This window comes from Panthera leo, chromosome A3 (genome assembly GCF_018350215.1).
Source record: "Panthera leo isolate Ple1 chromosome A3, P.leo_Ple1_pat1.1, whole genome shotgun sequence".
Lineage (NCBI taxonomy): Eukaryota > Metazoa > Chordata > Mammalia > Carnivora > Felidae > Panthera > Panthera leo.
The window spans coordinates 42,973,646-43,044,165 of record NC_056681.1 but is presented as its reverse complement, the minus strand read 5'-3'; the positions used below and the strand labels follow the sequence as shown (position 1 = coordinate 43,044,165).

The following is a 70,520-nucleotide window of genomic DNA, read 5'->3' as shown; positions in this document are numbered from 1 at the left end:
AGGTAACTTCTAGATAAGCATAGTGGGATTATAAAAGTTGTTTTGTTGCCAAATTAATTCAATAGTTCAGTATTTACTGGGCACACCCTCCCCACCGGACCTGTGAGCTAGACACGCCTGATTTATCATTCCTACAACAAACATTAGGGGGGCCTGCAGACAGAACAGCCCCAAATCCCAGCCTGTTTCGAGTTTACAGTCTAGAGGGAAAAGGTAGACCCCACAAAAGATAAATTAGTAAATAGCACGTATGGAGTCGGTGCTGAGTGCGTGGAGAAATCATCAGAGGAGGCGCAGGGAGAGAGCGAGGGGTGGAGGGTGCAGTTTAAATAGGGTGACCCTGGGGGGTCGGAGTGAGAAGAGGGAGTCTTGTCAGTTGGGACCCGGCAGCGTTACCAGGTGAGCACCGTGTACCTCAGCACATCCCGGGCCTCCCGTCACACTAGAGATAACTCCCAAATCCTTTTCTATGGCCTGTGTCGCTGAGGCGGTCTGATGCCCAGCTGCCCCTTGACCTCATGGCTCATAGCTCAGCTCCTGCCGCAGTAGAATGTGCTCTCCTCACACACCCCAAGCACACTCCTGTCTCAGGGCCTTTGCATGCCCTCAGATCACGCCATATCACTCCTCCACTTGATGCCTGTCTCTGCTCAGATGTCACACAATCAGTGAGGCCTTCTGGGTGGCTGGCCCCCAGTGAGCCCTGCCTCCCAGGGCCCACTGCCCTGTGCAGTCCCTTGCATGCACACACTGAGTATATGCTGGCCCTGTGACCCACTTGAACCAACAGAATGCCAGGAGTGAGGCTGTGCCAACTCTGGGCCTGAGCCATAAGATGGCCTGGCAGCTTCTCGTTTTGAATTTGGGGAGCCCTGGGCTGCCATGGAAGAAGTCTGGCCACTCTGCTGGAGAGGCCATGTGCAAGGGCCATCTGGACAGGCCACCTGGACAGGGAAAGGGACCACCTGTCCCGACATTCCAGCAGAGCCCAGCCTCCTTGCTGTCCCGGCCAAGACGCCAGACACATGAGTGAGGCGTCTTGGATATTTCTGCTCAGTGAGGCCTCAGCCGACTGCAGCCCCAGCGAAAACCTGTGGGGAACAGCAGAACCCCCCCAGCCGGGCCCAGTCAGTCCACAGAATCTCAGGAGATCATAAAATGATGGTTGTTAAAACAACAGTCATCTTGAGGTGCTTTGTCACGCAGCTGTAGATCCTGGGACACTCCCTGACCACTCAAGCTGTAGCACCCTTCTGTTTCCTCTCTTCTGCTTTTGCTCCACTGCATTTCAAGTTTCTGGACACTGATACATACATGAGTTTGTTTATCACCATCTCTCCCACCGGACTGTAATCTCCATAAGGTGGGGGAATCGTCTTTGTTCTGCTCACTGCTTCCTTCCCGGAGCTCAGGACAGTGCCCAGCTCGTAACAGGCACTCAAGTGTATGAGTAACTCTTGAATGAATGAATAACAATGAATGAACGTGTTGAATGGATATAATAAATAGCCACTCTTCTACGATCAAAATAGCCTTGGTTTCAGAAGGACCCTTTTCTTCTGAGAAGAAAACAGCCAATCCCCAGCTCATAAAGGCACACACTGTTCCATGCGGTACCTCCTGCCACTGACCTTGGGCCTGAGACCTACACGTCTTCTACATGGAATGCTGATTGGAAAAGTAAGCCGAACGTTTACACATAAACAGCAACTTTAAGCAGATCCAGTTCTGTGTTTGGGGAGCGCCCTGTGTCCCCGAAGAGGGGGCAGGAAGCAGTAGCTGACACTAAGCCAGGCTTAGGAAGGGGCAAAGAGCACCCGGGTGCCAGGAGGAAGAACGTAGGGCCCTGCCCCCGCTCCTCCTGATTCCCAGGGCCCACCTGCACCCCCTTCTCCGTGACAACTCCCCAGGAGTGCCTTCCAGGTGAAGGGGCAGATTTGTGTGGTCCCCATGGTCCGCACAGTTGCTATTTCGGTTCCCCCCTCTCTTCCACCGGCCTGACATTTTCCCAACTGATTCCAAGCCCAGTGCACCATTTTAGCTGACGTGGGTGAGCGTTTCGTGGGGACAGCAGATGGATGGGATGACAAATAGCAGGATGGTGGGGACAGCTGAGAAGTGCTTTTTCCTGTGCCAGAGCTGTTGGCTGTGCACGTGCTCCAACGTAGTCTAGACACTGCGGAAGCGGCAGCATGTGCTAAGGGACAGCGGGCAAGCTGGCTTCCATTTCTTTCTTTGCTGCTAAGCATCCTTAGCTACATCCAATCAACCAACTCACCAACTGTCCCAGAAGCAGACCCTGAGACAGTAGTTATTTGGCCCCAGGGAATGTGACAGGGTGGTGAGGAGGTGAGATAGGGGAGAGAAGAAAGGCAACAACGGGGTGTGTCAGTGAGCAAGTGACCTCGACAGGGCTGTCCCACCTGTGGTGTGAGGAGGCGGCACTGTTCATCCACCAACTCCTGTGTTTCTCCTGTTGGCTGAGAGTGGCTGCAGGGGACTTCCTCCATGGAACCTCAGCCTGCCCTGCCGCTGGACAGAACCTTCAGGCAGCTCTCAGCTTCCTAGGAGACATCTGGCTTAGTTCAGGCTGCTCTAACAACGCACCGTAGACTGGGTGGCTTATAAACTATGGAAATTCATTCCTCACAGTTCTGGGGGCTGGAAGTCCAAGATCAGTGTGCCGGCATGGCCAGGTTCTAGTGAACGCCCGAGTCCTGGTTGCGGACTGCCGTCGATCTCATATTCTCACATGGTGGGAAGACGGCAAGCTGGCTCTCTGGCTTCTTCCTAGAAGGGCACTAATAGTTCCACTCATAGGTCTCCACCCTCGTGACCTAATCACCTCCCGGAGACCCGGCCTCCAAATACCATCACATTGGGATTAAGGCTTCCACGTGTGAATTCGGAGTGACACAAACATTCAGTCCACTGCACCGTCATGTGGAACAGTTAAGTGCTGAGGGTGTATGGGTGGGGTGAGAGAGGGTTCGCTCCACCAACCAGCCCTGTCTGTCGTCTGCCCCAGTCGGGTGCTGTGCTAGCACTGGGGCAGAGGACTTTTTTAAGTTTTTATTTATTGATTTTGAGAGAGAGAGAGAGAGAGAGGGAATCCCAAGCAGGCTCTGCACTGTCTGCGCGGAGCCCGATGCGAGGCTGAAACTCACAAACCGTGTCATCATGACCTGAGCCCCGTAGTCAAGAGTTGGATGCTTAGCCAACTGAGCCACCCAGGCGTGGAGCAGAGGGCATATTAAACCAGATCCTTGCTCGTAGCCTAGTAGGGGAGATGGTTAGACAGTAGATGAGGTGAACAGGGGTGCAGAGGCCTGTGTCAAATGCCGCGAGACGCAGATCACCGCTGAGGGTACCGGGAACCTTTGCAGAGCAGGGAAGATGAGTGGGGGCTTGAGAGCAGATATGAATGCAGGGTTACATACGTGTAGAACTGCGCTCACATGGCGGCTGCCTTCTGTGAGGCTGGACACGTGGGATTCCTCACTAGCAAACTCTTCCCGGGCGTTCAGCACGGAAAGCTACACGGCGCAGAAGCAGGCGGAGACCTCTCAGTCCCACATGTTCAGTAACACCTGAGGTGCCAGGCTAGGAGGGAGAGCTGGCTGATGGCCCTGGTGACAAATCAGAGGGTCCTGGAGCTGGAAGGTGGTTGGAGAGGCCACTGGCCCTGTCTCCCCAACTCATGTCCTACAACTGGCTGGGATTTGAAGACCTCGTGGGAGGGGAGCGTGCCAACATCTTGTAAGCTGTCCCAGTGGCTAGTGAGCGACCTCTCCCTTCCTCTATGGCCCGCCTCTTTGTGCACTTCTTTATGCCTAGCCTCAGGGAATATTCTCATAATCTGCCCCATTTATATACTACTTTATAGACTGAGAAGCACTGTGATTTACAGGCCCTTGATTAGTTCTTACAGCAACTCAGTGAGGCAGGTATGATGATCCTAACTACGTTCTTCAGTTGAGGAACCCAGGGTCCCCCAAACGTCCCTTTTCTCTCCCTCCTCTTCCTACCCTTCAGAGGTCTCCTGGGCCTTCATGAGGGTGGGAAGCGATTCTCTCCTCCTGTCTCTGGTCTGGCCTCGTGTTTCCTAAATGACTTCAGACCGTTTCTGTACTGCACATTTTATGTGCTGCTGTGGAGAGAACACTGGTGAAAGTGTTAGCACGCGGTCAAAGTCTTCTATCCTGCTGGTTATATGGAGAAGAAAACGTCAGGTTTTCTTTGGCAACTTTTTCTTGAAGACCCTCTTCTAACAAAGAGGCCTCAGATCTGGCCTAAATAAGAACCTCAGTGATCCTCAAACATGGCCAAAATCCTGGCACAAGAGTGAAGTTTAGGAAATACTAGTCCCTAGTAGAGATTATTAAACTTGATCATTATCGTTATCATAATAAAACAGTTACTATTGAATATCTGTTATATGCCACAAACTTTACATTTGTTATTTTTAAAAATTATTTTTGAGACAGCGGGAGAGAGAGCAGTGTGTGTGCCCGTGTGGGTAAGTGGGGGAGGGGCAGAGACAGAGAATCCCAAGCAGGCTCCGCAGCAGAGCCAGAGGCAGGGCTGGATCTCACGACCATGAGATCATGACCTGAGCTGAAATCAAGTCAGACACTTAGCCCACCGAGCCACCCAGGCACCCCTACATTTGTTATTTCTAATCCTTATAAAAACTTTATGAAGTCGTTGCCTTGCCTATTTACAGATGAGAAAACCAAGGCCCAAAGACTTTGGGTAACTTGCCTGAGTCATACCATCAGCACGGTAGATTGTAAACATGCCCCCAGTTCTTCCCTTCCCTGGATCCACACCCCTTTGCAGTGTGACTTTTTGGCTTTTCTCGTCAAGAAGTGATGAGTGGAATTAACGGCCCCCCGCCTCCTGAGAACTGGGGCTTCAGTGAATGTGACCCAGACAGGCTTGAAAAGCACAGTGCACTGGGGCTTGTTCTTTTGCAGCTCCTGGGAACCCCTTCCAGCACTGCCTTCTGAGCGAGCCCAGGCTAGCCCACTGGAGGATGGGAGGTGCAGGGCCAGGCATCTCCGTGGCCCGGCTGATGTTGAGCTACCCTAGATCGACCTCAGCTCGGTCCCCAGACCAGAAGTGCCAAGCTTGTCCTCGGACTCAGGAGAAATAAGTTTGAAGCCACTAATTTTGGGGTGATTTGTAACAGCAAAGTGAGCTAATGATGCTGTCGGCAAGGGGAAGAGCTAGGATTTCACCTGGTTTGTTCTCTCTCTCGTCTTTCCCATTCTAGCAAATGACACCCACCTGCTCAAGCCCCGAACCCAGGAGCTACCCTTCATTTATACTTTGTCCTCACACTGCTCATCCAAATGGCCAGGCAAGGGTCCCAAAGTATATCTCGGATCTGGCTCTTGCCCGGCATTTCCTGCCACCTCTCTTGCCCAAGCCACCATCAGCTCTCTCTCATCCAGACCAGGGGATGGCTAACATTTTCTGTAAAAGCCCAGATAACAAATACCTCACACTTTGCAGGTCCTACAGCCTTTGTTGCAAATACTTAACTCTGCAGCCACAAACAATATAAAAACAAGTGGGTGTCGCTGTGTTCCAATAACACTTTATTTTTAGACAATGAATTTAGAATTTTTATAATTTTCTTGTGTCACTAGTCTGCTTGTGACTTTTTTCAAACATTTCAACAATTTTTTTTTTTTTTTTACATTTTATTTGTTTTTGAGAGAGACCGACCACAAGTGGAGGAGAGGCAGAGGGAGAGGGAGACACAGAATTCGAAGCAGGCTCCAGGCTCTGAGCTGTCAGGACAGAGCCCAATGGGGATCGAACTCAAAACCTGTGAGATCGTGACCCAAGCCGAAGTCAGACACTTAATTGACTGAGCCACCCAGACACCCGTCAAACATTTCAAATGTGAAAACAGTCCTCAGCTCACAGACTGTACAGAAACAGGCAGCAGGCCGGATTCGGTGTCTGCCTGATGCTGAGGCCCCTGCTTTCGACACCACAGCATCTTCTTTCTTGCAGAGTTGGGAAGACTTGAGGGAGGATTGGGTTTAGACCCGAACACTTAGAAAATTAAGATCTGGCTGAACAAAGGGAGGAAGGGAAGTTATTTGAGGCAAAGGCATTCGCAAAATAACAGCTTAGAAATGGGCGTGAGCCGGGAGCACCTGGGTGGCTCAGTTGGTTAAGTGTCCGACTTCGGCTCAGGTCATGATCTCGCCGTTTGTGAGTTTGAGCCCCACGTTGGACTCTGTGCTGACAGCTCAGAGCCTGGAGCCTGCTTCGGATTCTCTCTCTGCCCCGCCTCTGCTTGCACTCTCTTTCTGTCTCTCAAAAATGAACAAACATTAAAAAAAAAAAAATTTTTTTTTTAAGGAAATGGGCACGAGCCTGCTGCTAAGGGACAGTCTAGATCAGCCCGAGTGGCTGTTTCTAATCACAGCTGACCTATGCTGCTTGTTGAGACTTTTTCTTTTAATATCCCATTAATTTAGTAACAGTACTTGATTAAATGCCTGACTAAGGTTATATAACCTTTCAGTAACATTGCTTTATTTATACCTTTATCTTTCATGGAACATTTTTGTACAGATCTTTAAAAATTTACCTATGCTTTTGATGATTAACCACTAACATTGTCACACGCTCTTAAATCTTTGTACGCTATGATTTTAAAAGTCTTCACAGCAGACGGTCCAAGTGCCTGATTTGGAAGGGCGATAATTGGGACCCTGGTCAGCCCTCTGTGGTGGTTTGAGGGAAGGAGTCTGATGCAGGCGCTTACTTGACCACTTGCCCAGGGGGGAGGTTAGGATGGCTCAAGGAAAGCCTGCCCTGCTGGGAGCCACAGTCTCCGGCCAGTTTGTAAATAGCCTCGTTCCTAATTTATCTCACTCCTCTTTTCTGAGCCAGTGACCCAGATTCATTGGGCTGTGAGGCCGCGCGCACGGGGTTGCACAGACAGGTCTCCATGTTGCTGTGCCGGAGAAGATGAGGAGAAAAATCACGAGCTGCTTAAAAGCGGGGAAAGATAACGGAAGAACCCTCACACAGTTGACTCAATTCCAACTAGACCTGTGGTAGTGATGCAAATGCCTAAATTAACCCCAAGATACAGGTAGGTTCACCGGTATTTGGCTTGTGCCACATAACTGCAGTCTGCTTTTCCCACCACTAGATGGCAACCCCGCTTTAAAGCAAATTTTATTCAAACAATAACGCTGTTCAAAATAAAAAGTAACTATTCTCACCCCATCATGTTGGCACAAAAAAGTCCTAAAACTCTTGGGTTAGTGAATGTGTGGGACAGCAGGGAATTTCAGAAAGCACCGGAAGAGTGAGTTGATAGCACTATTTTGGAGGAATTTGGCGGTAATGTTCATGCTGTGTACATTATGTGACCCAGCCACGACACACGGAGATTTGATCATCTGATTATGACGATGATGGCTAACGTTTACTTTGTCCCCACTATGTGCCAGGCCCTGCCCTAAGTGCTTACCTCATTTGCTCCTTACAACTCTCCCGTCCCCGCGCACCCCCCACAACTTACCAAGGAGGAATCCAGGCACACAAAGGTCAAGCACCTTGATCGAGGTTACAGAGCTATTAAGTGGGAGAGCCCCAACCTTTGCCCTGCTTCCACTACACTGCACGTGCCTCGTGTGCACCCGGAAACACACACCACACACATATAGGAGGGAATCCACTGCAGCAGTGTTTGTTAGCCTAAACAGTGCGTTAAGAGACAATAAAGCACGAGGGAATGCTGCAGAGCCGTTAAAGCCATGCACTAGACCTAGAAGCGGTCAACCAGTACGCATCTCAAAATCAAATGCTGAGATAAAGTAAGCAAAAATCAAAACGAGGAAGCAAAACTGTATATTATTCATTGAGACCAACAAGGGGAGTAAAACTATAAAAGGACACACCGGAAAGGTATATACCAAATTTACGATGGTGTCTCAGGGGCAAGGTTAAATGGGATTTGGGGAACAAAAAGACAAGGGCTTTTAAATTCATCTGTAATGCTCTGTTATTTTCTTTCTCTCTAACCTACCTGTCTCGAGCAAAGAGGCAAAAGCTCAAAGCCTAGCCTGATCCAGAATATCATTTTTTATGATTGGATCTTTACAAATGCAATCCTCAAGCCTGATAACTGCTGTTGTCAGGCCACCACACAAACCTTTTCCTCCATCAGGGACATCTCCCCAGAGAGCTTTTCTCAAGCTCCCTTCTAGAGTAGAAATCACCTAAGAGGTCCGAAGGTGAGACTTCCAGCGGCAGCAGCATATGGTTTTTGCTTAAGGTGCAGGACTCGGAGGCTGGAAAGAGGGGAGGGAAGAGGGAGACAGGGAGAGTCAGTTCTAACTTGTACTTAGGGATTGATTTAAGACAGCGGTTCTCTTTAGGGCGCCAGCTCCAAACAACTTCTTTTATTTAAAAAAATTTTTTTTCTTTAAGTTTATTTTGAGAGTGTGTGTGCATGCAGGTGGGGGAGGGGCAGCGAGAGAGAGAGAGAGAGAGAAGAGAGAGAGAGAGAATGAATCCCAAGCAAGCTCCTTGCTATCAGCGCAAAGCCCCTCATGGGTTCCATCTCCCGAACCATGAGATCACCACCTGAGCCGAAACCAAGAGTCGGGCGCTCCACCAACTGAGCCACCCAGGTGCCCCTGAAATGTTTCTTTTAAAGTTCAAACTATTCCCTTGCTTCACTGTTTCTTGTGGGGGGTGGGGGGAGGGGGGCGGAGGGCAGGTTATAATCAAATGTTTAATTGCTCAGGTGGAAAGACACAGTGATTCCAACAAATTACCTCCCTCCAACTCCATTTAAAGCCAGTAGGCAAACTGGTTACCTAGAAACACAATGACTAACAACTAACCCTCTTCCTGTATTTACCAGAGTCAACACATATGAAACCACAGGTCATATGTTGACAAGTTTTCCTAGAACTATAATAGGTTTATAGAGGTTGATGCTCTCAGATTAAACAGGGATAATGGCTCCAAGCAAGAGGCCAGGTCTGGGGGTGGGGATGGGGAGGGCAGAAGGCATAATTTTAGAAAGATTTGAAAATTGGTTTTTAGTGCCAGCATGGACCTTTTGTCAGCAGCTGAGTGCACTAAGAATGTAAATTACGGAGGAGAAGGCTATGTGGGTAGCTTTGAACCTAATGGATTGTCTCAAAGCCAAAGACTGTAATACTGTGTCCTGTACTGTAAGGAAGCCTCCTCACAAAAGCAATTTATACCTCCTTTTAAAAATATTTTAAGCATCCTCAATCAGAGAATCCCTCATCACAAATCTTGTTTCATTTCACTGGAGTTAAATATGCCATATCACTTAGGGGAACAAGTGGTATCCACAGTTCAGTAACATACATAGTAATTTTTTTTTTTTTTAAGTTTATTTATTTTGAGAGAGAGAGAGAGCATGCGCGGGTAGTGGAGGGGCAGAGAGAGGGGGAGAGAATCCCAAGCAGGCTCCACTCTGTTAAGTGCGAAGCCTAACGCTGGACTCAAAGTCACAAACGGTGAGATCATGACCTGAGCCAAAATCAAGAGTTGGCTGTATAACCGACTGAGCCACCCAGGTGCCCCCATAGATGGTAATTCTTGAAAAATTATCTAGTTAAGAAACGCAGATTTGGCTTTCTCCTCCTATGTGTTAGTGGGGAAAACAACTTTTCATTGACATTTCCCTCTCAAGAGGACTGCGACTTCTTGAAGTAGTGACATCTGAGGAATATTAGGATTGTAGTGAGGAACTGGTGTGTCCCTGGTTTTTTCAGGGAAGCCTGCCCAGGGATCAACCCTCATTGTTCTCATAGAACCGTGTGCCTGGTCAGACTCTGAGTCTTTCATGGAACTCTTTGTGCCATTAGCTCGGGAGACTCTTGATGCAAAGTGACAGGTCCAAGGTGCATTTATAGTAACCCAAGAGAACTGTATTAAAATGAAGTCTTGCTGGGCCCTGGTCTCACAGGGTGGCAAAATCTGTTACAACTTTTAATTATCTCACTTGATTTTTCATTTTGGAAATGACAGGCTACATGAATATCTGCTGCTTGGAAAGAATGCAGAGGTGTATAGAGTCAGTGAAAGGTCTCCCTCAACCCTCCTCTCTCCTACCTGAACCTTACTTTCCTTGCCAGGTGACCATGGTGGACAGCACCTCCTTCTTGTGTGCACTTACAGAGAACACATACCAAAGCTACTGAGCCAGTAGCAAACATGTGAATTCTGGGTGCGCCTGGGTGACTCAGTCAGTTAAGCGTCCAACCCTTGACTTCGGCTCAGGTCATGATCTTGCAGTTTGTGAGTTCGGACCCTGGCTCTGCGCTGACAGTGCGGAGCCTGCTTGGGATTCCCTCTCTCCTCTTTCTACCCCTTTCGTGCTCTCTCAAAATAAATAATTAAACCTAAAAAAAAATTGTGATTTCTGAACTTCTAAAACCAAATCTAAACAATTTCCAGGTTTATGAAATTACTCTAGAAACACACAAATCTAAATAAAAAGAAACAGAAACAAAAGCTTCATTACTTTACTCACATCTTGTATTTTATTTCTTACAATTAACAGCTAAGAAAAAAGTGATTGTAGCACCCTATTATTTTAAGACCACAGCTGTCACTCAAATGCTAACCCATCCCATAAAACAGGGAACCTTCCCCCAAAGCTACACTGGCCATTTATTCAAGTTTCCTGATCCCAGTGACAACTAATAATTTTTATTACTTATCAAACACAGAAAAATTAGATTATTGTTCTCCCTAGCTGAAAAATCTCATAAATGATACTTTTTCTCTGTGCACATGGTTCACTGACTCAAACCAGGATAAAGCTACTAAAATATCTATAGTTACGCATCTCAGACTGGGGTCTGGATACCTGTGGGAGTTATTTAGTGTATGCTAGGGGGGACTGGCAATGATGCTCCATCTTCCCAGAGAGCAATGCTTATTTGAGGCTAAGGACTCACATATTTATTTTCCAAAAAAGTTAAAAGGAAGCTTTTTTCCCCCAAATGAAATATATAGAAAACTTCAGGGGCGCCTGGGTGGCTCAGTCAGTTGAGCGTCCGACTTTGGCTCAGAGCCTGGAACCTGCTTCAGATTCTGTGTTTCCCTCTCTCTGCCCCTTCCCTGCTCATGCTCTGTCTCTGTCTTAAAAATAAATTAAAAAAAAAAAAAAAAAAAAAAAAAAAGAAAACTTCAATACATAAAACCAGTTTTAGGAGGCTGCACTGGCAGTAGGAGTTGGCTGATGCAAGTTCCCCCGACCCCGCACATAGCCTGGGGGCGTGTGGCCCCTTCCCTCCCAGGGTACCCTGAGGGAACTTCTTGCACATCAAGCCTCGCCCTCTCCAATCTCAATTCAAAGACTGGGCATCCTCCTTGGGATAACAGAAAGTTTGCTGGAGGAGTCCAAGGGACACCAATGCTGTGTGAGTCCCGCTTGCCCTTTTCCAGGTAAGTGACAGACCTTACTTCCTTGTGCTTTTTTTTTATATGCTCAAGTCCAACCTTTAAAATCTAAACTCTTCTGGCTTTTCAATCTTTTTGGCTGTACTACCTTTCAACAAATACTTCCACTTGTGTAATGAAGCTCTTAGATCCTGTCACATCTCTACAGTAAACAACAATGTATCTTCCCAAACTGTGAGGAACTACTGAATGTTCCCAAACAGTGTCCTGTCCTCTAATCTGGTTTCTGAATATTCTGGTTCTTTTCCTTCTTGGTATATTCTTCTAGTCGAAGAAGCCACTTGGCCCAGTACTGGGAACAGAGCTCAGTGTCCATGAAATGGGGGTGAGCAGGGGATCCATCCTTGTAGGCAACCACAATTAAGCCACACTGAACCTAGGAAGAAACACAGGGCAGTTCCAGTATTTATACGGTAGGGCCAGAGTTGATGTTCATTTCCGTCTTGCTTCAGGGCAAACTCAGAACAAAACAATCTACAATAATATCTCCTAACGGTTTTGAAGATGGGTTGATGAAAGATTGTATCAGGATACATAAGAACACAAAGATGACAAATAAGATATCCAAGAATGGACTGTAAACACTAAAGCACTATTAGCAATGACAGAAAGCTCAGGAACAGAGGGAAGTGCTTCTTAAGGTGGTAAAAGGACAAGGAATGGAGTAAACAGTGGGACACAAACAGAATAAAAATCATAAGGAGTTAAATGGCCATACATAAGCATTGACCAAGGCTTTACATAAGCAGAGGTGCAGTGTCCTGACCTGAAAGCTGTAGTTGGCATCATTATTTATGGCACCAACGTAGGCCACTACCTGCAGCGGGTTGTCAAACGTATTTCGGATATAAGGTTTTGGTTTCTCCGATGTCTTCCAATCAATCACACACAGCTTGCCCCTAAAGAGAAACCAAAGGAAGTCTTAGTAGGTAACCGTCCAAACTGAGAAACCCTAATAGGTTAAGCCTCTTCTCAGGTATAGTTTATTATCGCTCAATGACCTCTCCCCACTTTTCTTTAAAAAAATTTTTTTTCTTTAATGTTTACTTATTTTGAAAGAGAGAGAGAGGCAGAGGCAGAGAGTGAGAGGCTCCCAAGCAGGCTCCGCGCTGTCAGCACAGAGCCTGACGCGGGGCTTGAACTCAGGAACCATGAGATCATGACCTGAGTGAGTCAAGATCAAGAGTCGGACGCTTAACTGACTGAGCCACCCAGGCGCCCCTTTCTCCACTTTTCAAAAAGCGGCCCTGATCTCTACTTCTGAGGATTAGAGAAGTGTGATGTTCTCTTTCCGATGAGCCCTATACTCAGCTCAGTGACGGGCCTGCCAGGGGTGTGATGGGAAGTGCTTCCTGAAATACCCGGCTGACAACGACAGGGGCAGGCCCATGTGGAAGTGCTAGGGGACTTTTCCACAGTTCTAGTTTCTCAACTTTCTCGAAATTCCTTTGGACCCTCATGGCTTCCTTTTCTTTAACAGTTGACAGGGGAATTGAAACTATGTCTCTATCACTATCTCAGTGGATGAAGCACAACAGATCAGTAGCAAAGTCCCCATCATAAAGGATGAAGCATAGTGCTTCAGAAATCCTCTTGCTCAGAAACCAAAGCTGAGGCTAAAATCTGTTAGCATTTAATAGGCACCAACTATAAGCAGAGATACAGATAAGAAGACCTGGTCCCTGCCCTGAAAGTTTACACACAGGGCAGGGGGCCTTCCTAGTAGGGATATTGGGGGGAAAAAAATTCCTGCCAGTTTCTAAAGAAAGTCAAATAACCAGTGCATTCTCCCCATTACCCCTCTCCTGGTGAGATTTTATACTTGCCAAACGCAGAGATCAGAAGGATCACAGGGACAGTAGACTGACAACTGGTGACTACTTGTTCAATCTTTCATGATTTCAATTTTTTAAAAATTTTACTTATTCTGAGAAAGAGAGTGTGCACGAGTGGGGGGTGGGGGGGATAGAGATAGAATCCCAAGCAGGCTCTACACTATCAGCACAGAGCCCAGTGTGGGGCTCGAACTCACAAACTGTGAGATCATAACCTGAGCCAAAACCAAGAGTCAGCTACTTAACCGTCTGAGCCACCCAGGGGCCCTTCATAACTTCAATTTCAAAACCAGCGGTCCAAACGGAGATTTTGTACAAAGTATGCATGTTACGTACCTGTGACCATAGCTCTAGAGTTACAACCTATGCAATGTATTTATAAGTCAGCCTAGAGTAGCACTGTTTAAATGAAATAAAATGCAAGCTACGTGTTATTTCAAATTTTCTAGTAGTTACATCAAAAAAGAAAAAAGGAAACAGGTGAAATTTTAATGTTTTATTTAACCCAACATACCCCAAATTTGATCATTTCATTATGTAATACAAAAAAAATTATTAATGGGATACCATACCTTCTTTTTTGTACTAAGTCACTGAAACCTGCTTTGCTCATTTACAGCATACCTCAGCTGAGATTGGCCACACTAAGTATTTAAAGGCCGTATGTAGCTAGTGGGTATTCTCTTAGATGTGCAGGTCTAGAGGTAGTTTTACTATTTCTGTCAAACTTTGTAATATTACAAAACAATTATAATCTATGCAAATGAAGAGAGGGCCCCAGTAACCCCAGAACCTCAGTTCTCAACCTGGAGCAAATCAAAATACCCTAAAATAAAGATTTCTGATATGGACCACTGTCTCTTGCAAAACATACTTCATACTATAACTTGCAGAACTTAATAATGTGGAAAAGATTTTTAGTAGTATAACTAAAAGTTAAAACTGAACAAAGACAGTTCATAACAAATGAAAAGATGTTCAGTCTAACCTAAGTGAAATACATACTGAAATTATGAGATACAATGTTAATAAATTATATCTAACACTGTGTCATTAAAACTGTGCAGAAATAAGCACACCTTCATCTGGGAAAACTTACAATGCACATACCCTTTAACATAGCAATTTCCTTTTTAGGTACCTGCTGGAGAGAATGGTTTGATACCCTGGGAAAATGTCATAAAAGTGACAAATGCCTGGAAAATTTAAGTATTCATATCCAGGCCTACTTCAGACTAACTGTATATATCATCCACCAGAACAAACCAGCAAATGAACCTGTGTGCCTGCCTAGAGAAACTCTCACAACAGTATACAAGGAGACACGCTCACTGCTGCAGTTCGTGATTGTGAAAAACTAGAAATTACCTGAATTTCCCCAACAGGGAAATGGATGTGGTTCATTTTTACTAATTCTTACTAATTTTACTAATCCTTTTTACTAAGGAATACCAAATAAGTTAAAAACAGAGAACAAGATCAAAATAATCATGCTAACAGTTACTGAGTAGATAGTATTCATTTTAAGTACTATACAGATAATGTCTCATTTAGTCTCTATAACAACTCTATGAGGTAGATCCTATCTTTTGTCTTATTTTATTTTTTTCTTAAGTAGGCTCCATGCTGGGTGTGGAGCCCAACACCGGTCTTGAACACACAACCCTGAGATCAAGACCTGAACTGAGATCAAGAGTTGGACGCTAAACCAACTGAGCCACCCAGTGCCTGTCTTATTTTACAGATGAACAAATTGAAGTACAGAGAGCCTAAGTAACTAGCCTAACGTTAAGATGAAAAGCCAGAAATGAAACCCAGCCAGCCTGGCTCTCGACCCTCGTATCTTACCAGCTTTGTGATAAGACATATCTAGAAACTTCTCTGTATTGTGACTATTACAGACATGTAGGTAACAATACACAGTGGTGTGTGTATGCAGAGTAGACTGGCAGTGTACCTGTGCATGCATTATACAGTGTTGTGGGTGTGTTAAATAATATAGGAAGTAGCCTAGAAGGACACAGTAGCAAACTTATCACAGTGATTGTCCTTGGCCAGGGGTCTATGAGAGGAGATAAGAGGTGGTTACAGGTGATGCGAGCTTAATTTATGTTATATTTAAAAAAAATTGGAAGCAGATGTGATGAAGTGTTAATAACTGCTAATTCTGAGTGGTGGAAAATTATTAAAAGAGAAAAGGATGTTGCAGATCATATAAACTCTAATAAGGATCTCTAGAATGTTTTCAGAATGAAAAAAGCAGGGTTTGGCACTGTTAGTAAGTGGGGGTGGGGACCAATGATAGTGCATGCAGTCATAAAAATATCTCAGGATCACAGGAACTTTTAACCAAAGGTTAAAACCAGGATGGGGGCAGAGGATTCTAGGAGGATGGAAGAGTAAGACGCACCAGAAATCTGTAGGCCCACCTTGACAACAATTGCAGTGGCAGAATCTGTCTGATTCAATTATTGGAAATCCAGAGGCTACTGAAGGCTTGGATGGTAAACTGTGGTTAATTTTGGTCAATTTCAGCTCTTAGCAGCTACCCATCCCCCTCCTCCTCATGAGGCAGGCAGCTGTGCACATGATCCTGGAGCAAGGTGCACACGGCTCGGCTCGTGGGAATGGGAGGGGACACAAAGGACCCCTTCTCCGTGTTATCAACACCGACTTCAGTTTCTGTTCACAGAGGTGTAGACAAGAGGAGGGTAGCTATTGTTATTGCAACTCCACCCACTGCTGCAAGCCCCTCTCCTTCCACCTGCCTGACTGCCTGGGGATTTAAAGGGCCAACGCACATTTTTTCCACCCCTTCATTTTTCTTTTTTCCTTTTTGGGAATTAGATGCTAAAGACTACAACATCCAAAAGCAACTGCATATATGCGGAAAATAAAAAAGTGACAGTAACTGTGCATGTCCAGGGAGAGGCACAGGCTCAGAAAAGACCTGAGAAGACCTTAAGTTTATACCTCAGACTGATCCTTAGGAAAGAACCTACAACAACACCACCCCCAATAAAAACAATGAACAAAATCTGGCAAACCCAGGGGTAGAGGGAGAACCTGATTTCCAGAATTACATACTAGATTCAAATGTCCAGTTTTCAATAAAAAATGTCACAAAGCATACAAAGAAACAGGAAAGTATGGCCCATTCAAAGAGGAAAAAAAGAAATCAACATAAATTGCCCCTGAAAAAGATGTAATAGCAGATCTAGCCAAAGACCTTTTTGGTCTTAAAGATGCTCAAAAACTTCAATAAAGGTAAATACACGGGCAATTACAAAAGCAAGTATTATTGTAACAATGGTTTGTAACTCCACTTTGTTTTCTACAGTTTAAAACAAAAAACTTGAAGCAAGCAGACAAATTTATTCTTCTCAGGTTGGTTGATCATACAAATCTTGATCAACGTTTAATGAAACATCAGATAGCATTGGCTCATCATGTTCTTCCACTCTGCTCAAGTGAGGTGCCCCATACAGATCATTAATTTCAACTTGTGTTTTCCGGGTTGGCTGCTGTATCTATCCTCTGAATGTGAAACATCTTCACTCTTATTTCCTATACACATTCTCATCTCCTTCTCTAATTGTTCTTGAGCTCTCTACAGTTCTCCTGTTCATTTTCTTCCATTTCCAACTCCAGCTGAACTATCAGCTATTGCTGCTGAAACATGAGCTCCTTTTACTTAAGTCTCTCCCCCACTTCAGGCTCCATTGGAGCTAGTTCTCATTCATGCTCCAAGTCAGCCATTTTCTTTTGTCTCAGCTGCTCCATGGTTACATTTTCCTTACACCTGTAAATCCCAATACTACATATTGTATTGGATCCACTAGGCAAATTCTTGCCACTTCTACTAGACCCCGAGTTAGACATGTTCCAAGGTACTTTTGATGGTATGTTGACTCCCTCTCTAACTCTTAACCTTAACCCGCCAACCGCACATATATAAAGACAATTTTGTGCTATCAACAACTGAAAGGGTTAGGGACAGAGCTGTCAAAGGAGCATAGTCTGTGTATGCCATTGAAGTTAAATTGGTATAAATTCAAATCAAAGCACTATAACTGGGATGTTAAATGTAATCCCCATGGTAATCAAAAGGAAGATAGCTATAGAATATACACAAAAGGAAATGAGAAAGGATTTGAAATGTTTCATTACAAAAAAGGAAATAAAACACAAAAGAAGACTGTAACATACAGGAAATGAGACCAAAAAGCTATAATGCATGTAAAAAATAAATAACAAAATGAAAGAAGTTCCTCCTTGTAACTATTTTTTTTTTTTTAATGTTTATCTATTTATTTTTGGAGAGAATCCCAAGTAGGCTCCATGCTATCAGCACATAGCTAGACGCAGGGCTCGATCTCATGAACTGTGAGATCATGACCTGAGCCGAAAATCAAGAGTCAGATGCTTAACTGCCTGAGCCACCCAGGCGCCCCATTTACATTTGGCAGAACGGATAAAACATATGATTCTACTATATGTTGTCTACAAGAGATTCACAGTATAACCAAAGATACAAATAGGCTGATTGTGAAAAGACAGAAAAAGATATTCCATGCACATAATAACTGAAAAAGAGCAAAGGTGGCTCTAAAACCAGACAAAACAGTCTTTAATAAAAGGTACAATACATCAAGATATAACAATTATAAACATTTATGCATCTAGTAACAGACTAACAAAATATATGAAGGAAAAACTGAAAAAAGTTGAAGGGAGAAATACATTTCTTTCTTTCTTTCTTTTTTAAGTTTTATTTATTTAAAAAATCTCTGTACCCAACATGGGGCGTGAACTCTGACTCTGAGATCAAGAGTCGCATGCTCTTCCGACTGAGCTAGCCAGGTGCCCCAAAAACAGTTCTATAATAATAGTTGGAGACTTCAATATCTATTTTCAATAATGGGTAGAACCAGACAGAAGGTAAGTAAGGAAATAAAGGACTTAAAACAACACAATAAACCAACTAGATTAACAGACATACAGCACTTGCTCCCCAACAACTGAATATGTATCTTTTCAAGCACACACAGGAATTTTCCAGGACAAACCATATGTTAGGCCATAAAGAATAAGTCTCAATATATTTAAAAAGATGCCATACAAAGTATCTTCTCTAATCACAAGATGAAGTTAGAAATCAATAACAGGGGGCGCCTGGGTGGCTCAGTCGGTTGAGCGCCAACTTCGGCTCAGGTCACGATCTCGCGGTCCGGGAGTTCGAGCCCCGCATCGGGTCCCTGTGCTGACAGCTCAGAGCCCGGAGCCTGTTTCAGATTCTGTGTCTCCCTCTCTCTGACCCTCCCCCATTCATGCTCTGTCTCTCTCTGTCTCAAAAATAAATAAACGTTAAAAAAAAAAAAAAAAAAATTTTAAAAGAAATCAATAACAGAAGTAAAACTTGAAAAAAAGTCACAAATTTGTGGAAATTAACACAATTAGCCAAAGAAAAAAATCACAGGGGAAATTAGAAGATACTTAGAGATGAATAAAAATGAAAATACAGCATATCAAAACTTAAAGAACACCATTCTTTTAATACTGTAACAGTATTACAGAAGAAGTATATAGCAATAACTACATTAAAAAATAGGAGAATTAAATCAATATCTTAACCTTACAACTTAAGGAACCAAAAAACGAAAATGTACACCCAAAGCTTATAGAAGGAAATAAGAGATTTAAGATAATTGAAATACAGAATGGAAAAACAATAGAAAAAAAAAATCACTGAAACTAAACATTGGTTTTTTGAAAAGATGAACAAAATTGACAAACTTTTAGCTAGATGGATTAGAAAAAAAGACTCAAATTCCATAAATCAGAAATGAAATTGGGGACATTACTACTACTTCAGAAATAAAAAGAAGAGTACTATGAAAAATCATATGCAAACAAGTTGGATGAACTAGATGAAATAAATTCCTAGAAACATAAAACCTACTAGGACTAAGTCATGAAGAAACAGAGTATCTGAATAGCTCTATAATTAGTAAGGAGATTTCATCAGTAATCAAAAATCTACTAGCAAATAAAAGCTCTAGACCTGATGACTTTATGGGTGAATTCCACCAAACATTTACATAACTAATACCAATACCAACACTTTTCCCCAAAAATTGAAAAGTAGGGAGCTCTTCTTGACTCACTTTATGAATCCAGCATTACTGTGATACCAAAGCCAGACAAAGACACTGACTGCAGAACAATAATCCTTATGAGGGGTGCCTGGGTGGCTCAGTTGGTTAAGCATCTGACTTTGGCTCAGGTCATGATCTTGTGGTTCGGTTTGTGAGTTCAAGCCCCACACCAGGCTCTCTGTTGTAGCTTTGGATCCTTTGTCTCCCCACTCTCTGCCCCTCCCCCACCCTCTCTCTCAAAAATAAATAAATATTACAAAAAAATAATCCTTACGAACACTGATGCAAAAATCCTCAACAAAATACTAGTAAACCAAATTCAGCAACATACTAAAAGGATTATACACAATGACAAAGTGGGCTTTATTCCTGGAATGCAAAAATGATTCAACACAATGAAAATTAACCAGCGTAATATACCTTAACAGAATGAGGAAAACTACATAATTACCTTAATTGATGAAGAAAAAGCATTTGACAGAATTAAATATCCTTTAATGAAAAAAATACTCAACAAGCTAGGGATAGAAAAAAACTACCTCAACATAGTAAAGGCCATATATGAAAAACCCACAGTAAACATCATACTCAATGGTAAAAGACTGGAAAGTTTTCCTCTAAGATTAGGAACAAGGCACGGCTGTCTGCATTCACCATTTCTATTTAACAGCATCTGGATATTCAAGCCAAAGCAAGTAGGCAAGACAAAGAAATAAAAAGCATCCAAACTGATGGGGCACCTGGGTGGCTCAGTCGGCTGAGCGTCCGGCTTCGGCTCAGGTCATGATCTCATGGCTTGTGGGTTCGAGCCCCATGTCGGGCTCTGTGCTGACAGCTTGGAGCCTGGAGCCTAGAGCCTGCTTCGGATTCTGTCTCCCTCTGCCTCTGCCCCTCCCCCACTAGTGCCACGTCTCTCTCAAAATAAATCAACATTAAAAATCTTAAAAAAAAAAAAGCATCCAAACTGGAAAGGAAGTAAAATTATCTCTGTTTGCAGTTGACATGATCTTTTATATTAAAAATTCTAGGAGCGCCTGGGTGGCTAAGTTGGCTACGCATCTGCTTCTTGATTTTGGCTCAGGACGTGATCTTGCAGCTGTGGGAATGAGCCCCATGTCAGGTTCCGCACTGAGGGTGAGGCCTGCTTGGGATTCTCACTCTCTCTTTCTCTGCCCCTCCCCTGCTCATGCATGCACTCTTTCTCTCTCTCTCTCTCTCTCAAAATAAATAAAAATAAGCTTAAACAAAAAAACTCTATAAAGAATTGACACAAAAACTGGTAGGACTATATAAATAAATTCAGCGAAGTAGCAGATACAAAGCCAACACAGAAAAGTCAGGAGCATTTCTATACGTAAACAATGAACAATCTGGAAAGAAAATTACAAAACAATTCCATTTATAATAACATCAAAATGTATAAAATACTTGAGAATTAACCCAGGAGACTAAAGGCTTCTACAATGAAAACTACAAATCATTGCTGAAAGAAATTAAAGGCATAAATGGTAAATACACCATGTTCATGGATTAGAAGATTTGATATTGTTCAGATGTTCATACTACCCAACGTGATATACAAATTTAATATAACCTCTATAAAAATCTCAACAACAATTTTTGCACAAATAGAAAAACTCATCCTAAAATCCATATGGAATCTCAAGGGACTCTGAACAGCCAAAACAACCTTGAAAAAGAAAACTGGAGGACCCATACTTGATTTCAAAACTTACTACAAAGCTATAATAACTAAAATAGTGTGGGACTGGTATAAAGACAGATATATAGACCAAGAGAAATGAATAGACAGCCCAGAAATAAACCCTCACCACACTAAGTCACATGATTTTGGACGATGGTATGAAGTTTATTCAATGCGGAAACGGCAGTCTTTTCAACAAATGGCCCGGAAGAGTGTGGCTATCCACATGCAAAAGAATGAAGTTGGACTCCTACCTAACCCCGTATACAAAAATTAACTCAAAATGGATCCATGAACTAAAGGTAAGACTTAAAACTACATAAAACCCTTAGAAGAAAACACAAGGCCCAAGTTTAATGACACTGGATTTGGCAATGATTTAATGGATGTGACACCAAAGGCACAGGCAACAAAAGAAAAAATACAGGAAAATCTTTTAAAAATTGTGCATCAAAGGATAAAGATAAGTCAGTCACAAAAAGACAAATACTTTGATTCTACCTACATAAGGTACTTAACAGTAGTCAATCAAATTCATAGAGACTGAAAGTAGAATGGTGGTTGCCAGAGGCTGGAAATAGAGGAGATTACAATGATTACTTTAACGGGCCCAGGATTTCAGTTTTATAAGATGAAGCATCCTGGAGATGGGTGGTATTGATGGTTGTACATTATGAATGTATGTAATAATACTCAACTGTATACTTAAAAATGGTAAATTTTATGGTAAATGTTATGTTATATATACTTTACCACATTAAAGACCTTTTTTAAAAGAAAAAGTGGGGATGGGAGATTTACTTTTAATAGCTTGGATTAACCAAATGCATATATTAGCTATTAAAAAGTGTTTTTAAAATTTCTGAAAACTTAATTTTCAGAAACGTTCAATGTTCATATTCTTAACGTTGATGCTTTTCACTTAAAGAGCAGAAAACAAACGTCAGCACTGTGTGCAGCGCAGTTAAGCGTTTGGCGTCATGAACTTCTTGTAGGCCTTGGGTAGAACTGATCGAACGGCGGCCTTGGTTAATCTAAAGGGCAGCTAAAAATAGCTTATTAAATTTCTAGGCACATAGGCCTCCTCACAGATACAAAGCAGCTATGGCACAAAACTGTTTGGTTGCCTAAACAGTTTCCAGACTTAATAAATGCTCTGTCAATTTTTTAATTCAAATTTTAACTAGAATTCCAAGAGTTACACTCATAGGTTTTTCCCTATCCTTGTGTATTGCATCCTTTTTTTGGAATAGGGATATCTGCAGGTTATATCTCCCGTTGGAATATGGAATAAGTGGGAAAAACAGTAACACAGCAGCAATTTAAAAACCACAGGAAGCTTTAGGAAGCTGAGTTCCTATCTATGTCAAACACTGCCTGGAAGCCAGGAAAAGAGTTAATTTTCAGGGCCAATAGATAAAGGTGCTATTTTTAGGGGAATGGGGAAACAGAATGCAGGAATCAAATTGGATGTTGCAGCTGGTAGTTTGCTTGGGCTTAGGGGAGGCGGAACATGCTGGATATTGAAAACTTATACCTTTTCTCCAGCAAATACTTTGATTTTGGAACACAGATTTACAAGAATTAGGAGGCTCTTCCTCCTATATCTGTCCTTACTTCCTGCCCCATACCCAATTCTTTTTTTTTTTTTTTTAATTTTTAATTTTATTAGAGAGAGAGACAGAGGGAGAGAATCTCAAGCAGGCTCTGTGCAAAGCATGGAGCCTAACACAGGACTTGATCTCATGACCCTGAAATCACGACCTGAGCTGAAATCAAGAGTTGGATATTCAACTGACTTAGCCACCCAGGCGCCCCTGCCCCCAGTTCTTTTACGTATCATATAGGTTTTGACTTCACAAGACTACACCTTGGAGCAGGAATTCAGAGGAAGAAACAGTATTTGATAGGCATCATCAGTTCCACCCTGTGTTAATTTATCTCCACACTTCGATGGAAAAAAAAAAAATCTAATACTTACTGATACTCAGCCACACAGTCCAGCAGACCTACATACTTTAAGGTCTCATGTTGAACAGCACTTTCAAGAGCTCGCACTCCACTGACATCTTTCAGAATATGCTGGACACTTTCGACATATCCAGATTCAAGATTCTCATCTCTCTCTTTCAAGTCTCCTTGGGGTGAAAGTATGCTTTCCAAGGCTTTATGGAACCGTTTCCCTTGTAAAAATATGTCTGAAAAGAAAATCAGGGGAAAAAGAAAAACAAATAAGAACAAAGCTAGTACTAAAAGACAAATGCCTTAAAACTTGTGAACAGTAAAATTAGAAATTACATAAAGTACCTTTAAAGTGACAATCCCTAAAATACACATTTCAGCCTCTTGTGAAACCTGAGAATCGCGCTTTGAAAACCAAAGGGACTGAAATAGCTTGAACAATAAAATTCATTAAAATAAAGAATTTCTAGGATTAGGCCAAAGCTACAATTGAAGATCTGGGGGCAATAGGACCACACCTAGTTTAGGGTACTGTGAATTTAAGTATCCATTAGTGTAACTTAACTGGTTGTGATAAGTAATTATTGGAAATTTAAGGAACTTTGCTTCTGTTCACAATTCTTTTTACAATCAACACTTGATGAATACAGGTGGGGGAATCCTTTTACTAAGGCTTAATAAATGGCAAGGAATGAAAATCAAGGCATATACAAATTAAAAACAACAAATTGGATGTTTTGGAACTTGGGGGTGAGGAGAAGAAATATGTAACACTCTTCTGCATTTTTTTTTTAGGGCAAGAAGAGCCTAATTTTTTCCTGAATTTTTTTCCTCATATGCTTAAAAAAATTTGACCTATAGTTGCCATACGTTATATTCATTTCAGGCACACAACATAATGACTTGAAATCTGCATATCCTCATACACTTTCAAGAAAAGAAAACCAAACATATTTAACAAACCCAAGAAGTTCTATGTATTCACTTGACTCTTGATAAGGGAAGGAGACAAAGAAGAGGCATTGTGCTAAGCAGTGGCCTTGGCACTTTCAAAATATTATTTAACTTTCAAACACAACAGCCCAGCAAGATAAGAATCATTACTCCCAGTTAATGAATGAAGCCTACACAGTGCTGTTAATTTGCCCCAAAGCAAAAAGGTGGACTAGCAGCTTGGCACCTGAGTCCATGTTCAATTCCAGTCTGTTATACAGCACAGTGAAGAAGGCAAAATCAGGGACCATCATTTAGATATGCACAGGAGCAGAGTAAGAAATATACATGCTTGGAGACACCCATAGAAAATGAGGAAAACAATCTCATCCACTAAGGTAATAGCAAAACCATATTACATTTGTCAACTATTGTTTTACCAGGATTTTGAAAGGTCAGTTTTACCACTGACAAAAAAAATGGAATCACTTCTGGGGAATTAGTTGGGAGAGTTAAATGAAATTCAACTGAGAAACTGAGTTATTACACTCCAAATGTACTTGGCTCAATTGGACTTACTAGCATATGAAAGGCCTACAAGAAATTTAAGACAGATGGAATTAAAACCTAGGTAAGAGTACAGTATTCATCTATACATTAGCTTAATGAAAAACACAAACATGTTAAAAACAGGAAGAAAAAAATCCTACTTTATCAACTGCCAAGCAAATAAACTCATTCTCCACTGCAGACTTAACCCCTGGCTGGGTTCTTCACATAGAAGAGGCAACGAACATCGGAAGCTAGATTACAGGATCCCTTAGATTGTAAGGCTCAGAAGTCAGCCAGTCAGAGAAAATTAATATGTAATTTCACTCATACATGGAACTTAAGAAACAGAACAGATGAACATAGGGGAAAGGAAAGAAAAATAAGAGAAAAGAGAAAGGCAAACCATAACAGACTTTTTTTTTTTTTTAAATTTATTTTGAGAAGGAGAGAGAGCAAATGAGCACGAGCAGAGCAGGGGCAGAAAGAGAATCCCAAGCAGGCTCTGCACCCGCAGCTCAGAGCCCAAGTTGGTGCTTGATCTCACCAACCATGAGATATGATCTGAGCTGAAATCAGGAGTTGGACACTTAACCAACTGAGCCACCCAGGTGCCCTGAGACTCTTAAATAGAGAACAAACTGAGGGTTGCTGGAGGGGTGTTGGGCTAAATGGGTGATGGGCATTGAGCAGGGCACTTGTTGAGATGAGCACTTGGTGTTATACCTAAGTGATGAATCACTAAATTCTACTCCTGAAATCATTATTATAATCGCTTCTCGGCCTTTTGGCTAAGATCAAGTGTAGTATCTGAAATCATTATTATACACTATATGTTAACTTGGATTTAAATAAAATTAAAAATTTTTTTAAAAGAAAAAAGACTGTAAGGCTCAGAACATTAAATATGATTGAATTTGTCGAAGTAAAATTTAAAAGGCATACATTTACTGCAGAAAGCATCCAGTCAGAGTATTCATTCAGTAAATTAAAGGAATGAAAGAAAAAAAATCCATGAGTCTCCAAGATTCTGACTGATAGAACCGGCAGGATTAAAAACTCACTGTAGCAAAAAAAATGAAGAAACCCATCTTTTCCACTATGATCAACACATATAAATCAAAGTCAAACTTTGTTATCCTTGGCAATCTTCAAAAGGTAAACTGATGCTTGAGAAACTGACCAAATGTTTGACAGAATGCCAGCTCTGGGCACTTCTCTATGCTCTAGCCTTTGGGAAGACCAGGCGGAAAGGAATTTATCAATACACTACTTAAAAACTGCCTCGCCTGATGCATTAATCAATTTAGCGGGTTAGGATATGCTCTTTTTCTTTCTTTTCTTCCTTTCTTTTTTATTGGTTGAGAGGAGCAGGACACTAATCTTCATGTGATTGCCCCCTTGGGAAAAAAAAAAAAAAGCAATCCCTCCCCGGTTCTTTTTTTTTTGTTGTTATTTTTTTGAGAGACAGAGTGCGAGCGGGGGAGGGGCAGAGAGAGAGAGAGGGAGACATAGAACCTGAAGCAGGCTCCAGCTCTGAGCTGTCAGCACAGGGCCCGAACCCACAAACCGCAAGATCATGACCTGAGCTGATAGTCGGATGCTTAACCAACTGAGCCACCCAAATGCCCTGATTCTGTTTCTTAAAACTGATCCTGAGTTAACTGAGAAACACATCCGAGTAATAATCTAGATCAACAAAGTTGATTATATGTAAAACCACCATAGTTTTCTCTCTGCTTTGGGATGGTGGAGCTCGTTCACATTCCCAACAGAAATTCCTTTCCTTTATCAAGGAGGTCCCAGAGCATTTTTTTACTCTGCCAAGGGCTACAAGTTCTAGGTTCCCACAAGTCCTAGCAGGTTTCTGCGTTTACTTTTCTGATTCAGTAATTCCAGGATTCCCACAGCTGTGACATTCCAGATTTAAGGAAAATGAAAAACAACTTCCCATGTGGAAACAACATCAATTCTAAATTCTTGTGGTACAAATAAAAAACTTAAGATGTCATTAAAAGATGTTTTTATGTTGCTTGTTTAGAAAACAGAGAATAGTTTAGATGTTGTTACTTATTATCTAAAGGCAGGTGGCTCTTGCATAGATTCTTGGCCCCACACAGCTGAGGAATGTTCTAAGAGATTAGGACCTTGACCATTTTTGCCATATGCAGGTACAACCTATATAAATACTTAACAGATGTGACCACATGTTTAATGTGATACCCACACACAGTTTTTTCTAAGGTGCCTAAAAACAAGTGCATTACTCCTAAAATTAAAAATGGAAGTGCTCTGTACCACCTACTAGGGGTACACATAACTGCTCTGGGAAGCATGGGCTAAGGAAAGATCGATGTAAAACATAGCTCTAACAAAAAAAACAACTATATAATCTTGATGGGGACCAGAGAGTTCACCTGTGCCAATGGTCTTTCGTCTCACCTTGCTTTTGAATGGAACCTGTTTTTAAGGAAACTATTCTCCTCACTTGTCTAAGAAGTTAATAAGTTAGGAGTTGAATGCTAAAGTTTACTTATTTTCAATTACCAATCAAGAGCATCTATTATCTCAATTTGCCAAGATCTAAACAACAAATTATGTGTTCCAGCTTATTGCCAGTCTTTAAACTTACATGTCAAAGAGGAAAAGTAGGGCAAGGGGGTATTTCCTAGATTCTGAATAGCATGCCTAGCAAAGTAGAATTGTTATCAGGTGACTCCTTAATCAGAGAAAACAGGCAACTCCAATACTCAAGTTTGTAGCTTATAAAACAAAATAATTTTCTACATAATTTGGTCAAATACTTGATCCCTGTGCTTCAGTTTCATCTGTGAAATGGGAATACTAGTATCTATGCTTCACAGGGCTGTCATGATTGAGTTAATATAGAGTGCTATTTAATGCTAATTATTATTTTAAAGTAGCGTCTCACTAGTTCAGGTCAAAAAATACCCTCATTCTTTTGATACCAGTGCTCTATTTTCTAGAAAACATAGTAACCATACAGAATCAGGATTGAGAAAATTACTTGAAGAATATTCTGCAAAGCCATCTTCTCCCAACTCCAGAATCATCCGCTGTTTCCACCTCTCCAAGTAGAAAATCTGTTCTGATGTCATGGTCTGTTGAAGGACCTTGGTCACACTTGGAATCGTGTTTCTTTGCAAAGGGATTCTCAAAGGAATTGTAGGAGTACTTGTTGCATTTGGTTTCATGCTTTTCTCTGGATTGAAGAGAGGACACCAGTTTCCTGGAACTTTTGCCGCCTCATCTTGCTTTGGGGGCTTACACTTACTCACAGGTCCATACAGTAAATTATCCTCCTCGAACAATGATTCTGGAGTCTGAGCAAGGCCTCTGGATGACAAGACAGACTGTACCAAATCAGAATACCTTCCTTGGTCCACTTCTTCATAAGGGTTCACTTTTTTCTTCCGGCTACAGGAATAAGAGGAAGTGGAGAAATCCACACGGGTCGTTGGTTCTACAGAAAACCCCTTTGAACTTCTGAGCTGCCGGCAGATGGTCTGAAACGCCTTCATCTTTAGATGCTTTTTCACTTCCCTCTACTCTACTTGCAATGCTAAGGGTCTTTTATTTTTGCACTCCTACTAAAAAGAAAAGTGGCATTAGATACCAAACGTATTAAATATTTAAACCGCCAAAATGAAAAGCCGCATTAGCATAAGGCATATCAAATTGTATTCCTTCCATTAAGCTTTTTCGACGTGTTTGGACAAAGCTATTTCCAAAGAAAGACTCTCTTTGCCAGGAAGGACAGTACTTGTTAAATGTGAAATGCTACAGCTTGGGGCAAGACGTCCCCGATATTCAATCATAAGAAACGGGACGCCTAGAAAGGGAGGCGTGTATGAGACACACAAAAGCAACGCTCCAGCCCGTCCTACAGCGGCCACCATGGTCACGGTTAACCACCGATCCCTACGTACCAGGCTCTCTGCTAGGTATTCCGGGCGGAGACTTCTCATTTAAGCCCTTACACGCTTTAAGGTGGGTACTACTGCGACACCGTTTTACAGACGTGGAAACTGAGCTTCTGAAGGGTCCCACCAGGTCCGAGGGGGTAAGCGGTGGTCAGCGGGGCCCACCAACGTGATCCCCTGAAGGCGGCCTCCGCCTCCGCCCTACGTGTGGAACCACGGGGTGGGGACTGGACGGCTGCGGCCCCTCGTGTGGAAATCGAATTTAAGGAAGAGAAGGCTTAAATAGAAGCCCAGCTCACGGCACCGGTATGTACCTCTGAAGCCACCACACTTCGCTGAACTCCCAAAGCGCCGACAACCACTCGGGACCCGTACTTTCCACGATCCCGCGCTTCGATCTCGAGTTTGGCTCCGCCCAAGGGGCGGTGGTCCCGGCATGCACTGCGAAGCTCCTACTCCCGCAGCTAACCCCTCCTTCACTGCCATAGACACTCCCGCGATCCGTGGGGAATCCCTCCTCTCAGGCGTTAGCGCGCGCTCCTCCAAATCTCGCCCTTACGCTCTCACGATATCTTGTTACGTCACGGATGGTCGCCATCTTGGACTCTGGCTGAGTAATAAATTCTCCCGCACGAGAGAGCGGGCTTTCTTGACACGCGCTTTGCTGGCAGAGCGTCTGCTTCTCCGCGTCCTTCTCGCGGCTCTGCGGTCGGTGGTTTCCGCGTGGCCCGGAGCGAGGGTAGGCCCCGAGTAGCTTTTTTGCCCGGCTCCAAGATGGACGGCAGCGGGGACGGGGGAGGCCGTTCTGGGGGAGCACGTGGCGCGCCGCTGGCCTTTCCCGGGGCTGCTGGGATGGTGGAGGAGTCCGGAGGCCTCCTGCCGCCGTCGGTCAGGGAGGCTGGCGGAGGCGGGGCCGCGGCCGCCCCTGAGAGGCGCCCCCGAGGCGGCGGCGGCGGCCCAGTCTCTTCTTTCCTCGCACAGCCAGGCGGCCCCCGCTCGAGTCCCGCGTCGCCATGGCCGCGGTTCCCGAGTTGCTGCAGCAGGAGGAGGACCGCAGCAAGGTGAGGCCCTCCTCGCCCTCATGCTCCAGGACGGGAGGCCCCGCCGACCTCCCGGACCCCCACATTCCTTTCCCTGTCCCCCGGGGACTGCTCGTGCCGCCGTGTCTCCCCGCGAAAAGCCCTTCACGCGGGGGTACTCGCCGGTCCCCGCGCGCCCTCTGCTTCTTCCCCTTTAAGGGCTGTGCCGGCGCTCGCTGCGGACCCGAGGCGACAACCAGAGTCTCGAGATCGGTGTCGGTAGCACGAGCCCGGGTGGCGGGTACCCAGAGCGCGCGGCGAGTCCCCGGAGCTTCTGTCTGGAGACTCGGGAATGTGCTCTCGCGTGGAAGGTTGTGAAAACTCTTAGCAAAGACTGAACAGTGAAGGTGAAATCCACCTGACATGCTGCAAATGGCATAATTTGGTGCCGTTGCCTTCAAACTGACCCCTCTCCCCCGCCCCCCTCACTTTGGGAAAGGTTTCTTTGGCCCAGATACTGGGGAAATTCCGTCAAGTCCAATCTGACGCTTGTTCCTCACAACTTTGTAAACGCCAAATGCGTCACTGCGGGAATTCTGTAATTTTTAGTAGGCGCTCTCCAGTACTTGGTTTTTTACTTTTAAAATCTTGCGCGTTTATGTAAACCGTCCCCGTGCCCCCTAAATCTTGAGGTCTGAAAGGTAACTGTTGCAGTAAATTCAGGGTATTATGGCCAAGTAAAGATTTAATGGCCAGTCTCTGCTTATTACTGGTCATTTACACTTAAGATAGTTGGGCAATTTGTAGAGGTGGGTGCGAGCCGCAACGTTATGTGCAGATGAATCATCACCAGGAAAGTTTTTCTGACCGAAAACGAAAAAAAAGAATACAAGGCGCTTTCAAATGTAGGTGACCTGGAGGGCAGCTTAGAGTTAACACATACTTAAAAGTCAAAGACATCCTTTGATCCACAGCACGTTTGGAGACACTTTCATGTAGTCAGTAGCGAAGTTAACACAGCTAGCTGGATTCTTCCAACAAAGTTCTTGTTGTCGTGTGTGGTTAGTTTCTTCTTCTTCTTTTTTTTTTTTTTTTTTAATGTATACATATTTTAATGTTTATTTTTGAGACCGGTGGGGGGGTGCAGAGGATCTGAGGTGGACTCCAGGCTGACAGCAGAGAGCCCCTAGGGGGTCTGGGACTCAAAGGTGAGATCATGACCCTAGCCACCCAGGTGCCCCTCACTGCTCTGTTAGTTATTGAAATGCAGCTTTGTGTGTGACAGTAGAGTCTTGATTGGGGTAGTTCTTTTTTTTGAAATTTGAAATAAGTAAACTTAACTTTCTTTTTTTTTTTTTTTTTTTTAAACTGAGAGGTAAGTGGGAACTTGAGACCATGATTCTTTGTAAAATACAGCGGTAGTTTTGTCTATAGAAGTTTAGGTGTTGAATAGGAATTCTGACAGCAATTTGACTTTATTTCTATCACCTGATACCTCACCTCTTCCTCCAAAATCTGTTTTATTACAGCTTTTTAAAAGGAGTTAACTCCTTCAACTATCTTCCTGTTACCACACTAGATTGTAGCTGGCTTTTAAAATAATTTTCCCACCACGCTGATGCTCCGGCAGAATTGGAAGTGTATAAAGGCTGTTTCCTGCCTGTTGGTTTTAGTGGGTGCAGGCGAGGATTATATGGAATTTTCCTGATTTTTTTTTTTTAATTACAGAAATTGGGAAATAATAAAGCTTAGTAAAATGCTACTCTAAAACTCACAGCTTTATTTTGCTTTTATCTGTGATGGTTAGCCCCGTGCTGTGGATCAAGTCTAGGTGGTTTTCACTGTTGAGCAAAAGGGAGTTTGGGACAAGTGTAAAAAAAAAAAACCAAACAAACAGGAAGTCAAATCTTAGGCAAACTATCCTCTTGCCATAATACAGCCTTGTTAGTCAATTGAAATTTTTTACATTTAAAACAAATTTTTTTTTAATGTTTATTTTTGAGAGAGAGAGAGAGCATGAGCAGGGGAGGGGCAGAGAGGGAGGGAGACACAGAATCTGAAGCAGGCTCCAGGCTGAGTTGTCAGCACAGAGCCCAATGTGGGGCTCGAACTCAACAAGCTGTGAGATCATGACCTGAGCCGAAGTCGCCGCTTAACGGACTGAGCCATCCAGGTGCCCCTGAAATATTTTACATTTTTAAACTGAAAATGTTCTAAGTTTAAATATTCTGATTATTTTGGGATTTACATGAGGATAAGGGTTCATTGGGTTTAGGTCCACTAGTTAAGTAGGGAACATAAATGATTCTTGAGGGTTTTGAATGCTTGTACAGCAAGTGCTCTTTTTGGCTTGTTCAGCAAAACTAAAAGGAGTATTGGTTTGTATTTGGTAGCCTGATATTTCCGTTTAGTTACATCCGTTAGCTGAAGGTTTTGGGATTTGTCTCCTTTCCCCGAAAGTAGTTTAGGAGAAGAGATACATGATTAATTTTGTTTTTTTAACTAGTCCTCAACTGATAGTAAAGATTATATCTTGGTCTTTAAATTCAGGAAAGTAGGTTTTTCCGAAGTTCAGTTCCTGAAAAAGTCAACTAAAGGATTAACACCATTAGGCCTTCTCTTCATGATAAACTAGTAATGAGCTTCCCTGTCCCCCAAAGTTCCCTGGTGTCTGGAGTTTTCTGTGATGGGTAGAGGAAAATAATTGGAGATTATGCGGAACCGTTTTTCTGCAACAATGATAGTTAACCCTGGCCTTTAGTCATTTTGTACTTTCTAGGTTCTCTGAGCCTTCCCTTTGCCAAAAAGTCATTAAAATAGCTGGGCAGCATGTTTGAGTTTCTACTCAGGTTCAGTGTGTATCTTTCTAAGGGTCCTCATTGACTCTTGGATTTTTTTTTTTTTTTTTTTTAATGATTCTTAAATTGCTACTGGACTGAAGCTTAACACAAAAGCTTTGCAAGAGCTAGGTGATACCCTTCCCCACCTACTGCTGTTACAACTTGGTCTTTCACTAGTTGGTTATATGGACTTTGGGTGGATGGTGTCTCCTCAGAGCCAGTCATTAATATTTGAGGTACTGCTCTGGTTTGCAGCGAGTTTTTCTTTAAACTGGTGTGGAAGTTGTAGGGATGCTACTCTCCTCCAGCTTGGATGGAAGAATGACCTACAATTTGTGTTAGTATAGGAACAGTCTTGAACTTTTAACAATACTATAGCAAGTCCAAACTTAGTAATTTTTGTGGCCTGGAGTTTATACTAAATGACTTCATTTTTCTTTTAATTTTCTAAGCTTGGGAAGCATGACTTATCAGAGCTGCCCACACCTTAGTTCTGGATCAGTAACTTGCACACAGTGTCTTAGGATCCTCATTTGTGAATGCCACTTTAGTAGGTCATAATCTCACTTTTTTTTTTCTTTCTTTCTTTTTTTTTTTCTTTTTTTGTGCTATGGGAAGAAATGGCCAAGGGAGAATTTTCTAGATTCTGAGGTTAAATTTTCGTTCGGTGAGACTTAGATTATGTCTAATATACAGCTTTAGTTTAAGGTGGGATTTCTCAACCTGAGTACTATGGACATTTTGGTCTTGGTAAGTTTTTGTTGTGGTATGTACATTGTAAATGTGTGTTTAGCAATATCCCTGGCCTCTACTAGGTGACCACTCCCTTCTCTCCAGTAGCGAGAGTAAAATTACACATTGCCAAATGTCCCTTGACTGAGAATCACTTGTTAATTCTTCTCTCTAAAATGGTGTGATATGAGTGGGTTAGGTCGTGTTAGAGGCTAAATACTTAGTAAGCCTATTTCAAATCTTGTCAGATCTAGGACTGATAAATTCTAAGGCAACAATATGCTATATAAAATATAAGCGTTGTTGACCATTTTTGAAATTAACTTTCCCCCCAGTATTGAGGAACCAAAGATGGTTAAAGGTGGTTTTCTTCAGCAGCTTCTGGGCAATTGAAGGTTACAAAGGGGCACATAAGTGTTTACCATGATGGAGTTCAGTGCCACTTTGGACAGTGGAAACCTGAGGCTCTGATGACAGCACTTGCAGGACATTTTGGGCTGGGGTCGATTGAGTTACTTTTTTTTAATTTTTGAGAGAGAGACAGAATGAATGGGGGAGGGGCACGGAGCATTCCAGGCAGGCTTCTCCCGACACAGTGCAGAGCCCAACACTGGGCTCAAACTCAGGACTGTGAGGACTTGAGCCGAAATCAAGAGCTGGAGGATTAACCGACTGAGCCATGCAGGTACTCCGGTTATTGAGTTACTCTTAAGAGTATCTTTCTCCTAAAAGAGGGATGTGGAAATCATCAGCTGTTTCATATCCCAAATGCAAGCCATAAATACACAGAGGGGAGTGTGTAAGTTGTAGTTGAAGGCACAAAGGAATGACTGAACTACCTTTGCTTTAGAAATTGGGTCTTTGGCTTGACTCCCTCCCACTTCTCCTTTAACAAATTTGTTGTGATATTTTAAGGTACTACTGTGTGGTCTGGAGAGGAAGGGTAATTTTCTCAAGATAGTTGCTTATGTTAACCTGTGGTATGCGTTTTCTGCCTGAAGAGTTTACGATTTATGTGTCTTGGTGGGTCAGACCCATAAGTTTTCATTCTGGTCAGTGTGAATCATGAAGAGTACAAATGTAGGTGTTACCACTTGCAAAGCTTTTATTTGGCTTTTCCATGGAGGGCAGTACAAAGCTTGAACATTGGTGCTGATGGGTCCCAGGGAACTGGTGAGTTATAAAAGTGAAGAATTGAAATCTTTGTATCAGAATGATCTGGGAAACATGTCCTACTTCTGACACAAAGCAGAAGAAATCCCACCATGAAGCAGGCGACCTCTTTGTATGCTTTTTGTGTCTCAAATTTAGATGACACAAGCTTAACCTCAGACAGTTCTATCCATGTTGCTGAACCATCTGCATTGGTGGTGAAGGTAAATTTTTTTATTCTTAAACCTATTTCTATTTCATCTTGGGTTGATCATAAAGTAAGATCATAAGGATAAGGTGGTAAATGTTTCTGAATACTCTCATCAACATGAGTAATGTGTAAAATGTCAGGTTTCAGAGGGCTGTGGACATAATAGACTAGGGAACTGCTGGAGGAGTCTTGGTGGGGATGCAGAGGATTTGAGCTTTGAATGAATTTGTTGGAGCCACTTCCTCTGTAGCATTGGTGTTTTGCTTCCCAGCAAAAGATCTGTACAGATCTCAACTCATTTGTTTGTGAACTCCTTTGAAAAAATAATCCAGGTATCTAGCAAGTAGATGGATTTTTTTTAAGTTCTTTTTTTTAATGCTTGTTTATTTTGAGAGAGTGAGAATGAATGGGGGTGGGGCAGAGAGAGAGGGAGACAGAATCCCAAGCAGGCTCTGCAGTTGTCAGCCCAGAGCCTGACCTATGGCTTGAGCTCACAAACCTGTGAGATCATGACCTGAGCAGAAAGCAAGAGTCACTTAACTGACTGAGCCATCCTGGTGCACCAGTAGATGGATTTCTTGAAATGAAGGTATTTAAGCTAATAATACAACTTAATCTCTTTCTGGTTCCTTGTTGGGATTTGACTAGTTCATAGGCTTGCAGCTCTGTGAAGTGATGATTCAGTTTATCCATTCGCTGAGTGCGCTGCACTGACCTTCTTCCAAGCCTCGGTTCCTGTTCTAGGAACTCGGAGCTATGTAGCCTCTAAATGCCCTGCAGTCTGCAGTGTTCTACCGTGGACAGCTTGTGTGTTGGTAGACTACCGGTAAGAATGGTTGGTGTCAGCAGGGGTGGGGCCCTCTGGGTCCCATCTCACCAAGATGAGTGGTAGAAATCTGATCACTTGCTGCAGCCCTTTATCTAGTTTTTAAAGCATGTGACTAACTTCCATAGCTATTATCTATGTTGGTAGCCTGAGATTTTGCAGAAGTCTTTGGTTCCATTGTCTTTGAGGATTAAGATATAATATTGGCAGGCCTGAATTATAGGAAGGGGAGATCCAATTGGTGTGAGGGAGGAAGGAGGCAGGAGATGAAGACAAAGATCTATAAAAGCAGAGCTCCTACGTTGCTTATAGTCTATTGAATTGTTTTTTATGCACCAGTGCTATGATGAAAAGCTGGGCTTGAATGCAGATAATAAACAGGTTTTGGTTACCTTTCAGGATAGAAGAAAACTAACAATTGGAATAGCAATACTTGAACCATAAAGAGGGTTTTGGAGGAGGATATGGCATTAGAATTTCTCTAATAGAGCACTTCCTAATGAATTGGAACCATAATACAGTATGTTTCTTAAATATATATTTTTAATGTTTTTATTTATTTTTGAGACAGAGACAGAGCATGAGCAGGGGAGGGGCAGAGAGAGAGGGAGACACAGAATCTGAAGCAGGCTCCAGGCTCTGAGCTGTCAGCACAGAGCCCAATGTGGGGCTCCAACTCACAGAGTGTGAGATCATGACCTGACCTGAAGTTGGATGCTTAACCGACTGAGCCACCCAGGTGCCCCGAGTATGTTTAATAAGTATCATGTGAGGCTTGCTTTCAGAACTAATGCAGATCTAGAGTGTGTTTTCAGCTGAGCATTTTTGGATTTATTTCCTCACAAATAAGTATTGGGTTATGTAAGGTATCCTTACTTTTCTAGCTGAAATAGCCTGTTTCTTGGTTCTTGTGATCAGAATGAAAATCTGATTTACAAGGCAGGCTTCTTGCCTCTGTTTTGGCTCCATGCTGTTGACACCATTCATGGATGACTTGTCATATTGGCCTTCTCCCTGACACAGGTCTTAGTTCTGTAGGCAGTGGGAAGGATAAAGCAAAATCCTTAGGAAAAAGGAACAGTTTGAAGGGAAGACACACTGATGTCGCATGTGCTAGCGTATTCAATTCCTTACTATGTACAGAATAAGTAAGATTTATTTTTATTTTCAAGGTTTTATTTAAATTTTTTAATACTGGTTTCAGGAGTAGAATTTAGTGATTTATCACATATAACACCCAGTGCTCATCACAAGTGCCCTCCTTAATACCTATCACCCATGTAGCCCATCCTCTGCTGCAAAGCTAGTTAGATTTAATGGTTATTCAGCTAGTCCCCATTCTAGCAGAACACAGTTACTGTGGAGATAATTTCTTTTTGTTGTGTCTTGTCGTTTTGGCTGCATGGTGCTAGTTTAAACTGGAGTCTGTAGTCCCCATAACATTGATATTTTCTGTAAGTATTTCTATTCTCCCTGTGGATTCTGAATTTCAGAATCTACCCTTCTGTGTTGTCCAGTCACATAGGTACCTTTTGCCATCTGTAAGCCATTAAACCATTTGAAGAAGGAGCTTTGCACTTGATGCTGTTTGTACCAGAGTGAGTCATAAATGAAATTTGGACCAAAAGTGGTTTTTAGCGGCTCAGAGCTCTGCAGAATTGTCCTGTAACCAGTGTCAGGTGCCCCATCTGTGAAGGTGATGATCAGGTGAGGAAATGCACAGGGATTCTCTATCAGTTTTTCTCCTTTTCAGGTTCTCTTACCACAAAATTTACATTCATAAACTTAAATTCCATTGTTTGAGACTAGGCAAGGTTTTTATTTTATTTTTTTTAAGCTTATTTGAGAGAGCACACAAGCAGGGGAAGGCCAGGGAAAAAGGGAGAGAGAATCCTAAGCACAGCGCAGAGCCTGATATAGGGGCTTAATCTCACAAACTGTAATATGACAATCATGATGTGAGCTGAAATCAAGAGTTGGAACCTTAACTGACTGAGCCACTGGATGTCCTGAGAGTAGATACCTTTTAATTTAAAAAAAATTCTTTTTAATGTTTATTTTTGAGAGAGAGAGAGAGAGACAATGCAAGTGGGGGAGGGGCAGAGAGAGAGAGAGAGACATCAGGGACACAGAAATCCGAAGCAGGCTCCAGGCTGTTAGCTGTCAGCACAGAGCCTGACATGGAGTTTGATCCCATTGACCTCGAGATCATGACCCAAGCTAAGATTGGACACTTAACTGACTGAGCCACCCAGGTGCCCCAGAGAAGATACCTTCTAAATTAACTTCTCAGGAGATACCTGAGGGAACTGGGAAACAGAAAAATTACGTGCCTGCTCTCAGTTCTGCAGTTTGCCTCCTTGCTGATTTAAACAGCCATTTTAGGCATTTTGATATCTGTGGCCCAAGTCAAAGACTGACATGTTGGCCTGCAGTGCTAAATAGTACTCTGAATTCTTACTTGGGATAGGGGATAGAGGTGGGTGAATGGGTGAAAGTATATGAAGTGATGCCATCCACTCCTTATACCCTCCATGCTGGTGATTTATTTAGCACGTACTGTGGCATCAAGCTGTGGAGAGTTCGTTTTGTTGACTAAGAAGAAAGAATGCTGACCTTTTAATCACACTTGGGCTTCCGGAGTCAGGATACAGTGCTGACTTAAAAGCTTTGAACATTTCACAACTTTTTACTCCTTGATGATTTATCTTCAGTATCTGGAGGGTTATATGCTTCAATACAAGAAAGTTGATTTAACTTGTGAATGAGAACTCTTGAGTTGGTGATGGATGACCTGAATGCTTAGAATTTTGCCGGTATCCCTTTTTAGACAACTCTTTATTTAATGCACAAATACAGACTTACTGTGCTATCTGGGCTGTTTTTGTTTGGTTTTTGATGGTTAAGACTATCATGTCAGGTGGTTGGATTTTTGTTTGAATCCCTTCCTGGGGCAGTGTATCCAGGCAAAAATGATTTCTTGCTGAAGAAGCTTGGGTCCTTGATATCCTGCTATGGTGGAAAGTCTTTTGAAACCTTTAGGTGTTTTTGCTATTTCTCTGTGTCCTCATTGCAAAAAATGAAATTTGTATGCTGACAAGAAAGGAAGGCGGTAACATAATAGTCTGGAGTTTTACCTCTGTGTGGTTGAGAGTATAGGAAGAAAGGTGAAACCAGAGTAACTTTTTAAAAAAATGTGTGTTTTTGAGAGAGAGAGACATAGACACAGAATCTGAAGCAGGCTCCAGGCTCTGAACTGTCAGCACAGAGTCTGAGTGCGACTGGAACTCATGGCCTGAGTGGAAGTTGGAAGCCTGATCAACCTAGCCACCCAGGCACCCTGAAACCAAAGTAATTGTTCTGTGGAACAAAAAGCTGTTGGGAAAGTCCATTGTAGCTTTGACTATAGTGCTTAAATGAATTCCATTTACTAGATTACATTCCCCTGGGGTCCTTCAATCCTAATTCACAACGTAGTCTGTGTGCAGTTTGTAGGCTCATAGAGTTTGCTTGGCTTGTAGTGAGCTAAAATGGAATTGTCGGCATGTTAAAAAATTGGCTGGAAACCAGGATTTGTGACTTCTTCAGGAACTGGAATCTTAGGCACCGTAGCAGTTGTTTAAATGCACCTTAGACCTGTTCCAAGGGCTACTCTACCTTTCTAGCAGTATTTCTGGACTCTTTTATACCTGGCCTGCTTTATCTCCTAAACTGCCAGACACAAACATAAGATAGACGGGATGGCCAGTATTCTCTGCAATCAAATTCAGTGTGTATTTTGAGATCTTTTTCAACATATTTGCCCAGTGGTAAGTTAACAGAAGGAAGGAAGCTTTTATCAGAAATGTCAGAGTTGTGATAAAATGAAGTGTCCCTGACCTTGGGGCTTTATCTTTGTTTGCAGAGATCTCATAAATGGACATGTGAAAATTAAGCCAAACAAGCAAATATTTCATAGGAGTCATCAAGAATTCATTTTGAAGAAGTGTTGAGGTTGAGATGTCAGGGACTGTTAAAGTATACTGCGATTTTATTAATATTTGATGTTTGAATCTTATTTCTTAGAGGAGAGCCACTGTTCCAGGGCTGCTGGTTTTTGCAATTTAAAATTTTTCTTTGTTGCAGTGCTTAACGGGAAAGGGGGAGTACTGGCAGCTTTTAAGATAGAAAAGAGAAAGAAATAATCCATGCGTTTTTTTGTGTGTGTGAATCCATTTTTTGGTGTCTTTATAGGCCTGGTTGAACCAGATTTTCTAGTTTCAGAAGTCAAACCTTGGTCTTGAACTTTTTATTTTGAGGCAAAGAATCCACCGGGACATGCATACCTTTGTATTCCCTGTTCTCTCACCTCTTGATGCCAGTCTTCACTTGGCATTCTCCAGGTGAAGTAATCTAGAGTGTTGTGACATGTTATTTCAGCACTAGTTTCCTAGTTGGGTGGAAGAGGGATGAGCTGCTTATGCTGGTGCGCTGTCAGGCCATGTTTGTGTCAAGTCTTCAGATTGACCATCAGCTTGTCTGCTTTAAAAATTAGGAAATTCATTATATTTTAAGTTTAGTTAGTAGGAAAGCATTTTAGCCACTTTTTCACAACAGTGAAGTTCTTCCAGTTTTCTCCCCCCAAATTCTTAAACTGGCAAAAATGTGTTTTGGGGTATTGTTTTCCTCTGAATTACCAACTCACAGAATCAGTTACTTTGGCTTCCAGGGCAGTGTTTTCACACTTGTCCCTCGTGTAACCACAGTGGGATTTTATAATTCACCTCTTGTGTCTAGATTTCTCACCTCTTTGAAACAATCCCTGAATATAAATTGGTTCACTCTTGAGCTGGATTTTTCTTTCTACTCAGGAATCTCATACCACTTTACTGTTGTTCTCTTTGTCTTCTCTTTTCTTAGTTTCTAACTTCTTTCAGTTCTGTGTACTATCGGGTTAATGCCTTTTGAATGTTATTTGTAGTTTGGGCATTTATGTGAGAAGTTCAAGCTTTCATTCTGTCTAGTTCAAGACTTCTTACTAGTACAGTTGAAGTGTTTGGTTAAATGTATTTTTCACATAGACCTAAAATCATGTAGTTGCTTTGTTCAGGTTACATAAATATTTTGGACCTACCTATCTGCAGGTTTCCCCGCAATTTCAAATAAACTTAAGAGATATCTCAGCTGACTTTGTCATAAATGATCTTTTTTTTTTAAATTTTTTTTTAATGTTTATTTATTTTTGAGACAGAGAGAGACAGAGCCTGACCGGGGGAGGGGCAGAGAGAGAGGGAGACACAGAATCTGAAGCAGGCTTCAGGCTCTGAGCTGTCAGCACAGAGCCCGACGTGGGGCTGGAACCCACAGACCGCGAGATCATGACCTGAGCCGAAGTCGGACGCTCAACCGACTGAGCCAGCCAGGCGCCCCAATGATCTTGTATAGAACACCTTTTAATTACTAGCTTACATTTTTAGAAGCATACTTTTTAACACTACAGTGAAATTGAGACTAATAGCCAAAAAATGTATTTCAGCTGAGATCTGTATCTGTGGACCTGAATGTTGATCCCTCGCTTCAGATTGACATACCTGATGCACTCAGTGAGAGAGATAAGGTCAAATTTACAGTGCACACCAAGGTAAGTGACAGAATGACTTCAGTAATCAAAGCAATGTTAGGTTACAGCCTTGTGATTCACAGTGATGAAGAGACATCCTCAACTGAAATGGTTGCTTTTTTTTTTTTTTTTTTTTTTGGCAGTGTAGAACTACTGCTGAGTGAGTACATCCCTCATCTTGCTTGTAGTGAACATCAGATAAATGCTCTTGGTTCAGCATTTTCCACTATGGTGGAGCCCTTGGGCTGTGGGTATTGCTGATATTGTATATACTCTGCTCCATGAGGAAGCTGAACCAGACAAAGTGATACAGGTGGAGCTGCCTACTATACAGAGCACATCTTCCACCTTTGTTTTTAATTAGCATGCATGAGAAGTGTTTGCTTTCTCCGTATTTACTAAATTATTGGCCTTTGCCCCTCCTGTTTCTTGTGATTCAGAACAATTTCCAGAGTTTTAGTTTGACAAAGGCAATATGCTAATCTGAAAAACATGGAAAGTAAATGTAATTTTGCAGAATCCATCCTTTCTGGAACATGTTCAGCCTCCTTTCTCCTTCCATACAAGTTAAAATGTATTGAATGCTTGTCTTATGCCAGGCATTGTTGAAAAGGGTTTATTTACCTTTATTTTATTTATATTTATTTAGTTTATTTATGGATTTTTTTCTCTTTACAACAACTTTATGATGGTATCCTATTATCCCTATTTTACAGATGAGGAAACTGAGCCACATGTTTAAAGAAAGTAAATGGCTGAGGCACAATTTGAATTAGGCAGTTTGATGCTAGATACAGGCCACTTCCGGCATACAGACCTGCTGTCTGTATGTAGGGTCCTCTCCCATGTGGTGTTCTTTTAATACCTTGGTGGCTTGATTAGCATGCCTCACTCAGGAGGCAGTGTGACACCTATGTGATTATATCTACCTATGTGATTATATCTGCCTAAGTTGACCTCAGGTGGAGTTTTGTGAAAAGAATTCCTTACAGAATATGTTGAATCTTAGCTATGATTTTAGTGGGAAGGTCACGTGTTGCTGCTTTTGTTCTTTACTGGGTCTCACTGAGATGTTTTATTATGCCGAATTTTCCCATAGCGCAGCCCAGGAAATCCAAACCACTTTATCAAAAAGTGGTAGTTACCAATTAACTTCTTACTCTGCTCTTTACAGACAACGCTGCCCACGTTTCAGAGCCCAGAGTTTTCTGTTACAAGGCAACATGAAGACTTTGTGTGGCTACATGATACTCTTATTGAAACCGCAGACTATGCTGGGCTTATCGTAAGTGCATTTTAGAAAATCAAACAAGTCAGTTTCTTCTACCTTATTGTTCATTTTGTTTAAAGAGACTTTTACCCACTTTTTATAAGGGGTTGTGAAAACTGATTTCATCTACCAACTAGAGCAGGTGTTATTGGTAAAGGCTAAAAACATGAGAATGGTGTTATAGCTGTGAGGTGAAGCGTAGTCTTATGACCTGTATAAGAGAAGAGGCTAAACGGTTTCATGATTTAAATCTTCCCTATCTTTGGGTTTGGGGTTTCTCTGGTACTTTCAGCCATCAAGAATTGATTTCTAGGAAAACCTCAGTAGTGCTGATGGCGTACATTCAGTAGATTTCTCAAAAGTGTTGTAGTCTGCTCAAGGAGTGAGGGAAGCCTTTGTCTTTGTGTGAACAAAAGTAGTATTGAAGCCTGTGTTTGAGAATATTCTCTTCACTCAAAATTAGAGTTGTTTCCTTTAATATCTAGAGACTAATTTTGATGGTGCTTCATCAACTTCATTTTAGCGCTGATTATAGTATTTACATTTTAAACTTAAATGGAAGCAGGCTGATATTATACCCTATCAGTCATCCATCATAGGTAACCTGAACAAATGCTTGCAGTCTGAGTGCCCAGGTGTGGGGAGGAGATTTCTTTTTTATATGGCCAAAAGGAATCAGGTTAAAAGAAAAACAGAGATTGACCTGTCAGCCCCACTGGGATGGCTGCCTTCTGTGCATAGGCACTGAGTAGAACACCACCAGGACAAGAATACTCTCAAGTTAATCTGCTTCCCCTACAGATTCCGCCTGCTCCTACAAAGCCTGACTTCGATGGCCCTCGAGAAAAGATGCAGAAACTGGGAGAGGGTGAAGGGTCTATGACCAAAGAAGAATTTGCTAAGATGAAGCAAGAGCTGGAAGCGTAAGTGGATTTTCTTGACAGGACGGTGTCTTTTGAGGAAAAAGTGGTGATGTGTACAGAAATCAGGAGAACCTGGCAGCTTTTCCAAAGTATGGCAGTTAATTAGTGGCCCAGTGCTGTCTTGTAGAACTACATTTTGCAGTTTGTACTTTAACTTTGATTCTCTGGGGGCCACTGACACTGGATGGACCCAGTTGTTTCCCCTCATGTAGACCATACTCAGAATGCTGGTCTGGCATAGTGAAGTAAACCTTTGTCTTTATAGATAAAGACTCTCAGGCTGCTGATAATGTACAAAGCCTTACTCCCTGTAGTTTGGTTACTGGAGTTATAACTGAAACTAGATTGCAGTGATGGCTCTTTCAAGGCAGCACTCTGAATAATAATCATATTGATGGTTTGAAAGAAGTCCAGGTTCACAGGAAGCATATTTTAACTTGGTTATAATTTATTTCAAACAAAAATGGATTCTTTATTCTCTATCACGGTTGGGGGTTTGCATTAAAGTTTCTTATGAAATTATTGTACTTCTCTCTTGACTCCCTCCCCCTTCCATAATCAGTGTGGTGCCCGTTTCAACAGCTCTCTTCTGTGCCTTGCCCTACGCATGTCCCTACTCTCTAGGGCCAGTGCTCATACGCCTCCAGGTACTAAGTCATTCCCCGCACATGGCTTGAGTGTCTATCATGGGCTGTTCTGAGCATAAAGCACTGAATGCAGCCAACTGAAGTCCTACCATTGAGAAGTTTAGAGTGATCTTTAATACCTAGATTGAGATGAAGTCACTTTATAATGTCTAATAATTCTAAGGCTTAGTAGATAGACTTCAGTGCTATGTACATGGCTACAGGATTAAAGGGTTTTCATTATTTTACAGAAACCATGTTCTGTGGCTGCTAAATACTAGCACTGATTGCATGTAGGTTTGGACTTTTTGTAGACTTGCTCAACTCTGGTTATACTTTACTTTTGCCCTTCTTTGGGTTCGTTCCACAGATTCCCAATTGGCAAATGCCGTATTACCTAATTAGATATAAAGGTATACCAAAATGTTTTGGTCCAGTTCAGGTGTTTCACTTAGTGGTATGAAGCAGAACAGTGATAACCAGGACCAGTATTGGTCGTTGAGTCGATTGGTGCCAGTTGAATTCCTTGTGTGCTTCTCTTCCAGTGAGTATCTTGCAGTCTTTAAGAAGACTGTGTCCTCTCATGAAGTCTTTCTGCAGCGGCTCTCCTCTCACCCTGTTCTCAGTAAAGATCGCAACTTCCATGTGTTCCTGGAATATGATCAGGATGTAAGGCATTTTTGTTCCATTTCCATGATCCAGTGAAAACACACATGACCATATTTTTAAAAATACGCTTGAAGGGCCCCTGTCTGGCTCAGCTGGTATATAACAGGCGACTCTTGATCTCGGTGTCATGAGTTTGAGCCCCCTGTTGGGTGTAGAGATGGCTTTAAAAAAAATAAAAATAAGACATGCTTGACATATTTTCTGAAAAATTGACTTTTTAAAGTACTGAATTTTTTAATGGCATAATGGAATCCTTTTTTAGATGCTGTTTCCCTCTGCCCCATAGATCCATTGTGTAAGACATTTTTAAAGATGCTGCTTAAAGATTTTTACTTTTTATCCCCCAGTTAATTTTGGGATTATTAAGAGGAATTTTGATTCACATTTTTTTTCTCCTTGGCTACCTGTTTGTTGGAAGGAGTCATATGCTTTGCCCTTTTTTTCCAGTGTTATGTTTTTTATTACTTAATATGAGTGAGGCAAGCCCTGACTTAAAAATTTCCTCAGCATTTTTTTTTTTTAAGTTTGAGAGAGGACAAGCCGTGGTGGGGGTGGAGGGCAAAGAGAGAGAAGGAGAGAGAATCCCAAGCAGGCACTGGTGCTGTCAATGTAGACCTGACACAGGGCTCAGTCTTGTGAACTGTGAGATCATGACCTGAGCTGATACCAAGAATCAGATGCCTGACTGAGCCACCTAGGCATCACACTTCAGCATCTTCTAACCAGTGAGTTTCAATAATTTAAGGATTTAAAGGCCACAAAGACATGCCTGGCTAGCTCAGTCATAGAGCATACAACTCTTGATCTTTGGGTCATGAGTTCAAGCCCCAGGTTGGGTGCAGCGCCTACTTTAAAAAAAATAAAAATAAAGGCCAAGACTTAGTGCTAAGTAGCTTCCCAAAATAACTTTAGGTCATGCTTTTAGAATTATTGCTTGTATTTAGGTTTGGCTGTTTATTCGATATTTTAGATCTAGTGGTAAGATGGAAGTATCTTCTGTGTGTGCCTGTGTTAGTAAACAGTATCACTTAGAATGTATTTAGGGTTTTTTAAAGATTTAGAAAAATGTGTGTGCCATAAACTGTTCTTTTGGATTCCTCCCCCCCAGCTAAGTGTCAGGCGGAAAAATACCAAAGAGATGTTTGGTGGCTTTTTCAAAAGTGTGGTGAAAAGTGCTGATGAAGTCCTTTTTTCTGGAGTTAAAGTAAGTGGCTTTTAGCTGTTGTAGAAAATTCTGACTTCGTGTGAATAGGTGACCTTTTATTTCTTCAGAAGAGCTATTTGGGAAACAAATGGTATTAACTTCACAGAAATGTAAATAGTTTTTTCAGATTTTGGTTATTTTTTATCTACTCATTGAATTTTCACTTATTCTCTTAAAATACCCTATTCTCTCGAGGAGATAAGAACCTTCACACACTTAATTCTTCCATTTTCTCCTTTTCTGTAAACAAAGCAGTTGTTCAATTATTTTTAGAAAGAAAATAAGCTACAGGATTAGTATTTCATGCTATTCTCCAGAACGACAGTGTCCACTTTGGTAGTCTCAGCCACATGCAGCACTTGAGCACTTAGCATGTAGTTACTTAGTATAATTAAAGAACCAGATTTTTAATTTTACCTATGTGTTGGGTTTTAAGAATTTCATAAGAAGAAAAGAATATAAAGTATTAAAAGTAGTTTCACCTCTTTGTTTTTGTTTTTGTTTTTTTTTTTTAATGTGGCTACTAGAGATTTTTTAAATAGCACATGTGGTTCACATACTTCTGTTGGACAGAGCTGTTCTAAAAGACCAAATTGACATACAAGTCTCCCATTTGCCCTGGTGATAATTAATCTCTGACTCCTCAGCCCCCTTCCACTGATGGTTACCATCCACTGAGTTACCATCTTGTGTCTGACTTTTACCACTTTTGTTGAGGGCTTGAGCAGGGAGCCCAGAGTACAGGTGCTGGGTGGAGGGCATTGTCAAAAATTTGTAACTCTAGGACTTCGTCCTTGCCGTGTTTTAAGGTGTGTCGGGCTGTCCTATACCCACACATTGCTGGATGTTTGGCATCCCTGGCTGGTATGCACCAGATTTACCCCCCATACACACAGATGTGGCTAGGTTACAATCTAGGCAAGAACCACTTCTCTACCAGGATTGCTGGATCTTAGTGCCAGAGTTTTCCTGGGCATTGTTGAATGACTCTTCAAAGTGGTTTTCTCTGTTGACGTTTCTTGCCAGCACTTGGGTTTTGCCAATCTTGGGTATGAAATGCTGTTTTGTCAGTTTGGATTTCCCTGATCCATAGAGGTTAAAGTTCTTATGGATGAACTTAGGTCCTTAATGTTTCTTTTGATACAAAATACATTCATATTCTTAAGAGTTTTGCTTCTTAAATATCTTCTTTTCCTCTTTTAGGAGGTAGATGACTTCTTTGAGCAAGAAAAGAATTTCCTCATTAACTATTATAATAGGATCAAGGATTCATGTGCAAAAGCTGACAAAATGACCCGATCTCATAAAAGTAAATACCATTTACCCACTAGCCACCTTAGCTTTGCTCAGTGTGCCAGCTTTGTTCATATAAAAAGAGCTGTCCTTATTTCTGCAGATGTTGCAGATGACTATATCCACACTGCAGCCTGCCTGCATAGCCTGGCTTTAGAAGAGCCCACGGTCATCAAAAAGTAAGTTTTTCTTGGAAAAGCATTTTCCCTTTCCGTTAGTCAAAAACTCCTGGGTGGTATAATGAATAATGACTATAATAATTTCACTTCTGCTTTTGAGTGCCAGCTCATCAAGAGTAGATGATTGTCTCCAGCACTCAAATCTTATCTACCCTATGAATGTAGACAGATTTAAGGTGTTTGTTGGGGACTCGGGGCACTTCTTACCAAACATGGTAGCTGTTGTCAAAGCCTTTATTTTTGTCAAACTGTCTCCATTTTTTAATTGATTTGCTTTAATTTTGGAGTTGTCTCTGAATGAAGTTTGCTTTGTATGTTCTGTGGCAAATGGTGCTTTGTCTGGTAATGTCCTGGACTTAACATTTGTTTTGGTTAAGGTGGTCCTAAGGGTAATGCAATGACCCCAGTCAGATTTTTGAGCTTTTTTATATGAACTTTTCACAGTTTCTCCATCCTGAGCATTTCTGATGTGAGATTGTATTCTACTTAACACCTAGGGCTTGGTATAACAGGTATAACATTTCTGATTTGAAGGTGGAAGTCAGGCTAATAGCAGAACCCAGGTGAAATAGTAGCTTTTTGTTTTGTTTTAAATAGTATATTTATGGCTTTGGGATACCCATGGTAGTGGCTCTTTAGAACCTGCCCTTGGTTAACACAGCTTTGGCATTGGTTAAAGACTATCTTGGGACATGGTTTCTGCATGGCAAGGTGGCTGAAGGGGTGGCAAGAGAGGCTGATACCCATGAGTGTGGCACTGTCCGTGTGTGCTCAGTTCTGTAACCGTCCTCACTACTAGATTGCGCCAATTGGTGATGAAAGTGCTACTTTGATAAACTGATTGTAAAGCACTAAAGGCTAGGACTCCTGCATTTACTCATTCATGTCTTAAGAGTATTGATAAGGTCCTGTTTCATACATGATTTTAAGACCTTCTGCCAAAATCATGTGTATATTTTCAGGTACCTTTTGAAGGTTGCTGAGCTATTTGAAAAGCTTAGGGTAAGGATTTCTATATTGGTCTTCATAATATTTTATAATCTGTAGATGTCTGCTTAGGTGATGGTGACTTTTACTTTTTTTTAATAGAAAGTAGAGAGTCGAGTCTCCTCAGATGAAGATTTAAAGCTGACGGAACTTCTCCGATACTACATGCTCAACATAGAGGCTGCTAAGGTAAGTAAGACAGGAGTTCCTGCATTGGAGTAATTCGGGACCACCTTGCCAAACTGAGAGACATTTGAATTACCATTAATTGAGTTCATTCAGGAATAGCAAGGGATTTGCAGTTTGGGGAAACACATGCTATAGCAAGGTACAGGCAAGTCTGTTCAGTGTTTGGGCTGGGCTTGTATTTAGGAGAGTGAAAAAGGGATGTCCAGCCAGAGTCCAAGCAGTAATCCTTTGGCTTGTATTACTTAAGAGCAGTAGGGGTGATGCTGAGTTGATCAGATAGTAATTTGGGGGATCGTAGGATATTGGATATGGGTGTAACTGAACACACACCAAAAGGGCTATTTCTGAAGGAGAAAAGGTTTTGGGGTTTGTGAGTGTTTATTGAATTGCAGTTACTGAGTCATAAACCATTACTTACCAAAGGCAAGACTAAGTGGTAAGCAGAATGACCATTGGGAACGAAACATGGATTCACTGGGCATAACACTAAACAAAAATATTTAAATTACTCCTGCTGAATCAGGCAATGTAAAATTAGGGAAAATAATCATTAGGAAGTAGGAATTCATTATTTTCCTTATAGTCATTTTATTTTATTTTATTCATTTGTCTTTTGGCATGTTTCCTGAGTCTTCTATTTGGATTTTTTTTTTTTTTTTTTTTTTTTTTTTTTTTTTACATTAGATTGTATCTCATTTTCTATTTTAATGGACTTAAGAGCTGATGATAAACACAGATTTTTTGAGTGAACACAAGAACACATAATTGTATGTTGAATCTCACATATCTATCAGATTTTAAATATGGAGGTAACTTGTACTTTGCCATAGGTTGCAAATAGTCTTTATTTCAAATGAGAGCCTGGGGTTAGACTCCTCAAGGCAGGACTTGTGGGGCAGGGTTAGAGGAAGGTTCTTCCTGCCTCACTGCCTAGTTGTGTTCTAGCAGTATCACTGGATGCACCCAGTAGTGCCTGCCTGTGTTTCAGTAGAAGGTGGTTAATTTTCTGAACTTGCTTTCCGTGACTGAATCAACTAAAAAAAAAATCCTTTAGTTTTCACTGTTGGGTTTTTTTTCTTGATCCATATAAAGAATTCCAAAACCTCTCGACAATGCCATAAGAATTGCTGTTCCCAGCCTAATCTTGAGATTAAAGAAAACATAAAAACATGGGAGGGGAAGGTAGAAGTGGATTAGATTGTTGCCATCTGACATTTCAGGCAGTGCACTGACATCCACGGTACTTGGGCTGGTTTTTAGAGTGGTTCAGGTACTTAGTCTTCCTGTTGTGTTCTCTGGCGATTTTTCAGGATAAGTTTAACTACCATGTCCTTTCTGTTAATTTTCTTCTCAGGATCTCTTATACAGACGCACCAAAGCCCTCACCGACTATGAGAACTCAAACAAAGCATTGGATAAGGCCAGGTTGAAAAGCAAAGATGTCAAGTTGGCTGAGGCACACCAGCAAGAATGCTGCCAGAAATTTGAACAGCTCTCTGAATCTGCAAAAGAAGGTTGAGCAGGGCTATTCTTTACTTTTTGCTTTTTATTTGGAAATAATTCAAGCTCACAGAAAAGTTGCACAGAAAGTAAAAAGAACACCCATATATTCTTTACTTGGAGTCACCTAGCTGTCTAGTTTGCCCCTTCTGCTTCGTCTCTTGCACGTGCACCCATGCTGCCACGTTTATGTTTATAAATACACGTGGGGTGGTCTTTTTTAGCCATTTGAGATTAAGTTGTATGTATTATGGTCCTTTTATCCCTAAGCTTTGTTGAGTATTTGTCTTACATCCATATAGTACACTTACCCACTTTGGTAAACTTTAATACAACACACTCCAACCTGCTCTCTCTATTCTCGTCTTATTGTTGGCCCTAATAATGGCTTCCTGTCTGGGGTTGCCATTAGGTTACCATTGCTCTTGTGTCTCCTCTAATTTGGAAGGAACCCTTCTCAGGCCCCCACCCCTTCACCTTTTTTAAAATGACATTTGCCTTTTTGGAGACCATAGTCTCTACAAACAGTGTTCTTCGTTTTCAGATGGTCTATTTCTGCAACGAATAGGTTCTAGTTATGCATTTCCAACAGAATATTCTGTGAGTAATGTGTCTTTCGGGTGTCACATCTGAAGGCATGTTCTGTTCGTTTTCTCCTCATTTGTGGTGTTAATTTCTTTGCTGTATAGTTAATACCCACGTCACTAATCAACTGTGTGAGGAGACCATTTAAAAACCCTGTAGATAGTTTCTCCCTAAATTTAGACTGTGTTGAGTCTTGCCTGAGCCAGCTCCTACTGTGCTGGTTGCAGAAAGATGATTCCCTGCTCCCCAGTTCTAGTGTTCTCTTCCCAAGCCTTTGGCATCATCATCATCCATTAAGCACAAGCCTTCTCTTCTTTTGCACATTTCCTTTCTTGTCATTGTTAGTCATGGGTTTCTAGTTTTGAAAATAGTTTTTAAATTCATTCTTGTAGTCCATTATTTTGGCGCTCAATTTGTCCAGACTTAGGGGGAAGCACCTTTAAGTTGGCATGTCCTATATCTTCTCTAGCCCTAGAAATCACCATTTCTTCCAGAAGTGTAGGTTCTGTTTAGTTACAGAATTGTGACAAGATTAGGGTGTTGAGTGTGCTCATTTCTCCTGGGGTGTCTCTCTAGGCCCTTCAGGAGACAGAGCCAGGAAATGGAGGGGTGCGTAACTGTCTCCAGGAGTCATGGTGGCGATACAGTTCCAGTCCACAGCCGCAGGGTTCTTTTTTGCCTTATCTCATTCCAGAGTAGGGGGGATTATGGCTTAACTTTATTGGGAGATAGTGTTCCATTTCCACAGAACAGGAGTGTAAATTGTAGTCTTTTCCTTATTAGGCGCGGGGCGGAGGGATGGGGTGGTCTAACCTGCAGTTCTCAGGAGCCATGGAACATGCTAGAGCAAAAGTCAAGAATGTGTCTTCCTGTCTACCTGTAATTATAGTGGTAACTGTACTTGATTCACTCCCACACCTTGGCTTTCTGTGACAAATCCCTAGCTCATTTTAAGACTGTTTTCTCAGAATTCCCCCTCTCCCCACACCTTTGGTTCCAAAATCCAGGCATATCTGAAAACATCCTGATACTAGCAATAAGCAATAGAGTTCTTGTCCTTTGTTTTGTCTTGGCTTATGTTTTCAGTACTATAACTTAGCTGTAAGGGACAGAGCTTCTCTGTACAGAAATCTTGCAAAAGCCATGCCGATATGCTCATGTGGCCGTCTTTTGGATTCTTTTGAGGGAACCTTCTTTCTGCCATAGTAAAATAAATTCTTGTCCTTTGTTTAATTAGCTAATTTTAGGTTTTTTGAGAACAAACTTCAAAACTATGGAGTTGAAATCTTAGATTATTATGTAGGTCAAAGTTTGGTAGCTCTGACAATTTTAGAGAGGATTAAGGAAAAACTACAAAACTTTAAAGTGGTGCCAATTTAGGCCTGTCCTGATTGCCTAAGCTTTGTCCATGTGTTGTTGGATTTTTATCCTCTTTATTCAAAGTGTAAGCCTGGGTGTACTATATTTGAAAGTACAGTGTTCTGTAGGATACTGCGATGAATGGATCTTAACCTGTTTACCTCTGATCCGAGTTCTTTCTAAACTTCATAGCTGAACTGATGAGTTAGTTGAATGAGCACGGTACAAGTGATCGTGTGGGCAGGCATCATGGGTGGTCTGACAGGTTAGTGTTGAGTCCTGGTCCTGGGTGCAGGCCTAGAGGCGGGAGGTGAGTTTATCTGGACATCCGGAAAGACCTGTTTACTATATCCAAGGTAGTGTTACTAACTTATTGTAAGTGTTCTTGCAAGTTTTTACTTTTTCATGTGGCTGCTTTCGTATTTCTTTTGGTTAGTGCTGCACAGACCTGATACAGTATGTTTGCTCTTGAGGACTAGAGCACCAGCTTGATCTGGGAGATTTGAGCAAAGGAGTGGTGGTTCTCACTCGTGGAAAGAATCTGAGGGAGGAAGTACTTATTTTTGGCTTACCCTGATTTCTAATGGGGCAATAGTCCTGAACAGCATTTGGCAATAGAAAGAATAGATGTAAAGGTGGCCTGTTGTACAGATCACATCCACAGAGAAGCTGTCTGAACATGAGTGGTCATTTGAAAGTTTAAAAATAATCGTTTAAAATAGTCATTGGCGCAGGTATGTATGACTCACGACCTCTCCCGGCCCTCTTTCCACAAGCCCTGGGAGTTAGAGGTTTGGGGCAAGACTGACCATTTCAGAGATTCTCCTAAGTAGTCCGTGGCATTATCTGGATTTTGATGTTCAGTGATTGAGTGCGGTGTTCATTTTAAAGGCAGTGGCAGGCACGTTACTACGTTGTCCGTAAAATGTCAGGTGTGTGTCCCAATCACTGAGGTAATAAAAATGTGAGAAAATGTGTGTATCAAAGCTTTGAAGATTGTAAGAATGATATTTGGAAGTTAAAGATGCAAATTGTTCAGCTTTTGTTGGTAAACTCTTTTGCAGAACTAATCAACTTCAAACGAAAGAGAGTGGCAGCATTTAGAAAGAATCTAATTGAAATGTCTGAACTGGAAATAAAGCATGCCAGGGTAAGTGTTTTCCTTCACATTAAGCCAGAAGCTTTTTAGGGTTCAAGTTCTTTCCCAGTTCACTGTCCCAGTGTCATCAGGCAGATGGGGTTTGCTTTGTGTGTGTGTTTTTAATACTTATTTTTAAGCGAGTGTGCATGAGCAGGGGAGGGTCAGAGGGGAGCGGGGCAAGGGCAGGCTCCACCCTGACAGCAGTGAGCCCATGTGGGGCTTGAACTCATAAACTGCAAGATCATGACCTGAGCTGAAGTTGGAAGTTCAACTGACTTGAGCCACCCAGGCGCCCCTGCGTGTGGTTTTAATCTGTAATGTAGGTGGGAGTTGTTGGAATATTTTTTTCTGCTTGCAAGCCAAAATTCTATAACTTATTGATGAAATACTGCTTTTGAGAAGAAGATATACTTGTCTTCTGATGCTAATTTCTTTTTTGTTTAGGAAGGAAAAACTTCCTTGAATATTTAATGTCTAGCTTAATTTAATACAGAAAAATGGAGAACAGTGATCCTCAATGTTAGATACACGTTAGAGTCTACTTAAGGAGCTTTTAAAGACATTTTGGTGCACAGACCAATTCACTCAGTTTCTGGGCATGGCTTTTTCGGTGGTTCGTGGATACAGTTGAGTTTGAGCACCAGAAATGCTGTAAGGCCCAAGACAACAGGGTCAGCAGAGAGCCACTGGTGAAGGGGGAGGAGTCACTGGCCAGTTGTCATTGGTTAAGCAGGAAGACCTTGAACATATGTGTGTATTTTGAATTTCTTAGACTGTAACATTTACTTCTTAAGTCCAAGTCCTGTTGTGTATGAACTTTTAAATTGGGGTTTTAGAGTGTCATGTATACATAGATCATAACTGTAACATTCTGGACCTTTTTAAAGTTTATTTATTTGAGAGAGAGAGAATGTAAGGGAGGGGTGGAGGGGAGGTGGAGGGAGGGAATCCCAAGCAGGCTCCATGCTGTCAGTGCAGAGTCTGATGCAGGGCTCAATCTCCCAAACTGTGAGATTGTGACGTGAGCCGAGATCAGGAGTTCAACCAACTGAGCCACCCAGGTGCCCCTCATTTCTTTTAAAATGAGAACTTTTCTAAAGCAATTTGTGCTAGGTCCTATATGAATATTTATCATTTATAATCTCACTCATGAAAATTTGTAGCAACTTTTTATCTGGTCTTTCCAAGGCCTTCAACTTCAAAGAACAACTCTTAGATAGCATTTAGGTTAAGTCACAGTAAGCAGAATTGGTGTGAGTGCATTGAGAGCAGACCTCGGGTGGGGGGAGGTGCTGGATGGCCACCACTACCTTCAGTGGTGAGCCTCTCCAGGCTGCAGTCCCAGACCCTCAGAGGGGAGGAACTTGACAACATGAAATTGGTGTGCAGGTTGTGATTTAATAAAGAATAGGACCAACCCGGTTTGGCAGGCTTCAAATCTCTTGTGAAAAGCTTTAAGTTGGTGGGTTTGAGTTTACTTCTTACAGATATGTAGGAGGTCTGGAATGTAAAACGATTCATTGGTCTACCTTGACTTCTTTCTTCCAGAACAATGTCTCCCTCCTGCAGAGCTGCATTGACTTGTTTAAGAACAACTGATCTGCCTTTTCTCTGAATGAAGGACACAAATGTGAAAGAAAGCCAGCGTCACTTGCACTTAAATCATTACCACAGAAGATTTATTACCTTTGACTTTAGTTTAAAATTATGTGAATAAATATTTTGATTTCTAAAAATCTTAACACTTAACCATGTTGGTTTAAAAATACTTCTATTGCATGCTACTTGGACATAACTAATCCTTTCCTTACGCATTTAATACCTCAAAGTGGGCAGAATCTAAATGCTGGGTTCTCCTGTAAATTTGTCTTTAGTTCTTAAAGAGTGCAGGAAACATGTGCCTTCTGGAAACAAGTATAAGCAGTTGCCTGGCACATGTTGTCTCACTGTTTCATGTGCCCATGTTCCTACAATTTAGAGTAGGTGCCAATTACAGCAAATAAGTCAGCTGCTTGTTACAGGTAACAGAGACATTCCATTCCTTAATTAAGGTGATTTGTTTTCTCCCTTCTTATGGTTCTTCAGTCACCTTAAGTGATTGCACTGTAACAGGAGCAAGATCTCATTTGTCTTTATATACCATTTGCAGCTTCATTTTTTGGTAGTTTGGTAAATATTTGAGGGGAGAGAAGTATCTTAAGGTTATAAAAAACAAATAATATGGCCTATTTTAGAAGATGGCCATTCTACATTAAGAAAGATGTGAATCCCTTCCCTGACCATAGGGTGTGTGTGTGTGTGTGTGTGTGTGTGTGTGTGTGTGTGTGGACTTTTTATAAAGTGTATAATAAAATAATAAATCATGTTACCACATGGAGTGTTTTTGTGGAAAACAAGGCCCAAGTTGCCCCAGGACTGCAGTTGGTGCTCGCTTTTGATGGTGGTGAGGGCTTCAAGGTCTCTGCCCACATCTTCCTGGCCTCTGTTCTAATATTCATGTCTCTTGAGACTATTAATGGCCAGTTTTTTGGAAGGTCCTCAGATCTGCTCATGGTTTGATTCAGGTTTGCATTTTTTTGACTGGCTCAGAAAAGATGTGTCTATCCTATATTTGGTGATGACTGAGCACTTAAGGTAGTGCCTGCCATGTTCCCCCGTGAAGTTTCACATCTTAACCTTTGTAGTTAACTATTGGGAAGAGACTTGGAGACTGTGAGAGGTTTACCCACCATGTTTATTCTCTGTTCTTTAATTAGTTATAACTGGTATGAGGGTTGCAGAACACTGATATTTGAACACCATTGGGAGCATTTTTCTTTCATTGGCATCGGAAGTGTCACCTCCCCATCTGCCACTTTAAAATTAGCCAGGTACCTAAGTTTACTAAACGGGCCAGACGGTACCTTCTTCAATCACATTTGGGAAGCATGGTGCACAAAATGAATAAAGTAGTATGACTCTGATTTGGGTTCCTGAGCATATTTGTCTCCCACTTACCTGTCACTCCTATACTGTTCAGAGTAGCACAATGTGTGGTTTGGGTGGGTGACTTAGTGGCCCTGGGGCACACGGGTCTAAGGAGCCCACCATGCTTCAAAGCTTGGGTGGGGGGAGGAGCTTGTTGCACTTTGGGTCGGTGTCTGGGTGGTAAATAAGCAGCCAGTACATGGGTTTTGAGTCCTGGCCCCACATGCTGAGTGTAGCAATTCTTTAGGTACCCCTCAAAATTTTTACTGGTGATTTCAAGTACAGTACTGGGCACAATTCCAGGTGTGCATCTGAATTATCTTGGTTTCAAGGATAATCTTGGGAGTCCCAAATGGGTTTGATGGTGTTCACAAAACCATGCAGTTGTGAGTAGATGAGGCGTTTCTAGTCCTTTCCCTCTACGATCTGTCAGAGCAATCACTGCCTTTGTGCCATCTTGTGCTTGGTGTTCCTGAAGAACCAGGTGGACTGGTGGGAGAGGCAGCCCATCCTCGCCCAACATGAAGGCAAGGCAGTGCCGGATGCTGGCGTGTCCCACACATTACAGAGCCTGTGCTGATTGGGGTGCAGATCCCCAATCAAAGGGAAGGCAGCTTCCATGTGGGAGGAAAGTCAAGTGGGAAACCAACTGTGGAGGAAACTTCCAAGAGTGAAGGGGGGCTTAAAACATTTCTAAATGTAAAGCCAGCAGGTGAACTTGGGTCACTTCAGAATGATTTGTGGGGATGTCTGTTGTAAAGCTTCAGTGGGTGACAGTGATACTGGGGATGTTGCATTGTAGCATACACAGCCACAGTTCAGTGATGCATCCTCCTACCAGAAGATGGGATGCAGGTTGGTGAGGAAAGGCCACCCTGGGTATGTAAAGCTTTGGTCACTTCCCTCCCCATATGTTCACTTGTCCCAACCCTGTTTTTCCAGCTGTCTGCATTTGCTTTCCCCATCTTTTGGGGTTGTGAAGTCCATTTGAGATAATACCTAGACCTGGCCCTGAGAGGGGTGGATTTTCACTGGGAAGCTCCTTGCACCATCAGCCTTCCGCCTGTAGGCGGCAGAGGCTCCTAGGGCAGCCACAAGCCCTCTTTGGGGCCTCTTCCCATGCAAGGGAGGGGGAAAGCCTGGGGCTCCTGCAGAGTTGCTCAAAGGATCATCGTGTAGCAGGAAGAGAAAAGTCATGGGATTAGAGATTTTGAGTTTCTCCGGATGGTGTGTTCCCGGGCCAGCCGTCCTTTCCAGGATTCATGTGGGCCTCTGATCCCTGGTGACCCAAGGCTGACTCTGTGGCTGAGGCTGCTCCTCCTGTTCTGGGAACTCGCCTTCTGGGACTAGTGTCAAACAGCTGTGAGGTAATGGGGGATTCAGAGCTGGCCAAGAGACATGCCTGGAAGGACAGCAGGGGGGACCCTTTCCCTCCCCATCCCCTCAACATGTGGCTCCCCTTGCCCGGATGGGCAGAGTAAAGATTCCTTACTGGAGGCTTGGTTTGTCGCCATTTAAAGGCATTTACTTTTTGTTTTAAATCCTTATTTATAGCTATAAGAGCAATTCATACTTAGAACCCAAACAATACAAACGTATTAACTAGAAAGTAAAGGTCCTCTATTTTATTGCATCCCATAAAAGTCAGTCCTGAGGAGTGCCTGGGTGGCTCAGAAAAGCATGCATCTCTTGATCTCAGGGAGTTTGGGCCCCATGTTGGGTGTAGAGATTACTAAAAACTAATAAAAACTTGTTAAATATGCTTCTGATATTTTTTTCTATCCATATGTATAGTGTAGCTTACAGAAAACAATTTAGGGATGCCAGAGTTGGGGTCGTTTCTGCTGTAGAGTATCTCTCCCTTCGAAATGGTCACCATGGTCCCCTCCCCCCTCACCTGAACATCTCTTTGGCATCTTGTCTTTTCCCTTCCATCAGCTGACTACTGCACCACCCCCAGCTACCCCCACCCCCGCCCGCTTCCGGCCCCGCCTTCCTTCAAAGCCTTCACTACTTAGACTGTGAGTAACATATGTGGCCATTTTAGGAGGATTTTAATTTTAACTGGGTCTTAACTTTTATGCTTTACAAAACTCCTTTAAAGCTTGTTAAACTGTGGGACCTGTAATACTCAAAACACTTAGGAAAAGGAGACCCATAATCCCAGCCCACGGCCATTTTTATTTCTGATGGTTGCCTTCCAACCCTTACATTAATTCATCGGTGCACCCTCAGTCATGGGGATTTTTAGCCTCCGTCGGAGGGGAGAGGTCTGAGCGGTCCAAGGTGTGGGATTCCCATTGAACTTTGCCGCAGGGATTACGTGGTGGAAGGCTGCTTATGTTTCAGGAACTGTTTGTTACTGGCCTTATTTTTTTTAGCTGCCACGTTGCAGATCTCCCCTGTCACTTTATAGTTTTTGCAAATGGAATGGAAGTTGTCCTTTCTTTACCATGGCCTCTCTACACCTCAAAGCCACAGAAGGAAATTTTCACACCCCCGATGATGAACCTAATATGAGGCAAGATTCCAGAATAGCAAGTAGAAACTGCTGCTGGGGGTGTTAGGCTAGTACCAATCATTCCTGATTCCGGCCTGATACACATGGTAATTCTTGGCATGGTTGGTGGAAGTCGCAACTCCCCATTGCCCTGTCCTGCCAGTAAGGGAGGTTTCTGCAAAGCAGTTTGCTCAGTGTGGAAACTTGGAGCCAGAGTCAGCCTTGGCGATTCCAGCTGGCTCCAGCTGTGGCTCCCAGGGCCTCTGCTCCTTGGAGCTGCTGATTGTATCACAGGAGCCCTTAATTTGGTCGTGCTGGGAGGCAGGTGGCTGAGCATGTGTTTGGGGGCAGAAAAAGGGGCAGGGCGGGGAGGAAGAATACAGGAAAAGGATCCTCAGCAGGGGCAGAGGAGACGGAGCCAGGGAGCGTGAGCTAATAGGCAATGGATAAAGCCCCATTCCTTCCTTCCTTCCTTCCGTGAAGCTGATCTTGGCCTGCTCAGCAAATGCCCCAGAAGACAGGAAACCCAGTCTGGGCGGTCGCAAGGGAAATACTGGAAACGCCCGCTGTGTCTGTAGGGCTTGCACAAGGTGTTTTTCTAAGGTCTGGTTTGTGTCTGCAGTGCTTTTGACCCTTTTGTGCTGTTAAAGTGCTTGTCCCACTAGGAAGGGTGGGGGACAGGGAGCTGGCTGGATGAGACAGAGTTGGGGACAGGAGATGGAGATGGCGTGTGGTGGTCTCCAAGTGTCCTTGCAGGAAAGGCAGAGGGGTGTGGGGGCTGGAGGCTGGGACAGTCCCACAGCACCTGCCAGCCTAGCCAGGTTCTGGATGAGCTCCCACTCCTACCTTCACCCCTAACACTTTATTTTAAAACCTAAGTCCGATTATGACCCTTTCCTACGTTCCATGACTCCCCATTTGATGCAACATAAAAGCCCAAGTCCTTCCAATGACTATGTTTGCTGCCCCCACCCCGAGGAGGTGTCTTCCAAAGCTGTCCAAGACAATATTTCCAATTCCATGCATTCTTTTGTAATGTGACCTTGCTGCTTCCCTGTCACAGAAATCGAATCTCCCCACACCACTCCGTTGAATCTGAGCTGGCTTCAATTACACATTTGTAAGTCATAGAATGGGACAGAAGTGATGTGGGGAGGTAACTTTCCAGTATAGACCAGAGGAGGCGATGATCCTTGCTCACTTGGGGTCTCTCTCTCTGTGTGTCTTTATCTCTCAATTCAGCTGCCGTTTGGGGAGAAACCCAGCCTCATTTGGGAGAGACCACGGGTCCCAGCTAAGCCCATCCTTTCAATCATCCCAGCCCAAGAATCAGACAAGTCTCTGGAAGAAGTCTCTAGATTGGCAGAGTCCCAATAAAACTTTGTGTTGAGGGAAGTGTTCTATGTACGTGCTCTCCACTATAGTGGCCATTAGCCACATGTCAGCTACGGTTTAGAGAGAACACGAACACACTGTTAAATTTGAATTTGAGTTAAACAGTAAATACTTCTCTGGTATGAGTATGTCTCATGCACTATTTGGGTTACACTTACATTAAGAACAGTTATTCATTGTTTACCTGAATCCAAATTTACTGGACATCCTGCATTTTTATTGGCTAGGTCTGGCACCTGGAATGTGGCTAGGGCAACTGAGGAAGCAACTTTTAAATTTTGTTTAATTTAAATTTTGATTTGAGTAGCCACATGTGCTTGGTGGCTATTGCATTGGACAGAGCACGCTAGAGGATTCCAGATCCAGTCATTCTTGTCACCTCAAGACAGGTCTCCCCGGCTGAAGCCCCAGACATTGTGTAACGGAGACAAGCCATTTCCACTAAATCTTGTCCTTGAAGCATGAGATGGTGGTTGTTTCAAGCATGAAATTCGTGGTGGGTTTTGCTCTCAGCAATAGCATTGGAAACTCCCCTGACCTCTCTGACCTCCCCTCCGTAGACCCCTCCCTCATTCCACTCTAGAGAACCCCAGGCAGACTTCTGCCACAGGCCATTTTCTTCACCTCCTCCCCGTGCTAGAATGTTCTCCCCCTATATGCCCTTGGCTCATTCCCTCACCTGCTTCCAATCTTTGCTCAAAGCTTACTTTTCAATAAGGCCTTCCCTGACCGCCTTATTTAATCCCTGATTCACTTTACCTTACTGTATATAAAAATTTTTCACAAGCCTCTTCATCTTGACGCTGTGTACATAGAGCTTATTTTCCATCTATTTCTGTTCAACTGTAAGATCAAGGAGGGTAGGCTGGGCTCTTCCCCCTTAAGGTTTTCTGATGTGCCCCAGATGCCGAGAAGAGTGCCTTTTCATACAGTGGGTACTAAGTAGATATTTGTGGGATGAGTGAATGAATGTTAGGTGGATGACAGGGTGCCATCTTTCCAAATGCACCTCAAGTATGGCTATGCTGTTCACCGTCCCTAGATTCCCTGTTTGTTAAGAGTATTCATTTGGGGCACAGTCAGTTAGGGGCACAAGTCTTGATATTGGCTCAGGAAGTCATCTTGTGGTGGTGGGATCAAGGCCCACATTGGGCTCTGTGCTGAGCGTGGAAGCTGCTTAAGATTCTTTCTCCCTCTCCTTCTGCCCCTCTCCCGCACATGCATGCCCCCCCCTTTCTAAATAAATAAAATGTTCTCTAAAAAAGAGTATTCATTCAACAAACACTCCAAGCCAGGTACTGTCCTGGGACCTGGGGGTTCAGAGGTGCCCATGACAGGTGAGGGCCCTGTCCTCAAGTAGTCTTTCCATTAAGAGGGAGAGGGTCTGGGAAGATGACCCTCAAATTGCCGTTTAATTTGGTGTTGGTGACATGAACACAGGAGTTGTAGCCGCTTTCACAGGCATGGTCTTGTCTCAAGCTGTCGCCGTGGAAGATTAAAAAAAAAAAAAATTCTTTTTTAACGTTTATTCATTTTTGAGAGACAGAGAGAGACAGAGCATGAGCGGGGAAGGGGCAGAGAAAGAGGGAGACACAAAATCTGAAACAGGCTCCAGGCTCCGAGCTGTGAGCACGGAGCCCGATGTAGGGCTTGAACTCATGAATTGCGAGCCCATGACCTGAGCTGAAGTCGGATGCTCAGCCGACTGAGCCACCCAGACGCCCCTGTGGAAGATTTTTTACAATGCTGGTGCCTGGTCCCACCTCCATAGATTCTGATTTCAATGTTACGGAGTACAGCCCAAATGTTGGTAGTTTACAAAATTTACCTGGTTGTTCTGAAGTACAGGCAGGATTAGAGCCACTTGCATGTGTGAATCCTGGTTATTGTCTGTGAGCCAGTCCCATTTTACAGATGAGGAAAATGAGGCTCAGAGGCTCTGCCAGATGCCAGAGGTAGAGTGAGAGATGGTGCCTCTGGGGGTCCCTTTGTCCTCCCCCTACAGTGAGGGGACAGTGTCTGGCCAGAAGGCAGAGGCCTGGGGCTAGAGCCTCCTGGGCTTTGGAGGGACCTCTGTCCCACAGGAGGCAGATAACCACCTCCCCCAGGGTCTGTCCTCCCTCCATCCGGGCCTCTCCCCGGAGCTAATCAAGTTAATGAGAAGCTCTCTGGTCCCGCCCACTCCCCCATCTGTAATTTGCTTACCGTCCTTCCCTCTAATTGTATCGCCTCCTCAGCAGTTTCCCAGGACCTGGGGTCTCCGTTTCCAGTGGGAGGCCCTCCCCTGACTTAATGAAAGGGGCTACTTTCCTGCAGCTGGCGGACTGTCCTCTGGGGGTGGGGGTGGGGGTGGGGGGTGTGTGGGAAAATCTGGTGGCAAACGTTTTAGAGTAGAAGGCAACAACCCCCTCCATCCACCAGTGTCACTCGGAGTACTTTTTCAGACACTTTTTGGAAACTTCACAAAATATGTAAAGGGAGCCACAGGGCTCGCCACCAGGGGAGGAGGGGCTGGGACATCTGGGTGCCCAATGTGTGGCTCCGGGTAGGTTGGGTCGTAGCCTCTCCAGTGTGATTGCTTTGTGCTGGGGTTTAACTAACTCCCCTTTTGCTCCCTTTCCTCTGGGTCTTGTTTCCCCCACCAGCCCCTGGCTCCTGCGGGAGAGGATTTTGTGACATTTTGGAACCATCCAGGCCTGACATGGGTTGGTTTCTGCCTCACTTCCCCGCGGTGGTGATGGTGGGCAAACTCCTGAGGCTCACTCCTTTCCACGTTCGTGAAATGGGGCATCTTGACTCTGAGCACAAGAAGCGGGTCTATTTGGTGAAGCTTCTGGCTCTCCTGCCTGTACCTTAGGGGGCATTTGGAATATCAGTCCCGGGGCGCCTGGGTGGCTCAGTTGGTTAAGTGGCTGACTCTTGATTTTGGCCCAGGTCATGATCTCATGGTTCATGAGTTTGAGCCTGTGTGTGGGGCCCTGTGCTGACAGTGCGGATGCTGCTGGGATTCTCTGTCTTTCCCTCTCTCTCTGCCCCTCCCTGCTTGTGCTCTCACTCTTAAAATAAATAAATAAATAAATATTAAAAAAAAAAAAAAGAATATCAGTTCCATCTGTGATGAGGATAATTCAGGCCAGTGTGAGGGGCTGTGAGACCAAAGGAGGGAGTCCACGCCAAGCCTTAGAAGCCCAGTGCTCGACACAAAGTAAGTGCTTAATAAATGTGGCTGTTGTCACGACTGGTCCCTGCCCATCTTCTGACTGCGGGCTGTGCATGTAGACTCTGAGTCAGTGCTGTTTATACCATGGGTTTGGAGCCGTTTTCTTGGAGGCTAATTCTAGGAGTTCCGTCTCTACCGAAGAAGAGTTCCCAGAGTATAAGCGGAGGCCACAAGTCGAGACCTTCTATGGCTGGGTAGGCAGCTCCTGCGGCAGCCAGGACCCTGCTCTGCTTTTGCACAGGTGCCTTTGTGGGCTGAGTCTCTTGGCCAGGGGGGCTTGGACAATGCATGACCCAGCCAGAAGGTGGAGAGTCCCCCGCAGGAGTCCCCCAGGCCAAGCCTCGGCCTTCTCTGCTGAAAGAGCCACTAGGGAGCCATTCTTTGGTATACACCCTGGGTTATCAGTTTTCCCCATGGCCCTGGCCACCGAGGCCACCTGCAGCTGTTCCTGCACATACAGCCTGGGCCTACCTCAGGCCCCGACTCTCTGTCCCAGTGCATGCCTGCCTGCAGCGGCCAGGAGCCACCCTCACCTGGTGAGAGGCAGGAGCTGGTGGGTCGTCACCCCTTGGTGGGATGAACTGGAGATGGATTCCACACTGTCCCTACTCAAGACTTGGTTTCACCTTCACACCCCCTCCCAGTACTTCCCAGGGCTACTTCCCAGGCAAGGTGCCCAACCCCCACTCTCTGTCCACTCTTAAAGGAGCCCAGACTAAGACAAATGTTACCAGCAAACTCCAGAGACTTGCGCTTATGACCGGCATTTTCTCTGAGGCGCCCACGGGGGAGTGAGGGAGGTTGAGGTACAGGTAGGAGCAGCCTGGAGGCTGTAGGGGAGCCCCGTCCTTTCCCCTCTTAGTCTCTCAAGCTCGGAGTGGAGAGGCCCCCCCAAGACCTGTTAGCCTGTTTTTTTCCTTTTCCTTTGTCCACTTTGCATTAAACAACGTTGAAGTCCATTTAATCAGGTGCTGGGGTGGTGGGTGGCTTCTTACTGAGGGGCAGGCTTCTGTCTGCACAGGAGGGCCAGGCCGGGCCCCAGAGCAGGCAGGGAGGAGGAGAGAGGTCTAAAGGTCTGAGGGAGCTCCAGGCAAGATGATGGAGGGAGAGAGGGACCAAGCAGGTAAGTGCTGAGGTCCCTTTTTACACTCCAAAGGGATTATTCAAATGCAAGGACCACTGTGATTCAGGGAAGCAAGGATCCAGAGCAAGGCAGGCAGATGCGGGAATGCCCAGAATAAATCCACCGGGTGGTGGCCCATGCCCAGCCAAATAGGAATCACGAGGCTGTGAGATGAACCCATTTGTTTGTCCCAGAAGCAGGTGAGCCCCTACTACATGCTGAGCACCAGGGATAGCAGTGGAGAAAATAGACAGTATCCTTCCTCTCACAGAGCTTACACTCTACTGTGAGAGTTGGGGCAAGAGAGACAATAAACAGGGGTGCCTGGGTGGCTCAGTCAGTTGAGCGTCCGACTTGGGCTCAGGTCACGATCTCACCGTTCGTGAGTTCAAGTCTCGCGTCGGGCTCTGTGCTGACAGCTCAGAGCCTGGAGCCTGCTTTGGATCCTCTGTCTCCCTCTCTCTCTCCCCCTTGCCCGCTCACACTCTATCTCTCTCTCTCTCAAAAATAAGTAAACATTAAGAAAAGAGAGAGAGAGAGAGAGACAGTAAACAAATAAGCCAATACATCAAGAAGTGAGGTATCTGTCAGGGAGGGAGAATGGAAGTGGAGCTGTTATTTTTTATTTAATTTTCAGTTTTTTATATCTTTATTATTTATTTTTGAGAGAGAGACAGCATGTGAGCAGGGGAGGAGCAGAGAGAGAGGGAGACACAGAATCGGAAGCAGGCTCCAGGCTCCGAGCTGTCAGCACAGAGCCGGATGCAGGGCTTGAACCCACGAACCGTGAGATCATGACCTGAGCCAAAGTCAGAGGCTTAACCGACTGAGCCGCCCAGGCGCCCCGGAGCTATTATTTTATATAGACCTGCCGGTATGACCTCACTGAGCAGAGACCTGGGGGCAGTGACGTACACTGACACGTGGATATTTGGGGGGAGAGGATTCCAGGCTGAGGAAAGAGCAAGGTCAAAGGTCAGGAAGTAGGGACATTTCTAGTGTGCATATCAGTTAGCTATTGCTACATAACAAACTACCCCAGTGCTTAAAATAGCACTGTTGACTTTGAATGGCTGGGCCCTGCTGGGCGGTTCTGGTTCCCTCGGTTGTCCGAGGCCAGCTGCCAGGTTGGCTGGAGCTGGGGGTTTTAAATGGCCCAAACTGGGATGGTTCACCTCTGCTCCGTGTGACCCCTGTCCCCCTGCAGGCTAGAACTGGCTTGTGCTCTCGGCCACCCAGCTGGGCAAGCTCCCAAGAGCTTCCACTTGCTCTTGCTCTTGGGGGGGTTGCCCAAGAAAAGGGTGCCCACGAGTGGGTCCACTCTCTAGGAGGGTCAGAGAATTTGGAGATATTTACCAAATTATAAATATTCAGAACAGGCTTATGGGATAATGACTAACTGTCAGTTCTATTTGGAGGGGGGGCAAGTTTAGATGGATCTTAGAGTGAAGGTTGGTAATGGGGAGCCATTGAGGGTTGAAGCAGGAGAGGGGTCCATGTGTGACAAACTGCAGGTGGCCAGGGTTGGGCAGGCAGCTGGCACAGGAGGGGTCTGGAATTTGAGGCAGAGGAAGTGGGGATGCAGGACCAGGGATACACTGATGTGAGGGTTGGGGTAGCTGATGGACGATGTGAGAGCCGTGAGCAAACCCTTTAAGGGCCGTCAGGCGAACAAAAGGAGAGGTTGTTCTGGGCAGTACCAAAAGGCAGAAGCAGGTGTAAAAGAGACAGGGAGACAGGACTGGACTTGATTCTGAAGAGTTTGATCATCAGTGTGGCCCTCAAGATAGATGAGCCCCTGGGTCGGGGGAAGGGAGGAGAGGGGAGGCGGGCTTGGCCAATACATGAGCTGCCTTTCCTTTGGGTTACACACCCACCACCCCGAGTAAACCTCTTCACCCCAGATTTTCCCGTGGGGCCCTCCAGAGAGATTGCTGATGACCTTGCCTCTGCATCCGTGTCCACGTGCCAGGCACCGTGCTGCAAGGGCATCTAAAGGTCAGTGGCTTGTCATACTCCGGTGCGGCCAGCGCCAGGAGAGAGGGAAGCCCAGGGGCTGGACTGGAGGCTGGGGGGTCAGGGAAGCCTTCCTGTAGGAAGGGGCTGAGACTTCCATGACTCAAGAGTGGTTATCTGGACAATTTGGGTGGGAGGGAGGGGCAAACGTTCCCAGCCAAGGCGACAAAAAGGTAGCTCCGTTCTGTGGGGCTGTGGAGGGAGGAAGTGGAAGCCAGGATGCTGGGGCTCTCCTCCCTGCCTGCCCCTCCCTCCCCGTGTGGCCAAAGAAAGTTGCACCCCGCCTCTGGGCCTCATCTTACCTTTCTGTCAAATGGGTCTAATGGGCCTCACAGCTAAATGGGCATCAGAATCACGAAGGAAGGTGCTAAAAATGCACGTTCCTGGGCTGAGTATCCCTGAGTGCCTCAAGGGGTGGATGTCAAGTGGATGTAGCCCAGGAATGTGCGTGTTTTCCTAGCACCCCAGAGGCCTCTGATGAGAGTCCTGCACCTTCACTTTGAGAAGCTCCTCCCGACTCACTGAGATTGCCAGCAGGCCCTTTGGACCCTGCTGAAGCAGGACTGCTGTTTACCCAGGACTCCCAGCCCTGGCACTCGTGATAGATTCCAGGTGGCCCCTTTGGGCTACACCTTTGCCAAACACAAGCTGCTGAGTCCCTGGCATGGCCACCAACCCGGAGGCCTGATTCGAAGTCCCCCAGGGTCTTGGAGCATCAGCTAAAAGGCATCAAGGACCTCTATGGGGGAGAAGAGGGGAGCCCAGTGGCCTGGGGATTCCTCAGAGCTCCCTCCAGGGCATCCTCTCTAGGCCATGTTCTCTCTGCGGCCTCAGCCACCTGGCCTTGTGCTGCTCCTCGCCTTGGTCAGTATTTATTTCTTCCTCTGCCTCCAACAGCCTGGTATTTGCTTAAAGGGCAGGAACAGACATGGCAGACCTTGCACTCATCTCCCTGGCGTTTCTGGGCAGGCTGCCTGGTCCTCGGCGTGTTAGGCTCACCGGGCAGCCCGCCTCTGCCCCTGGCTCCAGCACAGGGCCCGAGGCCTTAGGAGAACTTTCTCTCATCACCCTTGACTCCACTTCCTCTCGGAGACCCCCCTGAACCTGTTCTCTGGCTCCACACACGTCATGTCTGGACTATAGGCCTAGAACTGAGGTACTCAGAACATTCTAAACGTTCCCCAAATCTCCTGGCTGCAGCATGGCTCCTGCTCCAAGTCTGAACGAGCCACAGAGAGGTTGTTGTGGTGAACGGCTGCGTAGTTTGAAACAGATGTGAGCATCATTTTCTGTGAAATCAGATCCCTGCATTAGCTGAAGCCAGCAAGACCCGGGACCACGGAGTCACTGACACTTGTGATAAATGTGCAAAGCCCTCCATCAGGTCACTGAACATTTATTTTTTCCAAATCTGTTCAGACGAGATCTTCCAATTTTTGTCTCCTCCTAATCTCAGGGGCATATTTCAGAGAGAGAATTCCTTGGCTCTTTTCTCCTCGCTCCTGCATTTCACAATACAGTTGACCCTCGAACCAAGTGGGGGATTAGGAGCACCAACCCCCTGCACAGTCAAAACCCACATATTAACTTTTGGCTCCCTAAAAACTTAACTACTAAGAGCCTACTGTTGACGGGAAGCCTTACCAAAAATAAAAACAGTCTATTAACACACATTTTGTAGGTTGTATGCATTCTATCCTGTATTCTTGCAATAAAGTGAGCTAGAGGAAAGACAATGTCATTAAGAAAATCACAAGGAAAAGAAAATAAATTTACAGTCCTATACTGTATTTTTTAATGTTTATTTATGTCTTTATATTTGAGAGAGAGTGTGCATGTCCACGCATGGGGGAGGGGCAGAGAAAGAGAGGGGGAGAGAGAGAATCCCAAGCAGGCTCTAGGCTGTCAGAGTACAGCCTGAAGTGGGACTCTATCCCAGGAACTGTGAGATCATGACAGAAACCAAAATCAAGAGTCAGACACTTAACTGACTGAGCCACCCAGGTGCCCCTATACTGTATTTATTGACAAAAATTCAAGTTTTGGGGCACCTGGGCGGTTCAGTTGGTTAAGTGTCCGACTTTGGGTCGGACAGGTCATGATCTCACGGTTTGTGACTTTGAGCCCCGCATCTGGCTCTGTGCTGACAGCTCGGAGCCTGGAGCCTGCTTCAGATTCTGTGTCTCCCTCTCTCTCTGCCCCTCCCCTGCTCATGCTCTCTCTCTCTCTCTCTCTCTCTCTCAAATATAAGTAAACATTAAAAAAAAAAATCCAGGTTTCCCTATGTCTCTCTCACAACCTCCCCCAACCTTACAAAATCATAGCATAGTGGTTAAAACCGGGACATTGACCTTGGTACAAACACCTTAATCAAACTAAAGACGCTATAAGAACCTCCCATGATTTTACACTAATGTCCTTCTTTTGCTCCAGGAAAGCATTCAGGACCTCATATTTTCATTTACTTGTTGTTTCCTCCCCGGTGTCCTGCTGTCTGCAATGTTCATCCCTTGTCTTTCAGGACCTGGATGACCACAGAGAGTATTGATCAGTCACTTTGCTGAACGTCCCTCAGTGCAGGCCTGTCTGGGTCTTCTCATGATTGGGTGGAGGTCACGCCATCCCAGGCAAGGGCAGCACAGATACGAAGCTCAGAGTGCCAAGCTGCGGGGTCATGGCATTGATGAGTCTTACTTCTGCACTGCTGGCCTGGATCCGTGGTCAAGTGGTCTCTGAGGGGCTCATCTTCTGTAGGATTAAATCTACACACCACCCTCTGACTAGTTAAACTGGGAGAGATGCCTTGAGGCTACGCAAATCCCTTTTCTTTTTAAACCTTCCACAGGTTCTAGCCTCTACCAGTAGATCTGGTCTGTACCAGTCATCTCTGTTTGCCTGGTGCTGATTTTCCCCTTCCCTTCTTCTTCCACGTTTATTCACTGAATTTCCATTGCAAGAAAGAGCTGTCGCTTCTGCTCCATTAGCTTATTTAATCAAGTAGTTATTGATACCAGTATGGACTCATGGGTATTTTGTTCTGTGGGTTATACTCCAATACTATCACTATTTATTTTATCGTTCAGACAATTCCAACCCTGGCTGCTGAGAGCTCTTTTGTTCTTTCTACAGGCCACCAGCTTTTTATGTCTTCACATGAAGTTCCAGAATTTGCTGCTGGCCTTGCTCAGCTAATTGTTAGATATCCTTTTTGGCATTCTTCATAGATTGTGATCTACTGTGTTCATAGATTATATCTTCCGTTTCATATCAGTTGTGGGCCAGAATGTGCTCAAAACCTACACCTTGGTTGACCGGTGTGTTGGCAGAGCTGGTTCCTTGGAAGACATTCCCACCATTTGGAGCTTGGATATTTTGATCGTTGTGTTGGGAGCTGGTGAAACCAGGCAGGACCCAGTAAGCTCCAAGTCTACCGTCTTCTACAGCTCATGTTCCTTCTACATTTGTGTCTCTGCAGTGAACATCTAGAGTTCAAAAGCCCCGGAACACCCAACCCATATTGACCTTAGCTCCCTTTCCCTGGCATGTGGGATACTGCTAAGATTTCATGACTGATAACTTTGACCCTTGTCCAAGAGCTTCACATGATCTTACCAAACAACTGAGAAAGCTGGGAAGTTTCTTAGTTTGGGTTCCCCCAGATGCTGACCTTGTTATAAGGATTCAAGTACAAGTACATTCTTTGGGACGTGATCTCACTGGGGAGTGGAGGGTGAGACAGGAAATGGAGGGCAGCCATCATTATATTATCAAGTACATTATCACTACATGCCCCTGGAGCTCAGTCCTGCTGGAGAACCTGCAGGGAGAGAGCATAGAAGATGTATCTAAGAGCTTTCCTGCCCCTCATGGGCTGGGGTATTTATATACCAACTCCTGTTAGTTTTTGGTTGAGGGCTCTTCTGGGGCATGCTAATTCTCTAGCACATCTAAGCATGTAGGCAAGAGTGGGCTCTTGCTACTAGAGAAAGTCCTCAGGCAAAGTTGTGCTTGGAGATGGTAAGGGTCTTCTTTAGGACATAAGTGAAACACCAATAGTGCCACTACAGGCATACCCCAATTTTATAAATGAAGAAACAGGTTCAGAGAAATGGTATTGAGCACTGGCATGATTTGGATAAGGGTTGTGTTAGATGGTTCTAAGTCTCCACCAACTCTGAAACCTTCTCCCTTTGCCTCTGCTTCTCATGGTTAAGTTCCTCCTCCACTGCCTGCTCACTTGCTACAAGGTGGACTGGCCCAGAAATGGGTACATATTTGTACAACGTCCCAACCCATCAGGATGAGTGATGGTTTGGCCTAATGTCTTGGTGGTTGTACATTCATTGTTTGAGTTGGATGGAGACAAGCCCCTGTACTATTTCAGGCTTGAGTTATGTCAACCCACCAATAAGC

The 70,520-nt window shown here is 43.7% G+C and overlaps 2 protein-coding genes, 1 non-coding gene and 2 pseudogenes across 8 annotated transcripts; 3 read left to right on the top strand and 2 right to left on the bottom strand.

The window, feature by feature from the left end:
- Window positions 1-11,195: 11,195 nt before the first annotated feature.
- On the bottom strand, window positions 11,196-29,228 carry MGME1 (mitochondrial genome maintenance exonuclease 1). 4 transcript variants are annotated; one of them, XM_042931694.1, is made up of 5 exons: window positions 28,897-29,228; window positions 27,667-28,249; window positions 23,176-23,392; window positions 12,263-12,395; window positions 11,196-11,872 (listed from the first exon to the last, which is right to left on the bottom strand). In XM_042931694.1, exons 2-5 carry the CDS (start codon window positions 28,178-28,180, stop codon window positions 11,711-11,713), a joined length of 1,026 nt encoding a protein of 341 aa, XP_042787628.1. In that variant the 5' UTR covers window positions 28,181-28,249; window positions 28,897-29,228; the 3' UTR covers window positions 11,196-11,710. The 4 variants fall into 4 exon arrangements, with proteins under 4 accessions (XP_042787628.1, XP_042787627.1, XP_042787630.1 ...); XM_042931693.1 differs by having other exon boundaries at window positions 27,667-28,246; XM_042931696.1 differs by lacking the exon at window positions 28,897-29,228 and adding an exon at window positions 28,589-28,883.
- On the bottom strand, window positions 16,249-18,134 carry LOC122214791 (annotated as a pseudogene).
- LOC122216776 lies at window positions 25,410-25,533 on the top strand (annotated as a pseudogene).
- On the top strand, window positions 29,229-55,847 carry SNX5 (sorting nexin 5). Of its 3 annotated transcripts, none has more exons than XM_042931690.1 (14): window positions 29,245-29,321; window positions 29,564-29,643; window positions 40,878-40,982; window positions 42,136-42,246; window positions 43,033-43,154; window positions 44,326-44,449; window positions 45,558-45,653; window positions 46,857-46,962; window positions 47,050-47,125; window positions 48,088-48,127; window positions 48,215-48,301; window positions 49,656-49,815; window positions 52,810-52,895; window positions 54,435-55,847. In XM_042931690.1, the coding sequence occupies exons 2-14, from the start codon at window positions 29,596-29,598 to the stop codon at window positions 54,483-54,485; spliced, it is 1,212 nt and encodes a 403-aa protein (XP_042787624.1). In that variant the 5' UTR covers window positions 29,245-29,321; window positions 29,564-29,595; the 3' UTR covers window positions 54,486-55,847. The 3 variants fall into 3 exon arrangements, with proteins under 3 accessions (XP_042787626.1, XP_042787624.1, XP_042787625.1); XM_042931691.1 differs by having other exon boundaries at window positions 29,248-29,321; window positions 29,568-29,643; XM_042931692.1 differs by lacking the exon at window positions 29,564-29,643 and having other exon boundaries at window positions 29,229-29,321.
- On the top strand, window positions 35,204-35,440 carry LOC122216760. Its single transcript, XR_006201102.1, has one exon. It is a non-coding gene; the product is annotated as a small nucleolar RNA SNORD17 (small nucleolar RNA).
- Window positions 55,848-70,520: the final 14,673 nt, after the last annotated feature.

Excerpts from the sequence above, each read along its gene's own strand:
- SNX5 (XM_042931690.1), top strand. The coding sequence starts at position 29,596 with ATGGCCGCGGTTCCCGAGTTGCTGCAGCAGGAGGAGGACCGCAGCAAG. Across the intron at positions 45,654-46,856 it reads TCCTTTTTTCTGGAGTTAAA|GAGGTAGATGACTTCTTTGA; the intron begins GTAAGTGGCTTT and ends TTCCTCTTTTAG. Across the intron at positions 47,126-48,087 it reads GAGCCCACGGTCATCAAAAA|GTACCTTTTGAAGGTTGCTG; the intron begins GTAAGTTTTTCT and ends GTATATTTTCAG.
- MGME1 (XM_042931694.1), bottom strand. The coding sequence starts at position 28,180 with ATGAAGGCGTTTCAGACCATCTGCCGGCAGCTCAGAAGTTCAAAGGGG. Across the intron at positions 23,393-27,666 it reads CTTTGCAGAATATTCTTCAA|ACATATTTTTACAAGGGAAA; the intron begins GTAATTTTCTCA and ends TTTTCTTTTCAG. Across the intron at positions 12,396-23,175 it reads GACTGTGTGGCTGAGTATCA|GGGCAAGCTGTGTGTGATTG; the intron begins GTAAGTATTAGA and ends GTTTCTCTTTAG.